Source organism: Malaclemys terrapin, chromosome 2 (genome assembly GCF_027887155.1).
Source record: "Malaclemys terrapin pileata isolate rMalTer1 chromosome 2, rMalTer1.hap1, whole genome shotgun sequence".
NCBI classification, from domain to species: domain Eukaryota; kingdom Metazoa; phylum Chordata; order Testudines; family Emydidae; genus Malaclemys; species Malaclemys terrapin.
In genome coordinates, this window is record NC_071506.1 from 229,523,561 (window position 1) to 229,595,649 (window position 72,089).

The following is a 72,089-nucleotide window of genomic DNA, read 5'->3' on the forward strand; positions in this document are numbered from 1 at the left end:
AAGTTACATCAGCATATGTCTGCCACATATGTAAATCGCTTGTGTGTATCCACACTATGCTCCTTGTGTCGGTGGTGCATGGCCTCACCAGAAGTGCTTGTACTCACTATATTGGAAATGTGGGACAGCTTATGAAAGCCAGGAACAGTCGACGTAAGCAATGTCTACACTGACACTGCATTGACTTAACTACATTGACAGTGACTTTATACCTCTCATAGAGGTGGAGTTATTAAGTCAGCATAGTGGGGCAGTTACATTGCTGGGAGTGAAATTTTAATGTAGACACTTACATAGTTGACATAAGCTGCCTTGTGTCGACCTAACTCTGAAGTGTAGACCGGGCCCCAGACATGAAGAAGAGCTCTGTGTAACATGAAATCTTGTCTCTTTCACCAAAAGAAGTTGGTCCAATAAAAGATGTTACCTTACTCACCTTGTCTCTTTAATGAAGACAAGGTAGTTGTAGTTTTCACATGTTAGCAGATCAAGGTAAATACTAGAGGGAACCTAAGTTTACTTTGACCTGATAACATGTTAAAACTACAACTGGCTTGTCTTCACTAGGATTTTACCTCACATTAGTTACATTAGTTTCATATTAGGTAACGTATTGTCAAACGAAGGTCTAAGAGATAGCCCATGGAGGATACAACAACCTAAAGCTGTTGACCCAGCCATCTTAGAAACTGCATTTCAGAGCCTGGTCTGAACATCAAATAAAGGGTTTCTGATAGGCGAGAGGTGAAAGTATGCTGGTATGGTCCGGTACAGTGTACCGGCAAGAGCTTCCCCAGGCCAGTGATTTAAAGGGCCTGGGGCCCCTGGCAGTATCACCAGAGACCCTGCTGCTGGAGCCTCTCCCCCGGGTAGCGGAGGCGGCCGGGAGCCCCAGGGCTCGGGCGGCAATTTAAAGGGCCTGGGACTCTGCTGTGGTAGCGATGGCCCTGAATCCCGGGGCTCCCAGCTGCCTCTGGAGCTGGTAGCTCCAGCAGTGATTTAAAGGGCCAGGGGCTCCCAGACGCTGCTACCACAGCCAGAGCCCTGGGCCCTTTAAATCTTGATTTAAAGGGCCCGAGGATTCAAAGGCCCCACCCCTTCCAATTGAGGCTCCGCCCCCCAGCTCAGGACTCTGGAGTAGGGGTAAGGCCTTTAAATTACCTTTTCCCCGGTGATAGGTCAAATGCATTTTTTTTTTTTATTTTTTTTTTATTTTTTTTAATATCAGGGTTGGTTGGAAGGGACCTCAGGAGGTCATCTAGTCCAACTCCCTACTCAAAGCAGGACTAATCCCCAGACAAATTTTTGCCCCAGATCCCTAAATGACCCCCTCAAGGATTGAGCTCACAACCCTGGATTTAGCAGGCCAGTGCTCAAACCCCTGACCTATCCCTCCTCCCTTTGGGGGGGACAGTTGAGCAAGGTAGTTTCAGCTGGGATGGGTGGAGTTTTTCTAAGGCCAGGTGTACATGAGAATCTTTTCCTGGTTTAGTAATGCTATTTAGGAGTGTGATTTTTTGGCAACATTTTTATACCAGCAAAAGCCATAGTCTAGACACAGATATAAAAAGTGTTTTTGCCAGTATAGCTTATTTCACTTGGTGACTGATATGACGTATAAGGACTCTCTTGCTGGTATAAACTGCATCTACACTAGAAAACATTTGCTGGTAAAGCTGGTTCTGACCTCCTCACTTCTCTTGGTTATTGTTCTTGTTGTCTTGTCCTGTGACTATCATGTCAGTCCATGAAGTTTGAGAATGAATTTGGCAACTCATACCAGGGTCCTTTGTCAGGGCTTCATCCAAGATTCCCCATCTAAAAAGCTTCACTTTTCTTACAATATTATATTCAAAAACATGGGAAAGCGTTAAAGCATCTTGCAGAGTGGATATATCTTGGCCCCATCTCTGTGGATTTTCATTCCTGCACCGTGCCCTGTCTGCAATCTCACAATGGTGAATATTATTTTCCAAGATGCTTTGATATCAATCAGAGGATCTTTCATCTTTTGACCATTTATTTCAGCTAATATTTCCCTTGATAGGGCATCAATATCCACAACCATTGTCATTTCAATCTAAGTTTCTGATCTTCCAGTTTTGGCCAGGTCATCAGCTATATCACTTTTATATATACTAATGTCATGGAATCCATTGAAAAAATCAATTTTTGTCTCGCTTTCCCATCCTCCAAGACTCCTTATGAATTGAATTGTTGCCCAGCACTGTCACAGGTAATTTCATGGATGTAACCAGGCAATCACTTTTGACTCTGTATTCTTAGTTTTTTCTTAACAAGTTCATAAAGCTGATTGGGGGTACAATTAGTCAAAGAAAAGCACAGTTGGTAAATACAGAAGTAGCATATATCATAAGCCAATATAGAGTCAAAGAATGGCTGCCGCTGCGTGTGTGCACCTGGCTGGGCACAGGGCATCTGGATCCTTTTCCTTCTCCACATGAGCAGCTATAATGTGGCTGCTTGCACTCTCCAAGTTTCAAGGGGTTGGCCACCACTGATGGCAGGGCGGCACAAGCCAGAGGCTGTGACTTAGTGCCATCGATTCGCTTCCAATGTGGAATAATTATTCTAGAATAAAGTCCCGTTTACACCACGATAGAGTGTCTATGTGGGGAGCTATTCCAAAATAGCCATTGTTACGCCGGGCATTTACCCGTGTAGACAAGTCCATAGTGTGCCGCTCTTGTCACTCAGGTGCTTCACATACTTGTTCTGAAAATTCAGGCTGTAAGAGCCAGAATTGAGCCCACAGATCCCATTTTGCCCTGAAATCCTCACTCACATCTCCCATTGACATCAATACCCCAAACCATATCTGAGATCTGAATAGAGCCACAGTCTAGCAAACAAAAATGTGGAAATATGTTACCAGATGGATCAGTGAACATCTGCTATTGCTTTGTCTGCATGCGGGTTTTCCCTGTATACAAACGCTGCAGTTAATTAAACAAACACATGAAATCACTTATTAACTATCCACACAATACTTAGCATTCCTAAGAGATAATGATCTAAATCTGCTTTATGGAAGATTTTTGCTTAGGAAATGAGTCAAACTTTGTGAAAGGCAGTAGTGTCTCATCACTGGTTTTCAAAAGAAAAATGGTCTTGGGGTGAATAGATTTCAATGGTGTCTGGAAAGAGAAGCTTGACTGGTCAAATCTATTTTTATAGAGATAATCAAGAATGTGGATTCTTTTGAAACACATACTGCAGATGCCTGCCATGTAAGCTTCCATTGTGTAATAATAGAAAAGCACCAGCACATGCAGGGGGAAATATGCTCGACAGATATTTACACCAGAGATGTATTTTAATATATTTATTAATACACTGAAAAAACACATACACCAGATTGGTTAAATATTTTGATTAATTTCCGGGTAAGGAGGCTGTTTAATATGAATTGAGAGGCCAATCCAAAGGTCTTCCTTACTAGGTAAAACCATCATTGATTTCAATAGCTTTGTTTTTTAAAATGTGAGGAAGGACTGACAAAATGTCTAAAAATGCTCTCTAGGGAATGCAACATTTCTGCTCTGGGCCAGTGACCCTGCAGGGAAACCAGGAGTGGTAGGTGAGATGGTAACTGCCTGCCAGGTGAAGGCTGTCAGTAAATAGAAGCTTTGGAAATCATTCTGGAGGACAATAAAAAGGAATGGAGCTTGATACTCAGGAGAACAAAGTCTCCTTTATTGTTCTTAATTATTATTATGGCATCACTAGGCCTTTGCTCAGGTTCGGGCCTCATTGTGCTAGATTCTGGGCACACACTGCAAAAAACAATTCTTGCCTCAATGAGCTTACAGTCTGAACAGAAAAGACAAACAGTCCCTGCTTCTCCAATGGCTCTGAATAAGCCAGCAGAACTGGCTGGCATTATCTCCCCTCTCGTCCCACTGGCAGTGCCCATCCCCAACTACAAATTCTCTCAGAAGGCCCTTAATCTCCAAGGTTGGAACTTTAGAGGGGATGTGGAGGTAGAAAACCCATTCTATTTCCATAGGCAGAGTCTCAGGAGAAGGCTAGGCCCTGCCTGGCTGTTTGTGGGCATTGTTCTGACCACCCTCCTCATGGGAACGGAGGAGAGCCCTCCCAAGGCCTGTATCATCTGGCAAGTGGGATTTATTAAACAGGAATTCAGAACTAACTCCAACTTAAATCAAACTATGGCTGTAAACTAGAGGTTCTTATTTTCTAGATAGTGGGTTTTAAGATGAGACCCACCATTAATTAATCAAATGCAAGTTATTAGGCTCAGTACTGTGAGAAATTCTTTGGTCTGTGATATAGAGGAAGTCAAATTGAATGGCCTAATGGTCTCTCCTGGCCATAAAATCCATGGAAAACAATAATAAACTACATGGCTGAGCTTATGTAGTTCCATAAGGTATTTAGATGCCACCATGATGAATATGGTTTTGGCAGATTCATTTCCTTCTAGGGCTCTATCTCAGTGTGACATTTTGAGTGAATGGGATTGAAAAAGAAATGAGTGAGATTTTAAATGTCTCACTGAAAAATAGGAACATTTTCTTCTTTGCTGGAGGGAGACACTTTAAAAATAAATTAAAGAGAACCCTAAATGAGGGAGTTACCCTCCCCCAGGGCCCAGTCTGATCCATGTAAGTAGCCCATGAATGCAGTGGAATTGGTGCAGCTCTGCTGAGTGGGGAGGGACAGGACACTAGTGCAAACTGTGCACTGTGCAGCTATCACAGACCAGTGGAGGAGAACTTGTGGGAGGCAGCATGGTCAGGGGATCTAGGTACAATTTCACTAGCTAAATCCCTCTCCTCAGCTGCTGGTGCAGACTCGTTAGAGGAAGAATGATTTTGTGGTCAAGGCAGTGGCCTGGGACACAGAAGATCTGGGTTCAATTTCTGGTTCTGTCAAGCATTCCTGTGCGACATCAGTGAGAAACTATCCCTTTGTGTCTCCATTCCCCATCTGTAAAACAGTCAGAATGCTGCCTCTCTCTCCCCCCTTTGTGTCAGGTCTATTTAGATTGTAGATCTTTGCGGCAGGGACTGCTGTGCCTAGTACGTGGGGCTGTGATTGCACTAGGTGCTGCTGGAACACAAATAATAAATCAGGATGGGAGATTTACCTCCTCTCTGACTCATGCCAAGAACCCCCTGTTCAAAGACTATTTACTTGGGCTCTGGCCAGGTGCAGGATTTGGACCTCAGTGCACTGAAATATGGTAGGTACATTCTTCAAACTGTATGGTTGTCTGTTGTATCCGACGATGGCTTTGCGGCAACACAGGTTGATACATGAATGCCTGTGCATGAAGTTTTAAGTTAGAATACCGTTGCACACAGAGGCAATCTCACTCTCTCAGTTGCTGAAGTCAAAAACCAGTGGCACCAAAGGTTGCAATGACTGGAAACATCCTTAGGTGCAATGGATATCCATTGACATCTTTGTGCCTTGCCAAACCTTGTGTATCCCACATAACATGGCTGCAGTGCTTTTCCATCTGTTGGACTAACAGGTCTCCTCTGCCTGGCCTGCCAAAGCACACTAAGTGCACTGGGGATAGACATTTCCCCTCACTACGGGTGTTTCCCAATGGCTACCCTCAACCTGGTTTAGCCCCCCAATAAACATGATGTCCTGGAGTGTGGCCACTGCCACATAATAGCGGCTAATTGGAGCCACAGGTGAGAGCTGGGTGTGAAGGACTAATGAAAGAAAACCACATAAGTGTGTGACTGCTCTGACTTCCAGTGGCACAACCTCTTTTCTGAACCCCATCACCCCAAGTTCTTCCAACCAGAGTGTGTGAAGAACTGATTTTTCAGTTTGGTATCAATTAAAAAATGTAAATTAATTTTGGGAAAACCCACCAAAGAATTTGTTTTTGAAATTTTTGGCAAATCAAACAGATTGTTTCTGATTAAACAAAATGTGTTTTGGTTTCAAGCTTTTCTAACATTAACATTTTTTTAACTGTAAGGCTTAAGGAAATTTTGAAATGAAAAGTCATTGCAAATCGAAACATCAAAACATTTTATTCTGACTTTCACATGAACGCGTTAAATGTTGCAGTACTGCCAAATATGCATTTATCAAAAAAAGTTTCAACTGAAAAATTTCCCTCATCTCCACGTCTAATAAAGTCTTCATATACTAATTTGTTGCGATGATTAAGAAAACTCCATGAACTTTTAATCTTGGAATCTTTTCATCTGTTTTGTCAAGAAACATGGGGTCAGAAAGGCTCTGTTCTCTTTCCTGGAATATATTTCTGTATTTCCGCCTCAGTTGATGACTAAAGGTTTTGGAGCCACCCCTAGCTGAGCTCATTCAGTAGCTGAGCGTGTGTCTCTCGCACAGATAGAGGCAGAAGCAGTTATGCAGGTTTGTGCTATTTTGGATGTTGTATTATTTACTTTGAAGTTAATTGTTTCTAAATTCAACACTAGAGCTTTATCCCAACACTCCCCTTATCTGCCCCTTCCAGAGAGCTCTATATATCTTCAGCATGGCACAGAACATCTTCCAAATGCACAAACTGAGCATATGTTACTTTCCCTTTCCCACTTGCTTCTTTCTCTCCCTCCCTAAGGCGAAACTCCAGCAGCCAGACCTGCTCTCCTGGTTTCAGGTATAATCAGAAATAAACTGAAAGCAATTATGGGTAATGTAGTTTCTGCTGTCCCCATAATCTGTTTAAACAGGTGGTGCTAAGCAGCAGAAGAAGGACTGCAAGTCCCAGAGGGCATTGCTCACAAGCCCTGAGAGACACAAGGTGTGTGCGGTTCAGCTAACCTAACCCTGTTGTAGTGACATTCTTCAAAGCCAGCACGGAAATGGACACACTTTATACATTGCAAACCTCCCAAACAATGTCATAATTTGGACCTGAACGAAAGCAGTTGCTGCTTGTTTCTATAACAGTAAGTGTTTTGCTTTTTTTTAAATTAACTTTGTTATTGTTATTTCTATTTTAAATGTTGTGAGGTGCTTGGATATTAGGGTGGAAAGAGACTGAGAACCTAGAAAATATTGGGGGAAGATGGTGCAATTTCATAAACCAATGTGTTATAGGAGGCTGTTCGGCCTTCATGAATCCGATGGAGTAAAGTCATTACTCATTTGTTAGCCTTTTAATGGTCATAGCCAAAGTCCACTGGAGTCAATGGAAAGACTCCTGTTGGCTTCAACAGGCTTTGGATTAGAAGTGGTTTTCAAACTTTTTGTACTGGTGACCGCTTTCACACAGCAGGCCTCTAAGTGTAAACCCCCATATAAATTAAAAACGGGGTGGGGTGGGGACTCGGGGCTGTCAGCCCCACAGAGCTGACAGTTTGCAATCCCCCACGTAACCACCCCCTCCCCCGTTTTAGAGCCCCTAGTTACAAATCCAAGTCAATTACGTTTGAAGAATCCCAGAATCATACTGATTAGAAACAAACAAAAAAATAATAATCTCAGAGGCCAAAAAGATGGCAGTAAAGAAAATGTATAGATATGAACATTAAAGAAAGGAAAAACATCTAAAAGCTAAATATCCTCAAGAGTAAAAAAGGAAAACACTGACAGAAAATGAAGGGATATTTGCATAACTAACACATTATGAGTAGAGCTGGTCAAAGTTTCTGATTTCAACAAAAAACTGGGGGGGGAGGGGAAATTAATAACAAAATCTGAAAGTTTGAATTTTGGTAAAAATACTAAATCAAATATGAAATATTTGTGGGTTTTTTTGTTTTGACCAGCTTTCATTATGAAATATTGAACAGCAATATGCACTTTGCCTCCCAAATATTTCTAGAACTAAATACCCTATCTTTAGTGGATTTTAGGAAGATAGTCTGATTTCTGATCTGATATCTTGTCCTTCACAACAGCCAGTGCCAGATACTCCTGTGGAAGGTGTAAAACTCTCATGCTCTACCTAATTGCATAGCACTACACCATGGGGGAAGCATTGGGGGGGAGTTAATGGGGATGATAAGAGCTGGTAATCATTTTGCTTTAGGGTATAAAATACTATTTCCCTGAGCAACATTAAAAGAAATGGACTGGCACTGGCATTGTGGTTATTTACCACAATGATATGCTGTGGCACTGTGTTAACGAGGCTAATTATATATTGGATTCAAAGTCTTATTATCTACTTAAATGTGTTGTCTTTTAAAGTTTAATGTTCCATTGTCCTTTATTAATGGAAAGATAAATGGGAGCGTTTGACTTTTCCTCTGCCATTCACACTTGTGTATAATTCTCTGTCATATCTCCTCTTCTTTTTCCACACCAAGTAGTAGTTCAAATTCCCAGAAGTACTACATTGGCTCATCCTGGTATAAATTCTTGCATTGATCTCTGTGGTCAAATCTCCACCCTTGAACTTCAAGGGTCCACAGGATGGGGAAACATAAGGAGCTCACCCAGTAACAAAAAATGGATGTCACTAACTGAAAAGACGCTTGATCAGGCCTGAGCAGTCAGCCAGTCCACCTAGTCAGCAGCTCTCCAGAGAATTTTCCATCAGCAGAGTTCTTGTGGAGCACCAGTAGGAATTCAAGCTATTTCCTATAATGGAAAACACGGAGGGAGGAGGGAAAAAGACAACCTCCCCCCACACACACACACACACACTCCCAGAGCATATTTCCCTTGAGATGCATGGAGCTCTTACTGTCATGAGTAAGGCTACAAGTATATCACGGAGATCGCGGAAGTCATGGACCTCCTCCCCCCCCAGCTCCCAGCCCTGCAGGGCATGGGGGATACCCTCTCCCAGCTTGACAGCTCCCACTCTGCAGGGCTGGGGGGATCCCCGGAGCTCCCAGTGGGAGACCCCGCAGATCCCAGCTCCAGTGGGAGACCCCTGAGCTCCCAGCCCTGCAGAGCAGCCGGAGATCCACCCCAGCTCCTAGCCCTGCGGTCAGGTGTCCCTTCCAGCCACTGGGTAGGAGCAGGGGGCTGCAGCTCCCTGCCTTTGCATGCTGGGGGGCAGGGTGCTGGACCCTCCTTCCTCCCCATTTTGTCATGGATGTTTTTAGTAAAAGTCAGGACAGGTCATGGCTTCTGTTAATTTTTGTTTATTGCCCGTGATCTGTCCATGACTTTTATTAAAAACATCCATGACAAAATTGTAGCCTTAGTCATGAGTAACTGTGTGCAATGTCTCTTTAAAATATCTCCTGATATGGAAACCCCCTCCCTCCACTCTCATCCTTTTTCTTATATGTCTCTGTATGTTTTCTACTTTGGCCATGTGTTTTCTGAAATGTCCTTCCCAGAAACTGAATTCTACAGTAAAATAGGGCTATACATCAATTTGTCTACAGTAATGGCTCTATAATATTTTCCTTATTATTTTTTGTCCACTTTCTAACACAGCCTAACATCTTATTCACTTACACATTGACCAAATACCCTCATTAAATTGCTCATAATGACATTTTGACTTTTCCTGAGACATTACAGTTCATTCAGAATCCATCAGTGTGTATCAGTAATTTAATTTGTTGCTTTCAAAAGTGCCTTTCCAAGCACTTATCTGCTGTGAATTTAATCTTCTGTGTTGCCCAGTTACCTAGTTGTGTTAGGCCCTTCTGAATTACTCACCTCTTTTTGAGCTTTAATTAACCTAAATAATTTGGGTCATTAAATATGACCATCTCACTTCTCTCCTCCTCTTTCAGAGTTTACAAGTATATGAACATTATGAATAGATGTAGATACATTGAGTAAGAAGCCCAGTTGCTGGGGTACTCTACTGTAAATAGAATTTCTTAAGATAAAACAGGGCCCAGAATCATTAAATGTCAGGAGTTTCCCCCAAAATATCACTCCACTATAGGATCCCCTTAAAACAAAAGGGGCTGAATTCTCAGGTGAACTGGAACAGGTCCACCACCTCTGACATCCAAGATTCTAGGAGGAACTGAGGTCTGGATCAGCCCCTGGCACAAGTGGGAGCAGACTTGGGGCTGCTCCAAGCTGCACCAGCATGCAATGGCTCCAAAGGATCTGTTTTGCTGGCTGGGACTGCCTGAACATAGCATGTTCAGCCTCAGCCTCTCTTTCCCTGTATATTGGGATGGAGGACATAGTTGACTGTGCTGGCTCTATGCTAGCCTAAGGGTATGTCTACACTGCAATTAGACACCCGCAGTGGGTCCATGCCAGCTGGCTCGGGCTCAGGTTGTGGGGCTAATTGGGGTGTAGGCATTCAGGCTCTGGCTGCAGCCTGAGCTCTAGGACCCTCCCACCTCGCAGGGTCCCAGGGTTAATTACAGTGTAGACATAGGCCTATTATTGGGGAATCTTAGGGTGAGACATTTTCAGCTACCCCATTTAGGGCAGCTTTAACTCCAGTGGCATAAACAGGGCCAAGAACAGGCCCTCTTCCTGATTCTAAAATCTACCACCCTCCAGCTTCCACATAGCCCCAATCCAACCGCCAACCCCCTAGTTTCTGCCTAGCTCTTCTCTAGCCCTAATCAAACCCTCTCTCTGCTCCTCCTGACCCCAGGTCATGCCTAGCTACCCCATAGTCCCAATCCAGCCCTCCCATTCACCTGCTCCCACATAGCTTCCCACCAGCTCCCCCTGCTCCTCCCTTTGTCCTCTGCTCTAGCTGCCCCAGCTCTCCTTAACCCCCTCTCTAGTCCCTTCTGTCCAACCTTCATCTTCTCCAGCCCCAGTCTAATCACCTCTCCAGGCTCTTTTAACTCCCCTCCTGCTCCATTATTGCCCTGATCCACCCCACTCAGCCCTGTTTCAGGCCCCCCGCAAACCCTCCCCCAGTTCCCTGTCGATCCCCTCCAGCTCTGCTTCCATCCCTATTCCCACAGCTCTGGACCAAACCTCCACCAAGCTCCACTCCAACTCCCTTCCCCCACCCTCAACAGCTCCGATCCAGATCCCCAACTCTACCCAGTTCTGCTCCAACCCCCGCAATCACCCAGCTCTGATTTAGCCCCCTCAAATTCCCCCTCTGCCAACCCTCCCCCTCCTCATGCAAAGCAGCTGATACTTTTACCTTGTGCTCCATCTCTATGGATGCCCCCGTGTCCAGGTTGCCTCCCATCCCTGCTCATCCCCCATTGCTGTGATCCCCCACATGCAGTCTCTGTGCATCCTTGCCAGCAGCTCATGTCCAAGAGTGGCCCTGGCTGGAGGGGGGGCCCCATTCCCAGCCTCCCCCTGCCCTCGCAGACCAGTGAGCCACGCACTTCCTGGCAGCCCCCCTGGTAGGACCCCCCAATAACCTCATGGTCTCTGGCATGACTGCACTACTTGCACCATTGTAGTTACACCACTGTTCAACTACTCCTTGCACCACCGAGGATTTCTCAGCCATTCTGTATAGTGAAGATTGATGAAAAGAAATAATTCACATCCTCTGTAGCCTCCATATCTTCACTGATTGTTCCCTACTCTCTGGTTGTCTAAGAGGTGCTTAAAGCTTGTTGTACTTAAAAAAATGAGTTTTTGCCTATCCATAATTGAGAATTCCTCTTGCCTTCTTAATATTCATTTTACAGTGACCTGCTACTTCATTTGTGTGTTCTTCAGTTTCATTTTACAGTTTTTAAAATATTGAACCTTTTTTTAGTTCTTATGTGCCCCTCGCTATTGAGGTATCCAAACACCTCACAAGCTTTAATGTATTTATCCTCACAACAGCACTGTGAGGGAGGGAAATGCTATCATCCCCATTTTATCCTCAGAGCAGGGGTAAAATGGAGATGGACTCAGGAGATTTTGGGTCAATCCCTGGCTCTGCCACAAACTTCCTGCGCGACTCTGGGCAAGGTATTTAATCTCTGCATGCCTCAGACCTGGGGAGTACATGGGCATATAACACTTCCCTGCCTCAAAGGGAAGACGATGGTGAATTCATTAATGTTTGTGAGGGACTCAGGTACTTCAGTGATAGGAGTCTAGTAAGTACTTACAAAGATACATTATCTATGCTGCCTTGGTTTGCCTAAAACTCCGAATAAGAGCAGACCATTTTTAGTTAAATTTGTCTATTACCTGTTAGCTCACACTGTAAACAGTGCCTGTCCACTAGGAACAGTGTTGAGGCAACCAACTTATTTCATAGACCAGAGAACAGCTCTCACAACAGCTTTATCATTTAACACTTGGAAAAGCACTATATACACATGCAAATTATTAGCATTACCATATTATTAATACAACTTTGGGTCACTATTGATATGGGCTAGAATCAACCCTCTTTCTACCAGTGACAAGCTCTATGTCCTAGTGACAACCCCCTGACTCTCCCAATACCAAACCTTTGGATATTTTTCAAGGGCAATACATTTATATAAACATTCCAGCATCAGCAGCACTGAAGTATGCACAAGATTATATAATTAAGGGGAAACAGTTTCACCCATGGACTAATAATTTAGAGAAAAATTGTCAAGGAGCGCTTTTTTTTTTTTAAAACATGATCTCCTCCAACACTAAACATCTGAGCACGAGAGAGGAGCAGGGTGGATGAACTCATCACAATACGTGCACCTATACCCAAGGATCCATTAGTCCCAATTTAATAGTTTTTCTCTAAAGGCAGTTGTTGGACAAGGTTTGGAGTCTAGAATCCTCTATTTTATTCACAGAACTGGTACAGTTCAGATGGCACAAGCTGCCCTACGTCATCCAGGGATGAAAGTTCAGTGATCTGAAGGAGAACAGGTTTAGTCTCTATGCTCAGTCAATCCTCCTCCTCCCTACTGAGATTATTGAGTCTGGTTTTTTTAATGTAGACTCCTGACCTGGATTGGTGACCTGTTAGAAATGAGTTAGCGGTCTCAAACAGCCATCACATTGAAACTGAAGTCAAGGCAGCCAGACAGATGTGAAAACCTCATTTCCAATTTCCCAAGATGTCCAGTCCACTCACACAGTTATTCTAATAGAAGAGCTTTACAGCCACATAATAGGAAACAAACTCAGATTTTAATCTATTTAAAAAAATACCACCTAGCCTCCTACAGTGGGACAATTATGCTTTCATTGAGGGAGTTTCCAGGTTCTTTTGGGCAGTTGAGGGTTGCCTGCACCTTTAAATGAGCTCTGGTATGGCTGCTGGCTAAATTCAGGCAGAAGAGCCTGACGAAGAGTAGTAGTGACTATCTATGATTCCCAATGAAGCCACAGGTCCTGTGATTGAGACAGGGTAGTAGGGAATGCTAAACTCAGCATTCATGCCAACGGGAGGCACTCTTTTCTTAAAGAGTAAACTTTTTAATCAGATTTAGATTCCATTGGCCACACCTTAAAATCAATCATTCATTTCAAAGGGAGTTTTGCACATGAATTAATAGCAGCACATAACTACAAAGCAAAGGAGACCCACATAATGACAACCGATTTATGGCTGAACCAACCTCTTTGATAGGGAAGTTCTATATCCTGTTATCAAATACGCTGTTTACAAGCCACAAGAAATTCTCTTTAGTACAGGTTTCTTTTCTGTATGCTGCGTTTTGCCTGAAGCAAACAAATAATCAGCAGCTTTAAGATGAATTCTTTATCCAAGCCAATGCATAAATGCACAGATCCACCATCTTGATTGATTTGTCACTCCAAATCCCTTCCCTAAGCTCCTGCTAATGTTTTCAAGCACATATTGTATCTATTGAGTCCTGCTCTATTCAAGTAGCATTGGCTATTTTCTTACAGAATGCCGGTCACTGCAGAATTTAGGTGCCATACAATAGATATGCATGATACAAAGCAACATGATTGTAGGTTTGCTTTTAAAAAACTGTCCATCTTATTTTATTTTTAATCATTAATACTCAAAGTGTTTTACAAACTGGATTTTGTTTGCTAACTTGCACTGAAAATATTTTGAATTTTTAAAAGATTGATTAGCAGTATTATGAGTGATAGTACAAATACGCTGGATTATATTCTCCATGGGATGTAATATGTAACAGCTCACCTAGACATGAATCATGAGAATTTGAAAGGCACTTCCAGGTTTAAAAAAAAGAAGTCATTTAAAAAAAAAGTTTCCCAATGATAACCACCTGGGAAGTAGCATTTTCGTTGATCCATTAGTCAAGTGCACGTGTGTTTGCTTCTATTTATTTTTTGGCAAAGCCTGTGCTAAGGCAGGGGGAGTTGTTGATGTAGCAAAAGGCTGGTTCTATTACAAAACAATATTGTTTTGAGTTTCCAACTGATGCAGTAGACTTAAGTTTAGCCTGCAGGTAATTGCCTGCTCTGGTAGACGTACATGCTAGCTTTGCTCAAGCTAGCATGCTAAATGTAGCATTGTGCCCATGGCAGTGAAGGTGGTGGCTTAAGCTAGCCATCTGAGTACGTACCCTGGGTGTGAGGCGGGATTGTAGTGGGACAGCTAGTCCAAGACACCTCCCAGACTGCAGTAGGCACAGTGCTATTATTAGCATGCTAGCTCAAGTAGAGTTGGGGTATGTACATCTCCCAGAGCTGGGAATTACATCTCTCCGTTTCCATGTAGGTACACCATAAGACACAGTCCTTGCCCCAGTGAGTCTGCAATCTGCATGGATGAAAAGGAATTTTCTTCAACAGCACATTGGTAGGACTTGGGGGTGACGGGTTGGGAGAAAGGCAGAATAGGGTCTTGCCTTTCTCTCTAGACAGGAAACATCTGTCAAGATCAGCTGCGTGTACCCCCTCAATTAACTCTTAGTAGCTCAGTGCTGTGTAGGTGTACCTTTTGTTTATGTTTGTACAGGACCCAATGAGGCCCTAATCCTGGTAGGAATGTTGTTTTTGAGGTTAAAGTACTGGGTTTGGACTCGAGAGCTGCGCTCAATTCTTAACTCAGCCACAGATTTCTTGAGTGGTCTTGAACACATCATTTGGGGTCAGATTTTATAATGCTCAGCATCCACTTACTTCCCTTCTTCTCAGTTTAGTGGCTGTAGCAAAATGGCTACCCCAACACACTCCCTACTGGCTGGCTGGGGCACTGCAGCAACTTTTGCCTCTGATTCCCCCACCATTGTCCTTCAGCCCACTCTAGACATAGGAGTGTTCTGGCCCTCCAGATAGACCACATTATAAAGTCCTGCCCCTTCCAGAGCCATGGAGTCCTTTATCAAAGTCCAACAGAAATACTCAAAACAACTGAATCTTCAGCCCAGCTGGGCTAAGCAGGCTGCGTCTTCCTCACAAGCATGCCTTGACTGCTAGAGTTCATCTCCATGCCTACTCCCAGGATCCTGAGCCTCAAACAACCCCATTGTCCAGGGCCTAGCACACTTCTCTGCTCACTCAGGGCTTCAGCCACAAAGCTACTCCTCAGGCTTCCTGCTTCCATTCAGGCTCCCAGCTCATCCTGGAAGTAACCTATTCTCTCCTTGCCTCATCTCAGCCTGCTTCCAAAGAGAGACCACATCCCACCTCATCTCCTCTCTCCCACTGAGCTCACCCAGCTCTTTATGAGACAAGCCCCTTCTTTTCCCCAGCTGCATCTAATAATTAAGTTCAGCCACCTGATCTCCTGCCAGTCAGGATTAGCTTTGGGAGTGTGTGGGGATGGGCCCTTTAAGGGCCAGCCAACCTGTGACAGGTGTCTAAATGGGAGCAGAGCCCTTTTGAAATGAGGCTATTAATCTGTGCTTCAGTTTCTCATCTGTAAAATAGGGATAATAATCCCTTCTCCCACTCTTTATCTATTTAGATTGTTAGCTCTTTGGGTCCTGGACTGTACAGCACCAAACACTGCGGGGTTCCTTGGGACACTTGCAATACAAATACATAACAAAAAATTAATCCTGATTGGTTTTTGTGGACAATACCTCATTACAAATAAAAAACAACATTGCTTAAAGTCTACAGATCAAGAATGGATGTCTTTCTACATGGTATGCTTTAGTTCAACTTTGATTGAGGAATTAGTGGGTGAAATTCTAGGGCCTGAGTTCTACTGGAGGAAAGATGAAGATTATTAGAGTTTTGTTTAGATTTAAAAATCTATCAATAAAATCATATTTAGTGTTGAATTCAGTCCTGCTGATGGAATAGGAGTCAATATGGTTTATTATTTGATCCCATTATTATATAGGCAATTGTCCTTTGATTTTTCTCTCAAATCCCAGTAATGTGAATTTTGGTGCATTAGTGTGAATTAAGAAATTAGTAGAAGGAATATTACACTAGATGATATTGGAGACACACCTGAATTGGAATCCTAGGTCTGAAACCCATGGAGCTTTGGGGAAGGGATCTCAATCCAAGCTTTGAAGGCCTTTAAACAAATCTGAATCCAGACTGAAGCTGGTATTTTGTTGGTTGGATAGGAAAACAAAGAAAATGTCACTTTATCCAGGTTTCTGCTTTAGGGCCCAATGAGCCTCTTCATTTTCAAGAGTGGAAGGGACAAAACTGGGTGGATCAGAGGGAGCAGGATGAAAGTGGGAGGAGGAAATGCCCACCTTCATATTATGCTCAATGTTTTCCCTCAGCCCATGAGAATACCTTTGCAAATCCCCATCTATGGAGTTAAGGATTTGTGGTTGAGAGTGGGGTGAACCAAGGGTGGAGAGGTCTGGACTGCAGGGATATTATTCTGTACAGCATTGTCCCCCATTACAGGCCAACTCTATACCCTCCACAATGTGGTGTCTCCTCTAATGTGTGAACCCTCATCATGAAGGAATGTGTCAGAGGCAACTGCTGGTTGGGCCTTCACGGAAGCACAGCTCCTGAATGAGCCAGGCAAGTAAGGCAGCTGGGAAGCAGTGCAGAGTGCAGATCCATGCCGAAGGCTCTGGAGTTCCTCAGTTTCTCAAGATTCATGCAGATCTTAGGACATCAGCAGGCTTAGAAGACTGAACCTTTTGCCGATTCATTTGGCAATCATATCCCTCCCATGATTTGGAGAAAACAGAGTAGGTGGATAAATTGGAGAGAGTTCAGGGATGAGTCATGAGAATGATTAAAGAATTAGAAAATATGCCTTCTAGTGATAGACTCAAATATCTCAATCTATTAGGTTTAACAAAGAAAAGGTTAACGGCTGACTTTATTACAGTCTATAAGTATCCAGATGGGGAACAAATATTTAATAACAGCCTCTTCATTCTAGTAGAGAAAGGTATAACACATTCCAATACCTGGAATTTGAATCTAGAAAAATTCAGACTGGAAATGGGTGTACATTTTTAACAGTCAGAGTAATTAACCACTGGAACAATTTATGAAAGGTCGTGGTGGATTCTCCATCGCTGACAATTTTAAAATCAAGATTGGATGTTTTATCTGGAAGATCTGGTCTAGGAATTATTTAGGGGAAGTTCTATGGCCTGTGTTCTACAGGAGGTCAGACTAGATGATCACAGCAATGCCTTCTGGCCTCAGAATCCATGAAAACTCTCACTTTCCCCATTTGCAGGTAATTCAGGCATAGGGTAGAATGTAAGCCTTAGAGATTTTGTACTGATCTCTAAATACCATTGAGATAAAAAGGTAATCTGTCTGCATGGACAGGGTTGATTCAGTGTACCGAATACTGAAAGAAACAGAGACAAGTTCTGCTCTCATTTACCACAGGTGAGTCTCCGCTAACGGCAATGGAGTTAATGTGAATTTGCACCACTGTGACAGAACAGAATCTGACCTCGTATCTAATTCTGCATTTTCATGTTAAAACAAATTCAACAGTTAATCTTTTTGGCAAGATACTGTGTATATAAGTGGGAATAACTGCAATGTAAAATAGCTTTGCAAAGATATTTCTAGTCTAGATTAGCTGAAAGCATTATTAGTTGGTGTGATCGGCGTCGGCCCACCTACCCGCTAGGGGGTGGTGGGGAGCTACGAGGTCCCTGGCTGGTCTGGGTCACGCCTCCGTCAGCGGGGAATTAGCGGCGGGGCGGCCGCCAGCCAGTCAGTAGCGCGCCCCTCAGGCAGGGGAGCGCCGGCAAAGGTCAGTAGCGCGCCCCTCAGGCAGGGGAGCGCCAGCAAAGGTCCCGGCGTGGCTCTGCCGGGTAGGGGAACGCAGGCCCACCCTACACCACTGCGCTCCAGCCCAGGGCCCTGACAGTGGCAGAACGAGGGTCCCACCACTGGGTCAGCGGGGTTGTCCCACTACATAGACTCACCACTGTGCAGCTCTGTCCCTGGGCTACTTCCTACCCGATTGCTCGCCCGAATCCCTCTGGTTCCGTGAGTGCGTCAGGGTAGTCTGCTGCTGGCAGCTCCGGCTCCCCCTCAGGCTCCTCCAGCTCCTCTGGGTACTCGGCTGCTGGCAGCTCCCGCTCCCCCTCCGGCTCCTCCAGTTCCTCTGGGTACTTGGCAGCAGGCAGTCCTGGCAGCCCCAGTCCATCCTCCAGGTGAGGTTTCCACGGGTCCAGGGCCTCCCCTGGTGTGGCAGCAGGCTCTGAAGGGAGCAGCCCACGGTCTGTGTCTGCCTCCCTCCCTGGTGCTGCCCTAACTGAGCTAAGGGCCCCGCCCTTTATACTTCCTGTTCCACCCCTCCCCTTCCGGGGGGGTGGAGCGAGCTTGGGCTGGCCCCACCCACTCAGGCTGAGGGAAAGGCACTTTACCCTCAGGTTCGGAGGGAAGCTACCCTGGCTCCCTACAGTTGGCTTTTGTGTTTCCACTAAATAAGGACAAAGATATTTTTACATGGTGTCACTGATGGCTTGCTTAGTAATGCTCCATGCTTCTGAAGTCAGTGGCCTAGTTATAACATGGTGACATAAAATATTAAATCAAGTTATAACTCAGAACATTACATCCTCAACCTTTTATGGGCAGAGCTAAGTTTCTTTCACTGAATTGAAGCATCTATATGGCCTATAGACATGTGATCTTAATAGCTTTAACACTTTAAGCTAGTTGAAGCCTGGTCAATACTTGGATGAGAGACCTCCAAGGAAAACCCATGATGCTTCCAGAGTAAGAGTCCTGCCTAGCCTTCAGCTGGAGTAACTACATTCTGCCTGAAATTTCATTGTGACAGTATTCTTCTTCACTACTCATCTTAAAGAGTTGTGTAATGTTTGTGTGTGCTGTTATATAGTAATAGCTCGTCTATTCTCCATCTACAGAAGGATCTTATGATTTACAAATATCCATCAGTTTAGCTTCATAACTCCCCTGCAAGGTAGTAAAGACATGCCCATTGTAAGTGACTTATCCATGATAAGGAACTGTTACAGGGTGTCTGGCCCTTCCAAAGGGAGATAAGTCAGCCCACCTGTGATGCAGCTGATTTACCTCCCCAGGTGGACTGGAGAGAAAGAAGCAAGTCATGTGATAGGAAGTCATGTGACTAAACCAGGCCCCTGAGGGGATACAAAAGCAGATGCCAGTAGATAGTCAAAAGGGGTAGAACTGCTGAGTGAAGCTGCAGGGAGAGTCTCCTGCAGAGGTCCCCAAGAAAGGGAATTGTGGCGGGGAAGATGCAGCTGAACGTTTGTTGTTTTCCTTTTGGGAAGAAGGCAGAGCAGGCCTTGCATCTTCTCCAGCTGCTCAGAGAACAGGAGGAGACAATACCTAAGGAAGGAGTGGCTGTGCCCAATTTATGTCTATATATGGAAGACTCTCTCTTTGTTTTAATAAAATCAGACCCCAAGAAGGGCTGTTATTGGAGTTGTGAAAGCTTTTTGTGTGCTCTTTTTTTAATAAACCAAGAGAGGAAACTGAGGCAATGTGCTGCAGAACCACCACTGGCCACAAGAGGGGGTGTATATGAGAGGTAGCCAACCCTTTTACACACACATAGTCTGTGGCAAAGTCAGGGATACAACAGAGGACTCCTGACACTAAAGTTGGTCAGAAACATTTTCAGTGGAACAGTTTTTGGTTGAAAACGACTGTTTTGTTTGGATGTTGTTTAGATTCATTTTATATCAAAATATTAATTTTTATTATTTGTATATATTATATTTAATATCTATATAATGAATATTTAATATAAAGGTTTAAACAAACTGAAATGAAGCATTTCAATGGTTCCAAATAACAAAATGTTCAGAAGGTTTGTTTCTTGGGATATTTCAAAATTTTAGCTTTTCATTCTGACTTGGAACAATTGCCCTCACTCTCCCACCTCAACTGTTGGAATCTCCCACAGAACAGAATTTTGAGTTCCCAACCAGCTCTTCCCAACATTGTTTTTTTGGATGGGGGTGGGGATTAACCATCATACTGAGCTTAAGTAGCTGCTGCATTTCACCCTAGAGGTGGCTGTGTCTCTGTGCTGGGTTACCTACCTGCAGAGTGTTTTGGGATACTTCAGGATGTGCTACACTGGTACTTATGGTGTAACAATAAACTAGTCCAGCCAAGGTGCTGCATCCTCTTCAAAGACCTAATCCTGCAGGGTACTGAGCACCTTCAATGCCTACTTCTTGCAAGAAACACCGAATTTCTTGAAGGATGAGGCACCAGCAATTTTGGTTCCTGGTTTTCAGGAGACTGCTATATCTGTGAAGATGGATTTACTGTGCAAATGTCTTGATATAGTGCAGGACTGTCTACAGTTGATAAAAAGCTGGAGAACAGATACTAAAAATCCAGTGACTACGCTTAAGAGTTACTGATCTGCAGCCCTCATCTTCTGCTTGGGAGGCAGTAATTTCAGTCATGATGAAAAATAGTAAAGCTTTCTGACACAGAATGAATGAAGTGGAAAACCGGGCACATATTTTGAATCAAGGGTTATAAGCCATACATGCTGAACCTGGCTCCTGAGAATTCACTGCATGGTTATTCAGAGAGTCTAAGGCCAGAAGGGATCATCTAGTCTGACCTCCTGTTATTTGAAATGCTGATTCACACACCAGTTTGGGGGGAGCTTACTAACATTTTTGGCCCACCCCAAACTTCTCAGACTCCTGTTCAGTGAAGTCACATCACTATGCACTATGTCAGTTTTAGGAGTGTGGGGATGGTCAGCCAGATGATTCATTGGGAATTCGCTTCCTCCCAATTGAACTGACTCATTTTATACACAAAAGTAGGCTATTTTGCTGCCACCATAATATTCCTTTTATTATTATTATTATTATTATTATTATTTTTACTGTGTGGGTGAAATGAATGAGTGAAATCCATCTCACTCTACCACTTCACTGGTTCCGTCTGCTTCCTCCCTCACGGTATTGCCTCCTCTCCAGCATGCAACTGCTCTCTTACTTTCACTGTGTGTGAAAAAAGGAAGAAAGAAAGGGGGTTACAAGGACCCTGGAGGCCCTGCCTCTCCTTACTTCTCCAAAGCCGGCTGCACACGAATTGGCTGGGGAAAAAGAGAACCAGAACTTCCTCCCAGGTTGGTGACACCGAAAGAAGCTGGGAAGGAGGAGGGAGGTGGAGCTTCCTTGCTCAGGCAGGGATCTGCTGCTGCATGCAATGGTTGCCAGCAGGTGTCACAGCTGAACAACTGCTGCTCTGTCAGCTACTTCTGTTCTCCCATAGCCTCCTGAACTCACTAGAGGGGCTCAATAGAGCCCAGGGAGGAAGATTTGGCAGCAGGGAAGCAGGGGAAGAATGGGGTTAGGACATCAGTAGGGATGTGTAGCAGCATGTGGGGGGCTAGCGTTGTTAGGAATAGAGTGATCTCTGCATGGGGTGGGAGTGGGGGTGCTCAGGAAGGTGAGTGGACTGGGCCAATCATGGGTAAAGTCAGGGGCATAACAACAGCTTGAAGAGGGGGAAGGCACGTCACTCATGCTGTTTCTGGCGCTACACAGCCAGACCTGTCATGCAGACAGCTTCCCCAAGCACCTCATCATATGAGCCACAGGAGGCTTGTCATACCAGCACTGCTAGCTTTGATGTGAGACATCATCCAGAGGAAGGGGTGTTACTGGGTCCCAGTGCTAAGTGGTTTCACTGGAGGGCACAGATAACCCTCCTCCCCACTTCATGAGGACATTGGGGTGCAGGAATATTGGGGGTATGAGGGTAGGTAGAGCACAGGGATGCGAGGGAAGGGGAAAATTGGGGATGTAGTGCCAGGAATATCCCTCCATTGCTGTCCCCATTTAATGCTCCCCCATTATAGCCCCTTCATAACTGCTGCATAAAATTAGATAAGGTGGGATATGAAGAGCTGTACAGAATGATGAATGGTATGGAGAAGATAAGTCAGGTGCTGCCAATTCTCTCTCTTCATCATGCTAGAACAAGAGGTCAGTCAATGAAACAGGAAGGCAACAACACTAAAAAATGCACTATATATTTTTTGAAAACCAAAACAATTCACCCCCATGGAACTCCTTACTGCTAGATACCATTAAGGCCAAGGTCTTAGATTCAAAACAGGACTGGAGGTTCTCATACGGAGAATGAGAACATCCACAATTAGATTAGGGAAGATATTTTTAAAATATAATAAGGGCTATGAGCCCTTCGTATCTCAGGATATAAAACTACCACTAAAAGACAGGCTTAAGGAGAAACTTCCCATTTGGGCAGGTGTGTCCCTAATTGGCACAGCAGGATTTTTTGCCTTTCCGCTGAAATATTCGGTATTGGCTGTGATGAAAGATAGAACACTGTGACTGGGTGGCTTGCTGGTCTGATCTAACGTAATTCCTATTCCTGTGAATAAGCGCTAAAAAAGCAGGGTTTTAATGAGAAGCAGAGAGCCAGTCGTCACCTTAATTTAGTAGGAACAGACCAAAGTTGTGAGCAGTGCTTCTGGTAGTAAGTAGTTAAAAGCAGGATTCAGAGATTTCACATGCTCTTCATTAAGAGAGAAATTGGCCATTTAACATGAATCCTGTATGACACAGAGAAGCAGATCTTCGCTTGTCTAAAGCTTGTATAATTGCTACATGAAGAAAACACTGCTATATAATGCATCTGAAGAAGTGAGGTTCTTACCCACGAAAGCTTATGCTCCCAATACTTCTATTAGTCTTAAAGGTGCCACAGGACCCTCTGTTGCTTTTTACTGCTATATAATGATGGCTCTGGTTTTGGTTTATAGAAAAATAACATGGATAGTTGCATTTGCTTTCCCTCCTCACCTAGCTTTGGCACTAAGAATTCCATTTTTTATTTCCCTCCTCCTCAACTGCATTTTCAGCAAAGTGTGTCAAAAATAATGACTTTTAACTTGTGAAGTTTAATTTTTCTAGTAGCAAAACAAATGGATAACCGATCAAAACAAATGGATAACCTTTTATTAACAACATGTAGGCAGATCTTCCAAAGGAAGCCAAGTCTCATTATCAGAGAAAAGCCACAACCAAGCATCAGGCATCAGTATAATTGACATTCAGGGGAATAAACAAAATGCTTGATTTGTACAGTTTTACACCCAAAAGTGTCACAGGGATAAGAGTTCTCATTTTGATACTGTGCAGAGTCTGTACTTCCAAAATATCAGTGAGAAAAGGACTATTAAACAAGGTCTTCAGCTGAAACAGATCTACACACACAAACAGCCATTTTTCTTTCCTGGAAAATACTATCACTATCAGTCACATATAATAATGTGCACTGTGACTTCTCCCCTGAGTCCATCAAGTACTCAGAGAACTATTATAGTGACACACATCACATGGTGCATTGGGGAATTATACCACATTGTTTTCTTCTACAATTAGGGGCATCACCTCTTTCAACTGACATCAGGTGTGGGCCAGAGGATTCTATGTGCCAAAAGCTTGAATTCCCCTCCCATATTTAAGGGGACTACACTCCTGTCGAAGATGATTTTTTGACTGATGACATGTGATTGCATGTTGGGTGTTCTTCCTTCCCACAAATGTGCCTTCTCAAGTATCACCTCCCCACAGTCCATCAGATTTTCCAGAAGAGATTGAAGGAGTGCTTGCCTGGGGCACATTTTTCTTCCTCCCCGCATTCAACTGTGATTTTGTCTTGGCTTGTTTAATCGGTGTCAGCCTCTTGGGAGCCTGACTGACACATCCTCAGAGCTGCCAGACCTAATCCTTGTGTCCCAGCCAGTGATTTAACTCCGCATTTGAGTAGAAGACCAACACCAGACTGAGGTACAGGGCACTACACATCCTCAGAGTTCACTGGTCCTCTTTCTTGCTGGGAAATATTCCTCATCTGATACAGAGGCACGTGGGACAGAAGGAATTCACAGTCACCTAGATGTGAGTCCTGCTGTTCTTTCCTGAGCAATCACACTGGAGGAGCAGCCAATTACCCTGACTGCTTGTCCTGTCCCTCCCTTTAGCAAGCCTGAGATGCCACCAGTGCACAATCAGGTGAAAAAAGCATGGTTGAGACCTATCACATTCCTAAGCACATGGCATTACACCAGGGGTGGATTTGCGCCAGGATTTACACTGCATTATATGTCTATGTGTGTCAGGTGTGCATAGCTGCAATATCTTCCTACATCAGGCTACCATCTCTCTACTTGACAGCTGACATGTCAGTTCTGTGGCATGTCTGGTATCCACCATGCTGGAAAGCTCAAGGCTATGTTCCATCATGAAAACTATTGCACTTTAGGCCCAACCCTTGGCTGTGGCAGCTGTATGGTAGCACGGCATGCTGCACAAGTGTGCAATGCATCCAACTTTAATAAAGATGTATACAAATCATAGTAGTAATGCAAGGGTTAAAACCCAGCTCTAAAAGTGCACTAAGTTGCATTATCTTTAGTGTTTTAAATTAAAATTGCCTGAAATGGGCAGTGAGTGACTGAAGCAGTGCCCTGTGTATAGAAATGAATTCCGTGTCACCTTCTCCACCACTCCAAGTGCTGTCCTGGCAATGACACACGGGAAGTGCAATTCTTTAAGATGATTGCTATTCGTGCAGCGCTGGGCTGGCAGGAATGTTTTAATGTTGAAATAGTCACGATTTTTTGGTCTGATATGAGCAGTTAAATTACAAAGGTAATTACGTTTATGATCATGCAGCTCGGTGGCGTGCATAAATGTCAATCCCCTGTGAAGGATTAGTTTACTGCTCAACCCCAGTTTGTCTTTGGAAAACGTTATCGTCTTACCCTTTGGGGGCTTTTGTAAATCACACCAGGCGAATTGATGAGTGATAGGGAATTGTATAGTTTCTCCTGCCAAAATCCAGCCTGTGCGATACAGGAAGCCTATCGTCATAGCTTCCCTCTTGATTTTGGGGACCTATAAATATAGAGGATAATCTCATCTTTCAGTTTTTTAAAAAAAGCCTCTAGTTCTTTTCTTTGAAACGTCAGCCTTGAGGGTATCAGTCACTACTGCTGATATTGTGTCACTATTTTTTGTTTTAAGACCACAGACCCACTGAGAGCCATCCAGGGCTAGCCTTTGGCACCAGCATTAGTCTCTTTCTGGGAAGAGTGCGGATCACTGTTGGGAAGGGTGGTACTGTCCAAGCTGAGCTGATGGCACTAGGGCTGCCTCAGGCTCCCTATCCACTGGTTGCTTGCAGGTGAACTAGCCTCTCTCCTGAACAGCTAATATGGCCTCAGGATACAGCTTATAGTTGTGAGAATCAGTGTGGGCTAGTGGACTAAGTGAGTAACATAGGAATGGACTCCCGCACTCTAATCCTGACTCCCTTTGTGGCTTTAGTCTATTTATTTAACCTTTCTACCTATGTTTCCCCATCTTTAAAATGGGAACAATACTTACCTGCCTCTCAGGGGTACTGTGCCAAGCAGTTAACACTTCCACACAATTGCTAACATTGACTAGAATTCACACAAAACCCTCCATTGGCTGAGATCTTCACAGCCTCCATTCCTCCAGCTTGTCTGGAGAATTATCCTGTGGATACGTTTGTTTTTCATGTTCAGGGACCTTAGGACAAGCACCAGGATTCCACTTCTCTTGCACAAGGCAGCAGAGGTCTGTCTCTTTACATTTGTCTACAGCACATCACAACAGTATCTGAGCACTTCACTACAGCATTGCAGCACCCCCTCTTACGAAAATGAATCTTAAATGTGAGGGGGTGACCCACAGAATCATGTCTCTGAACTTTCCCCGAATCCGAAGGCTAACTTTCCTTATAGGAATGGGATCTCGGTGGGTAGAAGTTTGCTTGGTTTGGTTATGGGGAAGGGAGGCAATTCTCACTAAGAGAAGAAGACTCATCTACCCATCTAAAACACAGCGAGGCTTGTGATGCCTCCTGTTGAAACTTATGAGGAAGGCTCACATACAAGCCAAGGAGAGTCACACCTTGGTTCGTGTCTATTTTCAACGATTTCAGGCTGTTTTGGTGATGTTTAATAAATGGCATTCTGGGAGCATCAGTGATAAACTTGTGGTGTTTGCTATTCTGCTAATTAAAAAAAGCAAACACGACTATTCCAGCCACTTTAATTTACCTGTTAATTGGCTCTAAATAGCAGGGATACTGTTCTTCACTCACACTGCTATTCAATGTGAATGTTAATTTAGGTTATTTTACATTGAGAAAAAAGTGCACCTCAACATTTTATCCAAGCCCTTCCCCCCCCAAGCAATATTGACAATTAACCACACTTTTTTTAGGTTGCTGCATAGCTGTGTTCCAGAATCTAAGCTTTCATTTAATACAAATTAAGTCTCTAGCCCCTAAGTTTAGGAAGACATTCTTCTAAATGCTAAGCAGTGGAACTGATGCAGAGGTATTTGCCTGCGTCTGCCGAAAGCCTAAAATGCTAGCTTTCATAGAAGTGTGAATTGCCCCATTATTCCCAATGATGCAATACATTACCATCAGAAATCTCAACTTCAGATAGCCGTCTGTGAAACAGCTAATGTAGGAACATCAAGCTAATATGTTTTTCCAGTGTTGGATCTGGTGGTAGCTATTGAGGTAGGGAGCAGTAGCTATAGGTGCTGTGTAGGATTGATGGGATGGGAAATGTGGAATTCAAATCACTATACCCTCACATTCAAAGCCACCTCTTCCTCTGCTCAAAATGAAGAGGAAAAGTAAAGAGGCAGTATCTCTCTAATACCAAAAGCCTAAACTTTGTCCTGTGCACCAGGCTGGGGAAGTAGATGATATAATCTTCACCTCTCTAACTGAACAGTTTTGTTTGCTGTTTGTCTGTGACGTTATGTCCATGGTGTTAGATATAGTGTTATGATTTAGTTAAGTAGTGAAAGGGTTAATACATTAAAATCTTACAAAGATTTTGTGGCACTTTGTAGACTAACAGACGTATTGGAGCATAAGCTTTCGTGGGTGAATGCCAACTTCGGCAGACACATGTAGTGGAAATTTCCAGAGGCAGGTATAAATATGCAGGCAAGAATCAGTCTAGAGATAATGAGGTTAGTTCAATCAGGGAGGATGAGACCCTCTTCTAGCAGTTTAGGTGTGAACACCAAGGGAGGAGAAACTGCTTTACTACAAGATCCAGACTAACATAGCTACCCCTCTGATACTTAAAATCTTACAGTATGTGCACAGCAATTAGCTGGATTCCATGTGAGTTACTGTGTTCCCTGGTATCTCTGTCCTGGAACAATAGAAGTGACACATTATTGCAACCAATGTTTAGTTTGGACCTGTGCTTGATTTGTGAAGACAGAGCTGTGCTGTCAAGCAATCCCATAGCTGCTGAAGAAGCATGTTGACTTCCAAGACCAGTAGAGTACTCTTTGGATTTCTTCTCTTCTATATATCATACAAGTTAAGCATTAAGAGAAATCAATACACAACATATACAGCCAGTCTGAAGCCATTACATTTACACCTCGGTGGATAGACCTCATGCCTGGGGCTGCCCAGGAGCACCGTCATTCCCAGAAGTAATTAGAAGCTTATCAAGGAGGTTTGATAGCCAGGCCTTCATTCACCACTAGATGATGACTGAAGTGAGTCAGCCCCGTCTCTGTAATCTTTGATTGCTTGTTATGTCTCTGCACATGCCTAGACCCTCCCCCTATTAAAAAAAGTCATGGATCTTTTAGAATGGTGGCGAGATAGAGCAACATGCTGATACATGGTGTAATGTTCTGAAAAGAGTTACTACAGGAAAGTGTTGCTGTAACCCAATCTGCTGTTGAAAGAAGGCCAAACAGAGTTGAGTTTGAATAAATGGCACGATTCTAGTATCTTGCTGTTCTAGAATGTCGATTTTTAAGACACTATGGGGTCTCTCAAGTGAACGTACTCTGTGTAGTTTTATATGCAGAGTCAGGGATGAGGGGAGCTATTTTTCCTTTATCACCAGTATTTTAACCCTGGCAGGACATGTCTTTGGTAGCAATAATTCTGAAGAACTCACCATTTAGTTTAAAAGGATTCAAAGATTTGTAGAAGCAGAACATCTTGCAAAACACCATGTGCTGAACAAGCTACTTCTTTCGGAGTTCTTCAGAATTTCATGAACTTTTTACTTTAGGAATATTCTCTCTTCCTTTAATGCATTTTTTCCTTCTCTCAGCTGTTACTATGGCAAGACTTTTGGAAGCGCTGCCAGCTCCTGATTCAAGTCTCTTATGAGTCAGGTGATACACTTTTAGCTCTAACAGTAAGGTATCACCTACCAATGTGTCTTTTGCCTTTATACAGTACAGAACCATTTCCCCTGGCTATCTCTCAGGTTCTCTCACCAATCACTTGCATGGTTAATCTCACCCCAACCTCCACATTTCAGTTCCTACTCAGTACACACCATGTGCCGACACAAATAGTTCTCTGCACCATTAAATGTTTGTCACTTTATGTTTCACTTTGTATCTACAGTGAAATGCTTAGCTCCGATTGCTTGCTACACATGACCTATTCTATCCAGCGGGATGTCAGCCTTTCCCCTCCTGCTCCCTCTACTCCAGCCCGCTATGTTTCTCTCTCCTCTGGCTCCCTCACTCAGCATCCATTCCTGCACAGTCTCATCTCTCTCTCCTCACCACCCTGCTGATGACCAATAACATGCTTAAACCACAGGACTGTCTCAGTGCATTATCACAGTGAGCTCTTTATAGAGAGCTCAATATAGCGCCTTACTTTTGAAAAGAGTCTTTTTCCTTCTGAATGTCTGTTTTTACAGTCTTCATACTAGTCTAGTCGTGAGTAATGAAGACATCACATGGCTATTTTAAGAAGATCCTAAAGGGAAGCTTTAGGGAATGGTTTGTTCCATTTGCAGTTTTTACTAGCGTTATAAACAGTCTGTATGTGATACTATTGTCAGATCCACGATGTAAACATACTCCCACTGTGCATCATCTCCCCAAGCTTTTGTTTTAGGATGTGTGGAATTTACAGCAATTAGCCACTGTGCATCTGTCTGATTTGTGATGTGTCTTGCTCTTCATTTATTTGGCTCTTAAACTTGTATTTGGACTTTGGCGATTCTGTTAACTTAGAGCTAAGTAACTCACAGCTAAGGCTGAAATGTTTAATACTGATTTTTATTTCTGTACGATAGACCAAGTACTTTTAGACCAATTTATATTTGCATACATAAATGAATGCATAAATATGCTAATACTCCTAAACATTGCACTGTCTGTAGTTGCTTGTAGTTTTTCTGTGCTGCTTCTTTTGGGTTAGCTTGTGAAACCCTTATTCAAGAAGTGCTCATGAATAGTTACTCACCCGTGTAAGATATTGACAGTCTGGCCCCTTAGTGAATAAGCCCTGGAGCTAACAAAATTATGAATTTAAAGTATTTTACGTTGTTAGAACATTTTGGGGCACAGATATTGTCCAACAAAAATTAATACACATTGACAAATCTATACACCCTCTTACCTCTGGAAGCTTTTCTATTGTCCAAAGCGTTTCTAGCATTGGCGGGTCATGGTATATCAGACCTTGAAATCACAGCATTCAGATTAGAAGATGGCTTTTAGTTTGCACTTCAATTCTGGCAAGATTTTAATAGCAGCTCTCATTAACTGCTAGAGTTGGAGATTAACATTTTATACCTTCTGAAAACTGAGATTCCAAGCTCAACGTTTAAGATTTCTGGTCTTAGCAATTCTTGATATAGAAGACACTAACGAAACTCATGTTGGAATTCAGGTGGAGGAGAAAGGGGAAAAAAAACAAAAACGCATGAGGGTATTGAGAACTGAGTTTAAGGTTCAGTATTTCAACAGCCTCTCAGGACTAGAAATAAATGCTTTATAACTTTGGAAAGCTAAGACTCCTGGGTTATAAAGCACTTGTTCATAACCCTGATGATTTGAGAAAGATTTAACACTGTCAATAGTCCCTAAGTCTAGGGCAGAGTTTTTGGCAAACCTCAGACTAGTTTAATCCCCTCCCCCCGTCCTTTCTTAACACCACTGAATATTCATATCAAATGTAGTCAGGCAGCACAGTTATTACAGATTCTTATGTTAATGTAGCCAGTGCCCTAATCTCAAATAGATATTATGGAGCTAACAACAGACAAGCAGATCTAACTCCTTTTATAGACTAAGAGCCCGATTCTCATCACATAGCAGTGTAAATCAGGAATAGATCCATTGAAGTCAATGGAGATACATCAGTGGATGACAAGTTAAAATGGAGGTGAGTCAGACCCCAAATGTATCTTGTAGTTTTGATTTCAGATAAGGCAGGGGAATCTGAAAGTCTATCCAGCCCATTGACTGTGGGGCTGCTGTTCAGATGACAGGCAAACCTGAACATCAGCAATGCTTCATTGCCTCTGCAGACGTCAGCATGGGAACAGATTGTCACCTACAGCTTGTGGTAACTGCTGGTTAAAAACAAAAATAATGCTCTGAGCTTGTGATGAAGCAATCTGTATTTTACCATAGTATGTTGCATCACAAAATGAAGTGTAAACTGAGTCAAGGCCATGCCAATATCTCCCCTAGCATCACTTTCAATTAATGTGTTATTTGCAGTTTCATAGCCAAACACCCAGACATGCAAGGCTCCCACTTTCTAGTAGCTACAGCAAAAAAGCAAACACAACACATCTTGTCTGTGCAGATGTGGGGAGAAGAGCTGTTTAGTTGTCACTCTTGCTCCTGCATGGGGGGAGGGGGGAAAAGAGCCTATAGTTCATCAGCCCCCGAAGCAGAGCTGGCTTTAATATTTTGAGATAGGCCCGGAGAACAATTCTTGCCACTGCCTTAAACTTAACTGGCTCAGGTCTATCACCATCATCATCATCCCACTACACACAGAACCAGCCTGAGGATTTGGGGAGGGTTAGCAAGGTGAGCCTTGGAGATACAGACTTTCTATGTAAATGAGTCTCTAGTGTATGTGGTGTATCTGTGCGGGGTGGGGGGGGAGGGGAATTGTTAATTTTCCCCCAGCCTCCCTTGCTGCTGTGGAGCCCAGCTGCTATTTTTTTTCAGCTGTAGCACTGTGTTTAGGTCTCCAGGCTTCTCTCCAGAAGGAAAAGGGATAGAACTTATGCTGATTTAACTGAAAGCTGAGATTCCCCTTCATATTTCTAGCTCCCCCACCTCATGGTAAATATTGACAGGACTGCATTTGCTGTTCCTTTTAAAGATGTAACAAGATACCCCAAAAAAGAAGAACAGGAGTACTTGTGGCACCTTAGAGACTAACAAGATACCCCAGTCTACCCTGCAACCCCCAGCACTCAGGAAACACTACATCTTACAGCTCTCCTCTCTAGTCCTTGGGGCACTGCAGGTACTACATATTCCCTCCCTCCCCCCCGATCTCAAAACCACAATAAGCTCAGCGGTTTGAGCATTGGCCTGCTAAACCCAGGGTTGTAAGTTCAATCCTTGAGGGGGCCACTTGGGGATCTGGGGCAAAATCAGTACTTGGTCCTGCTAGTGAAGGCAGGGGGCTGGACTCAATGACCTTTCAAGGTTCCTTCCAGTTCTAGGAGATGGGATATCTCCATTAGTTAATAATAAATAAATAAGCCCATGTGCACACACACAATGCAGCAGGGGACTGACTCCTCAGAAAGCAGAATCCCCTGGCTGTAGAAGAGGGGTGGGATTAGCTCTTTAATGCAGATCTTGCTTGCCTCATTCACCCAGTTAAAGTTTATCTGGTTACTTTGACCTGCCACAGTAGATTGCTAATACTGAGCACTCAGATGGCATCAGAGAAGGAGCAGAGCTATCACAGCCAGTGTAAAGAAGAGGAGGTACCTGAATCTTGTCTCATTTATACTGCTATTAGGTCAGGATATGTCCATTGACTATAACGGAGTTGTCAGAGTGGCCCTACCCAGAGCACCTTCCTGTGGCAGAACAGGCGTGTCTGCCTCAGCTTCCCTCCTTCTGAATTCCCAGTAATTCTATGCCAGGTTCTCTTACCTCACTAATACTTCTCCTGGTCTGGCTTATTATAAATATTCCACAACACATGTCCCCAAAATATAGTCCATTTATCACCCACTGTGCATGTTGTCCTCAAAATCCTAGGACATCTAGTTCCCTCAGTGCCCCATATGCGGGACTCTGGTGTCTTCTACCACACCTGGCAGTTGGACAGTCCTCTGCTGTTCTTCTGCCAGGACAACCACCCCAGCCTTTCCCTTGCTGATCTCTTACTCCCAGACAGCTTTCGCCTGCCTTTTCCTGACTGAACCAGGCAACACTCACCTGTCCCTTTTCCTGACTGACTCAGGTAATTCTGACTCATTGAGTCTTCCTCCTCTCAGCTTCTCCCTGATTCTTTATAGTCCCAGGTGCTGCCTGCCTCTTAACTGACCAGACTGGGAGCACCTGTTCTGGCAGAGGGGAGCTGGACCTGGTTCATTTACAGGGGCCAGACACCCAGTGACAGGAGTTTGCTCCTGATTTACATTTGTGTTGATTAAGAGGAGAATCTGATCTGATGTCCACTCCAAAGAAATGCATAAAAGGAACAGCTGAGCACAAGCAGGCAGAAGTTGGTTATCTAAAACTGGCAGGGGAATGGACAGATGTGGATTTTCATTTTTAATATTTTTCTATTCAATCCTATCTCCAAACAGGGATTGGGATGGTTATGCAAACAATAAAAGGCTTATTTTTAAAATATTTTTCCTTAGAGAGACAGTAAGTTGAAGTTATTGGATTTTTTGTGTGTGGCAATCAGCCCCAATTCAGCAAAGCACACACATGACCTATGGGACATAACTACTTTACTGGATTGGGGCCTTAATATAGTGTTTTTACTTTTAATTTACATATTGAGGCTCCAATCCTGCAATGTGACGCACATGGGAAGACCCCTACACCCAAGAGGAAAACTCGGGGTCTGCCCACGTGTGTCACATTATAGGATTGGTGCTCAAGTATTCTTCAGTAGCTTCCCCTTTGTCAAATTGTACACTCACTAACATACCCTATTATTTCCTAGGAGGAAAAAAATGTCTGCTAGCAGAACAGCTTCCTCTCACACTAGAGAGATAGCACGGAGTAGATCTGAAGGAACTGTGATTGACTTGGACGAGAGAAAACCTTCAACAAGCTGTGAGTTGGCAGGTCTGCTAATATTCATTACAAAGGGCCAACACACCTGCAAGTCTCTACTCAGGCAAAACTCCCATTGGTATCAATATCCAAGCAAGCACTACTCTGCTCATAAGTATGTTGCCTTACATACAAGAGGACAGTTTCTCATTTGTATTATGTTTCCTTTGCACTACTCAGGCAGCGTAATGGGCCATATTCTAATCCCAATGCCTAGCAGAATACTCCCTTGGTATAGGGGAACTCTGCTGGGTATTATTGTACCAGATCTAGGTCTGCGTTTCTGCCATCATTATAGGGGGCATGTCAGGGGAGAGAGAAAGAGAGTATAGGATCTATTAAGGATCTTACATCGGTGGTACCACTTTGATATTTGTCCAGAAGCAGCTGTAAGTACTACTAGGGCCAGAGCTCATCCTGGGAATCAGGAAGCTGTAATCAGCTCCATATCACCCTACCCCACTCCTCTCCTATGCTGAGTGACGCTGGCATAATGACTGCTCAATTTGCAAGAATTACAGTAACCTTAGGGATGGAACAGTAACCTATAGGGAGGGACAACGTTAAGGGAGGGGCATGGGTGTGCTGAAAGAGACAAATAAAACCAGTCTGAACTGCTGCTTTCATTGGTTTTGAAATAAAGATAAAGGAGCTTTACTGGCAGGCTGTGTATGGGAAGGAGGAAGAATCCCTTTCACTGCTGTTATTTATATTATTCTCTGCATGCAGAAAACCTGTATAAGGCAATGGGAGTTGAAATCACTCAGCCAGTTCCTTGCAGGGAGTGATTAGCATCTCGTCAATGGAGTCTTTAATCAGCATATGCTGTCATCATGCACATTTATTCATTTGGATTTTGGTTTTATATGAGCTCTACACAAAAGGGTCCCCCCACATCCATAACAAATTGATATAGCAAAATAGATTTTATTGCTAGCAATACATATTTCAATCTAAAAAGCTATTTAAATATTGTCTATATAGGAAACAAAGTTTTTCTACTTTTTACTCCTTTTCACTATACAAATAATCAAATGAAAAATTCACTCTTTAGTTGATTCCAAATTTAAAATGAGTAGTTGAATCTATACTGGTGAGAGTTATGAATTGTTGCAGTGAAAACATCAACAAATTCTTCTGAGACTGAAACCAAATGAAACTAACAATAGCATGTTTAAGGTGTATTCTAAGGTGCAGGTGTAGAAAGAGAGGGAATCCTGAATGTTGTATGCTCTTTTCTACCATATGTATATGGTAGTTTCCAAAATGTAAGCGTCAGCCACTGTATTTCTGCACACAGCAAGCCACTAGGCAAAAAATGCCAATGGTCTTTCCTAGTGGACGACATTCATTAGAATACACAATCTAAGGATCTGCTCTTGATGGGGCTCAGCGTCCTCAACTCCCATTAATACTACTGGGAATTGCAGGTGCTCAGCAGAGAGCTGCAGATACTCCACACCTTGCAATATCAGGCCCTATTATAAGGACTAATTTATTGGTGCTTTTTGGTTAATATTGCTTCTTGAATCCTAATTTAAATACTAACACGTTATTGACATTCTGTTGGTTATGTTTAAAACCTTAAAAGCAATATGAAGGTATAAACTGACCCTACATGACTTACAAGCTATACACATTTTAACTTGGGATAAATTTAGCCCTAGTGTACTGTAACTACAGCAATAGGTTTACTGCAGAGATGAATTTGGCCCATTTTGTCCAATAAATAGGGTTTGGGTATGGATAGGAATAATTATCTCACTTTTTTTTAAACAGATGCTGAAGAGAATAAATTGGATTCAATCATTGACTGGCCTGAGGTGTTCAAACAACATGCTCAGACTGTTTCCAAGACTAATCCTTTCTGGAATGAACTGTCAGCATCCAACCCGTTTGTATATGATGTAGCTCAGTTAAGTAACAGTGACAAGAACAATAAACACATTTCTATCTTAAAAGAAGACCCCTATCTGTTCTCCAGAGATTCAAGCATCAGGGATTCTTTTGCTTCATCAGGTGATGAGCTAGATATTGATCATCTTCTAAGAAAGGCTTCAGCAGGGAAATCTGGGAGATCTAAGAGTGCCTCTGAGCTTTTGGACATTGTAGATGCCAAAAGATTTGATCCTGACAACACAGCACCCTCTGACCGGATTTTAGCTGCAGACATGGAATGGCTTCAAAATGAGCGTGAAGCCTACAAGATGGCTTGGTTGAGTCATCGACAGCTGGCCCGATCTTGTCTAGATTTGGATGTGATGAGTCATAGTCCAGGATGGGCTCAAACACAACCTACAGACACTCATATAGTTTGTAAACTGAATCATGAAGGGGGTTCAGTGCAGCTACCTGACTCGGATATCACTGTTCACATCCCTGAGGGTCATGTATCACCTGGAGAATTCCAAGAGGTTGGTTTAAGGGCTATTTTGAACCCTCCCCCATCACTTAATCATGATCTTTCAAGCACTGTGAGTCCATTGCTAGAACTTACTTTAAGTAACCTCAACACAATGGAAGCCATTTTACTAGAAATGAAAATTGCAGCTGAAGTGAAGAAGGATCCTTTCAGTCAAGTTATGACTGAAATTATGGGTTTTTATAGTCTCAACAAAGAAGGTCCTTTTGAAAAGCTACACAACTGCTACATTTACAAAGATACCATACAGGTGAAGTTGACAGACCTAAGTCATGTGATGTACATAGTGGTTGCAGTACAAGCGAACCCAATTCAGTCTCTGGCTACATCTGTTTGGGAATACATCCACAGAAACCTCGCCATTGGAATTTATGGGCCCAAACATATCCATCCTTCTTTCACTGCTGTTTTTACAGTCTTTGGTCATAACTACATTCCAGAAAAACTCACAGTTTGTGACATTAAAAAAGGTGGAAAGAGCATGCCACCAGTGGTGTTTAATCTGTGGGGAAAGCATACATTTTTACTTGATAAGCCACAAGATCTAAGTGTTTCTTTGATATCCTGTGATCCTGATTTTGAAGTGAAGGTGGAAGATCAAAGCAAAGAAATTAAAGAAGGGCAGTTGAAAGCAGGTGAAGTTGTCCACCAGCAGTTTCCATTTTCTGTACTGGGAACTGGGGAAATGCATTTGTTCACGTTCCTAGTTCAGATTAAAGTCCCAAACAATAATCTAGTGACCCAGTTCCCTATTACAACTCCTGATCCAGCTCCAAAATTAACTGGGATGACTAGTAAGCCAAACCGTTTACAGAAACGCAAAGAGATCAAATCTGCTCCTTTTTTATTGACACCAACAGTTAAATACCCCAAATTTCAAGATAAGACTTTAAATATTACCAGCTACGGAGTGGCCTTGAAAACTGTGTTTCGTCAAAATAAGATTGACTATTTACTAGAATATTTTAAAGGGGACACAATAGCATTTCTTGGTGAAGATAAAGTGAAAGCCATTGGACAAACTAAAGTTAAAGAATGGTATGTGGGAGTTCTTCGAAGAAAGATTGGTCTAGTGCACTGTAAAAACGTAAAAGTGATTTTAAAAGAACAAGCTATAGATATCACTGATAGCGTGCTGCCAACCAGGAATCTTCTGGAACAAATTGCACTGCCTTTTAAGAAATTGACATATATCTATTCCTTAGTCCTATCCACAGTATCTGAGAGAGTTTACAACTGGAAAGCTTTGGCTGATGTTCTAGGATATTCACATATGTCATTGGATGATTTCAGTGAGGTACCAGCAGATAAAGAATCAGAAAGAGTCGCGTATGTGGTGAAGAAACTGAAGGAAGATTGCCATGCTAACAGACCCAGAAGGCAGTTTCTTTATGAGCTCATTGTTGTAAGTACTGCTCAAGTGGACTCATCTGTTTTGTATGGATAGTAAATGAGTACTATTTACCAGTAATGATTTTAAGTAATGAAATATGATACTACATTAGTACTGTATTGTGAATCTTTGCAAATATGAATGCAGTAACTGAAAACTGTAAGCACCCAAGTTAAAAAATTTGAGCAGATACTCGACATAAATTAATACAATATTCAATACAAACCACATAAATGTATGTTAATTGATCCAGCCCATATATGGTCAAATTTGTAAAAATTAGAGTAATGCTCAGTAGCGAGCTGGCTGGGATGACAAAAACCATGACTTTTTATGAAAAAAAAAAATACCCTTAAAACCCACACTTTCCATCACAAAAGTGTTTTATAAACACTGCTATATTGGAACTTTTTAAACGATCAGTCCAGTCTGGATTTGAACCAGTGACCTACAAGTGAAAGCGCTATATCTCTTTACAAACCTAAATCTATCATAAACTAGCTGCTTAGAATCCTTTTATATTTTTAAGACAAGGAAAGCATGGTATATTTACAGAAGATTTGATTTTCTGTATAAAGCTACCCATGTTTTGCATCTTGATAATCCATGTTGTTGCTGCTTAAAGAAAGGCAATTAAGTCATTACAATTATTTTTAGAAGTTCAGATTTTCATGAGGAAGACTTGCAATTTGCTGAACAAGTCTTACTGGATTCAGTGATATTTTTCTTCAAGAACTGCTGTACTTCAACCTTGCAGGTGAATGGTTGAATTACAAACCTTAAAATCCTCATGTAACCCACATCTGAAAATGTGCACATATACAACAATGTTTCCGTTAAGTCAAGAAAAGGTGGAATTGAGGGTACTGCCTGGGGCCCTTAGACTGATAAGCAGACAAGGCTTATTTAGGAAAGGCAGCGAGCCAAGTTTTATATTTGTTATAATAATGGCTCTCTGATGAATTCACAGCTGAGGCTTTTCTATTAAGCCTCCCCCGTTTGCAGGGTCCCAGCTTCAGCTTGAGCCCGAATGTCTACCCTGCAATTAAACAGCTCCATAGCCTGAACCCTGCAAGTCTGAGTCAGCTAACATGGGCCAGCTGGGGTGTTTAATTGCAATCTAGACATACCCTTAGCCACTCCTGTACTGCAGACACACTGAGAGTGCTATGTGACATAACTAATCCATTCCCTTTGAAAATTCAGCATTCTAAAGGACCTCAATAAATACACCGCCCAAAGGCGATGGCAGCAGCGGCCACTTGCAAACTGAGTAAAGTTCTTAACGTCCCAGGAGGTGATATAAAAATGAATTGGGTTCATTTATGTTTCTCTTTATTCAAGAAGAGTTAAAGGGGAAACTAGCCAGCCTAGCAAATGGAGACAGAGCTGTGTGAAGACCTCTTTATAAAACAGGGAATGTATACAGGTGCCAGGAAAAAACATCAGAGGACTAAGGAGATATCCTATCTATGAATGGTGTACAATTTCCAGCTCTGAAATGCCAATTTGGCTTGCTGCCTTTATAAAAACTACAGTTACAGATATAAAATCACCCATTTTTTAACGTTTAAAATGAGATGAATCCCAGTTCTTCAACAGACCAGGTCCACTGCTGTTCAATGGAGCATATGTAAAAATTGCATTTGTATTTTGAGCAATATGTTAGACCTCTCCAGCTAGTATGCAGATTAGGCATACTGGGCCAAACTCTGCTTTCCATTGTACTGACTTCAGGGGAGTTTACTCTGGGTATGCACCAGCGTAGCCCAACTTAGAATCTCCTAAATCTAATGTGATGGATTTAGGAACTCTGGACAAAACCTATGACACCCATCTGGCAAAGAGGGCACAAAACTGTGGTAACACTGTCAGTTTGGCTATGTGGGGAAGAGAGAAGTCTGAGCAGCAGTCAGGGGAAAGAGGGATGGACCAACCACTAGCTCCCTATGGAACAATGTTCTGCTGTAGCTGTCTCCGCAGCAATGCACAGGAGCTTTTAATAGGCAAGGTGAGCAGGAGGTACAGCAATATGGCAAGTTATTTTGTTAATATGCTGATAAGCTGTCCCTGTGAGAAAACCCTGTGAGAAGAAGGGCTGAATGCTACTCGAAGCCTGAGAGTGAGGTGGCAGTTTTGGGTCAGCTATGTCGATGCTTTCTGAGGTGGGAGGAAAAAGTAGGTTTCCATGCCCCCAGCCCCTCATGTTTTTGTACTTTGGTCTGGGGATTCAGAACTTGGTCCTTTATATGTAACTTGTGAGATTCCCCCTTCCCTACGCCATTCAATGCAACAAGGAACATACAAAGTTATTTATAGAGGCAGGAACATTAAAGCAGTAAAGTGCCAAATTCATAATGGTGCTTTATTTAGTAATCTGAGTGTTAGTCCTGAAATCCATACATAGGCAAAACTCCCAGTGCTTTTAGTTGGAGTTTTGCCTGAGTAAGGACTTCAGAACCAGAGCTATAATCATTCTGTATGAAATTTGCAACGAGCAATGAACGCTATTATTATTTGTGTCAAATTTCTCCTGCCCATAAGAGGTCTGGCAGCACAGATCAGGGGGTTCATTCAGCCCCACGAGCTGCATGCCGTCGAAAATTTTCCCTCAAAACTGTTTTTTAACAGAAAATTGGGGTTTTAGCTAAACAAAATTTCCTGGAAAGTATCTGCTTTCTGCAGAACATGTTGATACTTTGTCAAAAAACTGAAACATCTGAAAACCAAAAACTTAAATTTTTGGCTGCAATATTTTGGTTGTTGGTATTTCACTGAACAGTTGATATTTTCCATAGAAAATTTTCAGCAGAAAAAAACGTTATTTTCCACCCAGCTCTAATCTAAGCCAATAAGAAAGTAGAAATATAACCTGCATTCATTTCAGGACTTTTCTACTGAAGCCATTTTAATTTGCTTTGTTCCAAATAACACATTTTGTTTTCCCTTTTTGTGTCCTTGTAAGTTTGAATCATAGTCAGCAAATTATCAGGTATTCGGACGGATGAAATTAAAATGCTCTGGCCAATGTAATCAGTGATTTTCTGGAAAAGAAATGGAACAAGGACCGCACCTTATTATAGCCATGCTCTGATTTCATTTTTAAGGTTCATGAAGCTAAATTTTAGGTCCCAAATATTTATGTTGGAGAACGCTATTTTCCCTTCAGGATCCTCAAACTTGGCAGAATTCAACTGACACTGGAATGCAGAAGCAATGGGATGCCAATTTAATTTTTTTCTTGAGCTTATGGGCACCTTTCCTATAAAAAATATTGGCAATCCCTTTTTGGACCAAAGGTGTAAACACAGTTACTTTTTTATAATGAACCTAAAAAGGCTTAGCCTTCCTTAATGTTTGAAAAGATCTACTGGATAGTTACAGGAACAAATAATAATTATTTGCTCTCAAATACTGACCAAGTTGCTTGATTCTAAAAATTGTGATTGCAGGCACTTCTGAAGTTAGATTGCCAAGGATTAGTAGCACGTCTTACCCAGGACACTGTCCTTTTGACTTCGGCTGTCAAGCTTGGCAGATGCTGGAGAGAGCTGGCAGAAAGATTAGCTCGACTCACAAAACAACAAATTGAGGCTTATGAAGTACCTCACCGAGACAGAAGTGGAGAAGTTGCCCTGGAGGTAAGGCTTCCTGCTCTTTACTTGCACAGCCTTCCTAAAATGTTTACAGCACATTTTTCTATGTGCAAATACTGTGTGAGCCTTTCTTCCCCTCCTTGTGCAGCCCACCCCGTCCTCCTTTGATTGTATCCCTATTTAAACTGTAAGCTCCTCAGGGCAGGGACTATCTCAACATAGGCCTTTGGAACTACTGTACTCAAATAATAAATAAGAATTTACTCTGAAATCTTTGCTTCTGTCCACCTTAAACTTCAGCTTATTTCCTCCACCCCATAGCCCACTCTTCCTCCCTCATAATCAGCCTTTTTCCTTCCCTCCCTCAGTCATCTCTTGCTCCTTTCCTTTGTCTTCATCATGTTGTTTCCTTGTACAAGTTAGCCCTCATTTCACTCTCCTTCATCTTCCTTGGGGTTTGCTTCATTTCAAAGCTACTGAGATGCATTATCTATTCCCAGAGAACTTCTGCCTTTCATTCAAGTGTTTTCTTGATCTCTCCTCCCCCTAGTCAGATTCCTGCTCTCTCCACAGTAAAGGGCCTTAACAAAAGCCACTTACTTTCTGAGTCTAAGGCAGTGGTTCTCAACCAGGGGTCCGGGCCCCTCCTCCCTTAGACCAGTGGTTCTCAACCAGGGCCCCTCTGGGGCCGTGAGCAGGTTTCAGGGGTTCTGCCAAAATAAACCAGAGAGCAGGGCTGGCATTAGCCTTGGTGGGACCCAGGACAGAAAGCTGAAGCCTGAGCACCACTGCCTAGGCCTGAAGCCAAAGCCCGAGCACGGGGCAATTGCCCTGCCTGCTACCCCCAATGCTGGGCCTGGTTTTTAATCTACTGGATATGCAGAGAAACAGTTGTTGTGGCATAGGTGGCCCATGGAGTTTTTATAGCATGTTGTGGGGGCCTCAGAAAGAAAAAGGTTGATAACCACTGGTCTAAGGGTGGAGGGATGGTTTAGTGGATGGGGAACTGGACTGGGAGTCAGAAGGCCTGGTTCTATTCCTAACTCTGTGACTTTCCTGTCCCGTTCTGTGACCTTGGACAAATCTCTGTGCCTTAGTCTTACTCTCTGCAATGGGCCTAATGATACTTATTCTCCTCAATAAAGCTTGTGAGATATGTAAATGAAAAGTGCTAAGAGTGAAGTATTCTTCATTTCTCAGGTGTCTTTAACACCAGTTTTTTAACACCCACATCTACTTAAGACCCTCCACCTTTCTTCACTTTCCATAACTTCTTGGTTTTCTGGCTTCATGGATGTGTATTCATTCAATGGATCCTCTTTCTCCTACTTGCCCTTATTAGTTGATGATTTCCAGGATTCTATTCTCAGCCAAGTTTTTCTCCCGAACAGCCTCATGCACTCCTCTAGCACTTCTAGAGATACTCAAATCCATCTCTCCATTCTGATCTCTTTCTCTCTGTCTAGGCTCCCATCTCTTCCCATCTTTCTGGCATCTCTCCTGTCTTGATATCTTGGTACTTCCAACAAACTGTACATGGCAAAATCTGAACTCATCACTTCTCCTGCAATGCCTCTTTTCCTCACCATCATTGAAATCTCTGCTCGTTTCTCAATCCTTCAAGCTCACAATTCATAGTAATTTTTTGCTCCTCTCTTTCTTTCTCTCCTTGCATGTGGTTGACAGCAATCTCATTCCTTCTCCCTCACCCCTGGAGTACACCACCTGCCTTTTGGAATCCCTGACTCTTCCCCTTTTTCTCTGTTTTATCTGTAACATGTTGGCTAGAATGATCATCCTTTCCTGCCATGCTGATCTTGTAACCCCAACCCTTTAAATCATTTGAGTGGCTCAGTTTCTATCGATGTCAAATTGAAACTCCTTGTCCTCACTTTCACGGTTCTGCACGATTCTGCTGCTGTCTGAATCTCAGCCCTTGTTTTTAACCTATTTCCCAAGTTACATCCCATGCTCTTCCCACTCTTCTTGCCTCACTGCTCCCTTTGCCTCCTCTTCTTCCTCATGTCTTTATAGCTGTGCTCTCCCTGCCCTGTATGTGCTTGAATGCATCCTCTCTGTCCTGCAAAATCCTTCTTCAAACCCACTTCTTTTAGTTAGCTTTCCACTGCTAGTGCCTAGTCCCCCACTAACTTTCCACTGAACAGCTCCAGCACTGTCTGTTCCACTTTTGCCTTACCTCCTTCTAAAATTCCAAAACCAAACAGAAAATAATCACTAACGACTGCACAGGCAACTTAAATGTCCATCATATTTCAGCATCTGACTTGCTATAATGCTTATTCCTCTCTTTCCTGCCCTGCCTTCATCTGTTGACAACAACCCTTCTGCGTATGTCTAACAGACTGTCAGCTCTCTGAGGTAGGGACAATAGGTCGGATTCTATTTTTGCCTCCACAGATGTAAATCCACTGATTTCTATGGTGTTCCTTCAGATTTTCCCCTGTGTAACTCAGAGCAGAAGCAGAACTTTTTAATTTCTCTCCAGTGCCACGCAGACTTATGGTGCTATATAAATACTAAATAAAATGATAGAAAATAAACCATTTAAAGAGAAGTAGGTGCCCATTTTCATAAAGCCCATATGGCTGTGCATGGTACTAAAATTAAAGATTAACTAGGTGACAAAAACATCTTTTCTTTGGTCTAAACTTTAAAAACAGCACATGCATTGTTTGTGGCAGTTGCCACACTGGCAGCCGTGAAAAATGAAATCCTTAGGTGTACTATGTGTAGAAGCACTGTCAGATGTCCCCTTCTGGTCATCAATGTACCTCAATCCTTTTTCTAGAGCAGCTGTTCTCAAAGTGTGGTCCACGGACCACTTATGGTCTATAGAGCACATGCTGGTTGTCCTCAGAAAGAGTCAGCTTGGCACACACTGCTACCTTCTTTCCTTGTATCCAGATGCTCAATAGCTAATAATATACCAATATTGTATTTTGTGTGTGTGTACTTGCTACTGGGACGTACTACAATTTCAGTTATGTGGGGCAACGACTTTCATGATTGCAAATGAGATGGTCCACATTGCAGTCTCTACGAAGATGAGATCTACACTGTGAGTGAGGTTGAAAGTCCCTTTTCCAGAGGGACTAATTCTTGCATTGAGAAAGTAGCTCAGTCTTCATGCTCACTCAGTTCCTGGGTAGAATTACTTTTTGGAGCCCGAAAGCTGCCAAAATCTAGATGCTGCCTTAAGACTATTTAGGTCTGAGGTCTCCTTTTCAGATACAAGACACACTGGTAATTTATGGCCTATTCAATTATATTATTTTTCTTTTCCATTTGCACTACCAAAGAATCAGTACATCTTTGAGAGACATCTTCATATTGTCATTTTTACATTAAATGATTTCCCAAAGCAGAATTCAAAAACGATGTTATTTCATTTTAACTGATTATGTTGTTCTTCTTGCATCCAAGCAAATCTGACACAATGCAAGTAGCGTTGGGAAGTGTAATAAACATTTCTCACCAGATTCACTGTCAACAACTGAACGTACACTTAGGGAAAATGTAATAGTTATCTTGTTCCCATCAAAAGTTTAAGAAGAATGCCCTTTGGGTTTTCAAATGTATGCTGCTGCTCTCATCTGTGTGGCTAGGCCTATGCTTCAACACTGGCAGACTGTGACTTTGATAAGATACATTTCAAATCTTAGAAGGAAAATTACATTTAGTTTGCAGCCTGCACTATACAGAGAATATTATTTGACATAAAAAGGAACTAAATTGTACAACAGTCTTATTCCTTCTCTGCCTATAGTGACATCACGTAGAGACATTAGTCAAAGTTTGATGCCGATCCTGGTAGTAATAAACTGTCGCTATGAAACATCAAATGAAATATTTGCTGCAAACAAATAGCTGTCCTTGTTTAGCGGGGACGGGGGCGGTGCAACAACACAAACACAGATTGTGTTGGCTCAACACCCACGTCTCTTATTTTCAAGAGATTTGTATATTCTTGATGTTAAACTACATACAAAATTCTCTGATGTGCAGCAATGCTGGCTGCTGCAAACATAGTGTAGCTACTTGCAATGTAAAAATAGCAACATATATTTAAAAAAAAGAACATTGTAGGAAAAGCTATGCCAGTCTATCAGTTTGTTTAATCATTTATTTATTGGGATGATTATGGAGCCCTCCTAGATGACTGTGTACTAAAAAAGCCAGCATACAATATTTTAAAGGTACAAATGCAAAGATATCTAACTGGAAACAGTGTCAATCCAAAAAAGACTTACAGCCCACCAGAATGTAGGACTAAATCCAATTCTTCTTAACACCCTTATTCTTCTATAATCAACTCCTCATAAAAATCCTATGGAATGAGAGGGGGATTGCTAAAGATTCCTTCTCTAAAAGTTAACAAACTTAGGGTATGTCCAACACCTCACGCGGTGAAAAACATTTAAAACACTGGCCTCTAATTTTGTGCTCACAAAATGCCACATGCATACATGAAATTATACATACAAAAATCAGAGGTCAGCATGAAAATGTACTGTCATTAACTTCAGTAGGCGCAGGATTTCACCCTAAGTATCTTCATGATATTATCACACATCTGACAAATTATTTTAAAATGATTGCTAATACTCATTTCTTAATATACTTAACAGATAGCAGAGACTCCTAATACAAAACACTGAATTACAACCCAGAGTCCTCACTCATAACTAGTTTCTAATTCATGACTGTAGCTGGCCCAATAACTGGACCTGGGGTGGGGAATGATTTGTGAATAATAATCGGACAATGAACAGGAAACATTAATTGAATCAATTATTTGCTGAATACTATTTAGCCACCTGTAACATTGGCTAGACAATGAAAAAAGCATCAGTGTATTTAAATTCAAAACTAATATTAGTAATGAATAATCATTCAGGGCACTTCAGTCCATGAAAGATCACCTCTCACTATATGACCACTTAGGCCTGATTGACACACAAATAAATAATAATAATGATACTTCTTACAGCGCTTGTCATCAGGACAACATAAAGGAGGTTAGTATCATTATTCCCATCTTACGGATGGGGAAACTGAGGCACCAAGCAGTGAAGAGACTTCCCTAGGTCAGCTGACAAAACTGCACTAACTAAAAGTGTTATTTTAAAACTGGTTTAGTTCAAACAAGTGCAACACTGTGTGTGGACGTTCCTCAGCTGATTAAAAACCTGGTTTATATCAGTTTAGTTAACATAGGCATTTTTAAAGCAATGTATGTCCACACAGGGATTTGCATTGGCGTAGCTGAACCAGTGCAAGCTTGTGCATAGACAAGACCTTATTGTAGTTTCCTTAATATCTCCTTGTAATGGACCCTATCCAAGGGCTTGGGCAAAAAACATATTTTGTTATAAAGCAGATGCTGTGTGCACCACATTTGTTCAATTTAACTTTTCAGAGTGAAAGATTAGCTATTTGTTTTCCTCCCCTCAGTGAATTCTTGGGCACATACACAATGAGTTGGTCTTCTCTCATCATGATTACAGTTTAATATGTGAAATTGAAAGGCTCTTTCTTTAAAGCTTTATAGGACTGAATCTTATTAATGATCTTATATGGATTGGATTGGCTGGATTGAGTGGCTGGATTGGATCGCTTTGGTTTTTAGATCCCTAGAACTTTTAAAAGTATTGCTTGGGATCTTCAGCTTTCCAATTTGATGTGAAAAGTGCAATCTAACTCTCAAATCATTTTAACCCTCCAATTAACATATTCAGCTAGTAGTGGAAATGGGGCTGAACTGGAAAACATTAAGCATTAGTACTTAGTAGTAATAGTAAGGATTTTTGCATGCAGACAGCAGCTGAGTTAGTAACCTCCACAAATTCATTACAGAGTGAATTTGCACAACCATTTTGAACTTTTGCCACAACGTTTGATATACTGATGTGTATGGGATAAATCTTCAGCTATGTTGGAGGAGAGCTCAGCACAGCTGAAGGGAAGGAAAAGGCAAACTGTTCCTTACCCACCTTTCTAACAATCCTCTGGCTGCCCAGGGCCAAACTAGCCTCTGGCACAAGTCAGGGCACCTTAAGGGCTGCTCTATCATTGCTTGCAACGCTGCCCATCTCTGCCCTCCCCAAAGCTAATGAGGATTACTGGGTACAGCATATTGCAGCACCATCTTTTTAACCTTTCCCACACTCTGGCCCTCCACCTAGTCCAGAGAGGCTGGCGTAGAGCCAACATAGCTAACTGCACAATACCAGCAATTCCCTTACATCATGGGAATCCCCAGCTGCCCACTGCAGTAGCTTTCTGGCTGCTTTTGCTACCTAAGCATCAGGAACGCAGCAACTGTCTGGCATGTATAAGATTCTACAGAGATGAGCCTCTTGGGATAGCTATAAATAAAACAAATTATTTTCATGATGCTGTTAATACATTTTGTTTCAGCATGTTAGAACGTATGGTCAGAGGAAAAAAATCAAAACCCAATTAAGATTTTGTGTTACCTGAAATTTTTACCTGATAACATTGTGTTAGGTTGGATTTCAGAGTAACAGCCGTGTTAGTCTGTATCCGCAAAAAGAAGAACAGGAGTACTTGTGGCACCGTAGCGACTAACAAATTTATTAGAGCATAAGCTTTCGTGGACTACAGCCCACTTCTATGCATCCGAAGAAGTGGGCTGTAGTCCACGAAAGCTTATGCTCTAATAAATTTGTTAGTCTCTAAGGTGCCACAAGTACTCCTGTTCTTTTTAGGTTGGATTAAACCTCATTGAAACTGGGTGGTTGGAGGGAAGGCGTTTACAACCGTCCTTCATATGGGATAAATGTAAGAAACAATTAAGTTCCTTTATGGACTCAGGAGACCTGGATTCAATTCCCAGCCTTGCCACCGGCCTGCAGGATAATCTTGGGCAAGTCATGGCGCCTTTCTGTGCCTCAGTATCCCCTTTTGTAAAATGGCGATTATTTAAAAAGCACTTTGAGATCTACTGATGAGCTCTCTCTAAGAGCTAGGTACTGCTATCATTATTATGGAACTGGATCACTGAAGCAATAGGAGCCTTCACCCAAAACACAAGGACACCCGAGGCTTGTCAGAAATAGAGCTATGTGGGTGGCAGGGGTTCTCTGGGGATTATTTGATGGAGGTGTGTGTGTCTCTGTGAGAGAAGAAGCAGAAAGCTACTGCCACAGAAGCACGGATGATCTTGAGAAAAGGTTGAGCGAGAACTTTTGGGTTAAGTGCTGGCAGGAGCTGTGACCAAAGAAACTGTCCGCTGTGGTTTGATTCCTTCTGTGTTCAGGGAATCAGGACTTTGTACAGCCTTTGTAAATAAATAGGATTGCATCAATCTTCAATTTCTCCTCCTCAGGAGAACAAGTCTCAGGACCCTCAAAATTGGCTAGCTGGTTAGGTCAAAAAGGAGTAACAATATCCTACAATAGAAGCCTACTAAAGTGCAGGAATAATCAGAAAGTACCATTTCTGCGTAGCCTTTCTCACTTATATTCCCATTAACATGGCAGGGAAAGAGTTGGGAAAGAGAGTTGAATTCCATCCTGCCTTATGCACCAGCTACACAATTGCTAGCTAAGTTCCAGTTGCGGAATGCAGTGTCTATCAGCACTTTAAAAGACACAGGGGCAGATCTTCAGCTGGTGAAAATTATCATAGGCCCAATGACTTCAATGGACCTCTGACCATTTACAACAGCTGCCCCATAAACTCGTCTTGTCATGAAGGAAATGTGAAGGAATACTTTAGAAGGGGCGCTATTGACTTGAACTTTTTTACATTAATAGAAGCAGATGATAGATTGTATGTCCTGATTTTTGGTTTTAAGTTTTTATAAAGTTTTTTCTACTCTCTTGCTGATATTTATAAGCATCTTATAGGCAAACCTCTATGCATGAGTGACTTCAGTGTTTCAAGGATCAAAGCCACAGATCAAATTTCAAATATGCTGAGGCCTACCCCTTCTTTCTTCTTTTCTGGACCCTCACCTGCCTACTGCCTCTTCAGTTTCAACCTTTCTGCTGCTCTCACCCTCTGGCAAAGCAGGTATATAAGCTCCAATCTGAGCAGTGCACGAGGAAGACACCACAATTCTGATTCCCAAGACAAGAAGTGCAACTGACCGTCAACAGAATAATGAAGTTCACCATCTGCAAACTGCTGTTGAATGCACACATTAAAGTGAAACAAGAAAATATCCCTCCCTCCCCAAAATCTTTTCACTGTTAATGATATTTGATGTTTCTTGTAACTATACTAGGTACAAATTGTTCAGACAGAAATATGGTTGTCAATTTGATAGATTCTTCATTTAAAGGGACACTATCTTTTTATTGCTACTTATTTCACTAAAACGTCCATATCTATAGAAAAGTTGACAGCATAAATGGGACATTGCAGTTTTTATTTGAACATACTTTACATGAGAAAGTACTTCAATGTGCTCAAAGAGCAAAAGTTAATTTGTTTCCTTTTCTATAACTTTTTAATTACTATGCCCTTATAGTAGATCTAGAAAGTCATTGTACATTGCTTTGTTTTCTCCTAATATTAAAAAAAAAATTCTTTGCAGATGATGTGGAAACCTGCATACGATTTTCTGTACACATGGGGCGCTCACTATGGAGACAGCTATAGAGACGTGTTACAAGACTTGCAGTTGGCTTTGGACAAAATGAAAAACCCTTTGACCAAACAGTGGCGAGAGTTAACTGGAGCTTTGATTCTAGTGAACTGCATGGAGATCTTAAGGGCAAATGCTTTCACCAAGAAGGAGGAAGACTAGAATCCCAAATTCTTTTATGGACTATCTATTGGAAAACTATGGTGTTGATTTTTATACTCGTCAATTATTTTTATGACCCTGATTTTCCGAAAGAGAACAGATCCTTTCATTTTAGCTTATTATTTTTTCTGCACTTATATGTGTTACATACAGCACAGACCATGTGGAACACAATTTAACTGAAGGACCCTCAGGGCCTGCAGAATAATATTTTGAGGACCATGCTGGGGTGAAATTGGAGTTGGAAGGTGAATTAGGTCCTTGAAAAGATTTTAATTCCATGGACCAATTCCGAAATGAAAAATTCACAAGACTACAACTATAGCTTATAATAAAGCCAACTTTTTATTCTGATGTCTATTAAGCCCCACATGTTCTGGGCTGCTCTGATAGTATTCACTCAGTGTGCCCAAAATTTTCAAAAGTGACAATTTGGGCTCCAATCCTGCAAATTACAACACAAGGATCAGCCGCTGAGCCCATGTGGAAGACATATTGGAGTCAATGAGGTTCCAAGCAAGCACAGAGGATGTTGTGAAGGCCAAACTTACAACAGGGTTCAAAATGGAATTAGATAAATTCATGGAGGACAGGTCCATCAATGGCTATTAGCCAGGATGGGCAGGGATGGTGTCCCTAGCCTCTGTTTGACAGAAGCTGGGAATGGGAGTCAGGGGATGGATCACTTGGTGATTACCTGTTCTGTTCATTCCCTCTGGGGCACCTAGCATTGGCCACTGTCAGAAGAGATGATACTGGGCTAGCTGGACCTTTGGTCTGTGCCAGTATGGCCATTCTTATGTTACATTTACACTGGTGTGCCTTTTCATAATCAGTTGCAGTATTGGGGGCCTCACTGCAAGTTCCTTGGGTTTTGGGTGTCCAGAAAAAGACACCTTTACTCTGATTTTCAGGTGTGGTGAGCTCTTGTAACTCCAATGGAAGTCAATGGCAGTAAAGCTGGCTGGGAAACCAAATATCAGTTCCATGAATTTTTTTCTTTTTGGATTTTTTTCACCCCAAATCAGGATGCCTGGATTCCATCAGGAGTTTCTTGAAATTGAACCTTTTCCACAAAACACTGCAATTTTTATGAATAGACAAATTCTGCCAAAAATATTTTTTCTAACCAACTCTAAACAGGAGCTCAGTACTTCTGTAAAGGCCATAGGTGTCTTAAATTGGGCATTCAGAGAGAGGGGCACCTAAATTAGTGGCCACAGCTGGAAATAGCTCACTAATTTTTCTATCACCAAGTCTGTATACATGATGCACAGTGGAATTTTACTAATCTTTCTTTTACATGCTCCCCAAAAGGAGTGGAATCGGATAAAAAAGACTGATCCATACCAAGCAGTTATCAGAATGGTGGCCACGTCATATGATCCTGTACATAAGCCACTGCCTCTTATATAGCTATTTTGAATGGAAAAGTGGGGGTTGGTGGGTAGAGACAGAATGTATATGCCATTATTGTGCATAATTCTCATCTGTGCCATTCCTGAGGGAAAATGGGAGAGAGGGGCAACTAGTATTTTGTCAAGAAAGGTATGTGCTGGTCCTATTGTTAACAAAAAGGGTTTAAATTAGGTTCATTTATGATTTATTTATGCAGCAATTCATACTTGCCTGATTTCCACTGATTACATGCTCTGAAATAATCCGGAATAGATACTCTCAAATGAAGTCTTACCATTGGCCAGAACCAAGCTGCAGTAAACGTGGCACCGCCTTATGGATAACACTGAGTTGTGGAACAACCCCAGTCCAACCAAATAATTCCCGGTAAATGGATGGCATTTAAAACAAACAAGAAAACACACTTTTGTTAGCTAGAAGGTAGTGGTAAAAATGGAAGCAACCTGCAAATAACTCAAAGAGCAGCTCTGGTGAAGGAGCACCCAAAGGCTCATTTGGATAAACTGGCAAACTCACTACTGGCAAACTCACTGTTTGCCGGCAGTGGTCTGGTTGAAAAGTAAGCCTGAGAGCTGGCAGTTGGAGAGACAAAGCCAAGTTCTACTCTGAGAGCTGTGCATGAACATCTCAGGGCACAGCTGGTTCTTTAATTGCTTCATTTGAGATAACGTCCTTTCAGGAGGAGGAAGCACATGATGAATCTAGAACAAAATAGCACATTTACATTTTTTCTCCCTAGGCCTTTCTTTAACAAGTTCCATTGCACAGCCTCTAGGTGTGAAGAGCTTTGGATGGGAGGATAGGGCACAAGCCCAGAAGACCTTTGCTAAATATTGAAGGCCTGATTCCCTTACTTACACGCATTTTACACTCATGTAATGCAGTTGGCTTCAGCAGAGTTACTCCTGCTTTGCACTAGGGTGAGCAAAGATTTGGGTCCACTGAGTATTAATGCAAAAAGCATCTTCTGTGGTGATCAAGGGAATGAAAATAGAATTTGAATACATGGACTACGTAGTGTAGCCTTCTATGTCCCTGAGAGGTGTTTACACCCACACTGTGCTGGCGCTGTGCAGTTGCACAAGGAATTGGGGATAGAAGGTACCACAGAGCTTCCCCATTGCCTTGCACATCTATGGAGGGGCCAGCTATTGTTCCCTGTTAGTACCACAGGTGGCAATGAACCCCTTAAGCAGAGGGGAGGAAGGGACAGGGCCATGGCGGGAGGGATAGCTCAGTGGGTTGGGCATTGGCCTGCTAAACCCAGGGTTCTGAGTTCAATTCTTGAGGGGGTCACTTAGGGATCTGGGGCAAAATCAGTACTTAGTCCTGCTAGTGAAGGCAGGGGGCTGGACTTGATGACCTTTCAAGGTCCCTTCCAGCTCCATGAGATAGATATGTATGGCCCATGTCCTCTTGCACTGCTGAGGTGTGTGAAAATGCACACAGTACCTTCTTAAAGAGTAATAGAGGGGCTGCTACACTGTGGACTTCTGGGAAGGATTCTGGTTACATCTCCCAGAATGCCTCTGGGGGTTCCTACTTCAGCATGGCTTGCCTGTACTGCCAATCCTGCTACAGGGCAGATTTCATTATGGTGCAGTGGTTGACTGAGTCATGCTCAATGTCTTTGCTACTGACTGGGGTGAATAAGTACTTCGCTACTACTTACACTCCCTAAAAGCAGACTGACTTGACTCAACTACACCATTCCTTGAACTTCACAGTGCCTTCTTACACCTAGAGATGAATATGCCACCTGGCCATAACCCCTTCTTTGATGTCAAACTCTGTTCAACTTCTCTGCTATTCCCCTGGCAGCAAACACCACGTAAGTCCTCTTACATTTACTTCTGCTGCACTGCACATATCTCCAATTTCAATGCCATTTTTTTGCATTTCTTCTTATCACTAATGCCAATGCTATTGCTTTTTCCTCAGCAATAATAATAATGAAAAAGGAAAACGTAAGTGTTGCTTCCCAGCTAGAAGAGATAAAAATGCAGCCAGGAGCCACCAGTTACCAAATGGGCACTTCAGGGTTCCAACTTCTTGGTTCTGTCAAATTTAAAGGACCAACCCTGAAAAGAGGCATGCTGGGAAAAAAGATACTGTGATAGGGCAACCCTACACTACAGAGAAATCACAGTGATCAGGAAATCACTAAGGAGCATGGCTTGTTTTGATGTTATTTCTACTATTGCTATACCATCTCCTCTGATTTTAGCCCTGCACCAGCAATGAAGTGTGACACTCTCAAACTCGAGTTGAATTTGGCCCAAATTATTTAGCAAAATATTGACTTATTGAGTAAGTCAGCTCCTCAGTTTGTGATATTATGTTATTGGTCCTGGAAGTTTGTTTATATTCTGTCCAATTAGGTTGTGCTCTGGGGCCTGCAGCTGTGGTCTTTATTTGCTAATTCCACTTTCATTTTTGCTTTGTACTTCTCCTCATATGAATGAAATGTGCACTTGTGCAATACTTCTGTTTACTTTAGCAGCCTACGCTGAATATAAAATAATATGTAATAAACTCCACATTTTATTGCTCAAATATTTTAAACCACAAAATGCTAGTTCTAGGTTACTGCTGAGAGTGGAAACAGCTGCTTTCAGCAGCAGCATGCAGTTAGGAGCACATAGCTTTGGTCTTGATTTCTCTTGAAGGGAGTGGAGGGGAGAGGAGAGGAGAAGTGCTTTCCCATGAGCCAGCACACATACCTTCTTAGGTCTCTGTGGGGAGGGATGAAAACAACAACCTCTCCCTGCTCCTGGGCGAGGAGAAGAAATCCCCTCCCTAGTTACCATCCTTCAAAGACCCCATTTCCCCATTTTTTTGTTGTCATTACTGTCTTTGAGGGATGGGAAGTCTGGAGATGTTAGCCAACTCCTTTCAGCTCTATAGTCTTTGGTGGAAAAGAAGCTTTAACCTAGCCTCCCTCATCACTGTGCAAAAGAATTCAATATTCCACACCCTTTTTCAAGGAGAGGGTCTTATTGAGATGGGGGCCTGCCCCTGCCCTATCTGGTGGTGAGAATGGGGATCAGTCCTACTGAAGTGAGCCTTCATAGGGCAGACATGTCCCACAATGCAATGAACAAAGGGAGACTCTTCCCAGATGACTCACACAGGAGCAGGTTTCCTCCTGAACCTGGGAGTCAATTCCCTAAGTCCAGTGCTGAGGTATTTCTGCCCCACAGTATTTAACAGGCCTATGCAGCAGGACAGGAAGAAGTGTTTCACAATCCAACAGCTACAAGGTAAGGGGTCAGAAGACAAGTTATTCACCCTCAGAAGGTGTTCTCCTTGAGTTGGGTGGGGAGTGGGGAGGCCTCCTTGATGATTTCTCTGAAAGCAGAAGATTAGGGAGGAGAAATCAGATTGCCCCCTGAAGAGAACATAAGTGATGGGACTAGGCCACAAACCATCCACAGAAGACATCACAGATAATAGAATAGTAGCAAGGTGTGTGATGGGGGTGGGTATTAAGGGCCCAGCCATCTTCATCCCTTCTCTCTGGGGACAAGAGAAAAGTACAGGGACCTCCACCCTCCTTTCTGATGAGGACAGGCAAGTGAGTGGGATTTGGCATGAGTGTTTTTTCCAGAAGGATTGGGTTTCACATAATGCAAATTCCTGTTGTAAAACCTAAACAGTTTGAATAGTAAAGCCGGAGGATTATAGAAATTCAAACTCCACAAGCTTCTCTCCACCCAGATAAGGTTTACTTGATTATTACATATTTCTGAGCTTCCTCTTAGTAAGTTGTCAGGTCAGCTGAGATCTTCCATACTATAAACATTTAATTGTTTAGAGTCATAGTGTAAATATTCTATTCTAAACTGAATCCCACTGAGCCCAGTTCTCTGCTGCCTTGCACCTTGTGTCATCGTTGACATTTATGCTAAATGACAATAAAACACTACAGTAAAATGTTACATCCACTTGGCTCCAGTATAAATTTCAGCACAAGGGGCAAGTGAATTGAGAATCAGGCCCCTAGAATTTAAAAAATAGAACATGTGCGAGGGAGACAAGGTGGGTGAGTAAATATAATTTATTGGACTAGCTTCCATTGGTGAAAGAGACAAGCTTTTGAGCTTACATAGAGCTCTTCTTCCGATCCGGGAAATGTACCTCGCCCACATTTTTCCTCTAATGTCATGGGACCAACACAGCTACAACAACACTGCGAACAACATGTACCAGATGCACATTCTGAGCCTGTTTTCCTCCTTCCACACTAGTTTAACTCCCATTAACTTCAACGCAGCTACTCATGATTTTCACTAGTGTGAGGGGAGAATCAAGCTATCTGAGTCTTTGAAGAAGTTTCACAATAATTTTAGAGCCGTAAAGCCAGTGCTAATCAGATGTGAGTAATAATAACCATTTTTTCCCTGTAGTTTACTTGCTGTCATTACAGGTCTGAAAATAGGCACCAATTGTAGGAATAAAGGCCTTCTGGTATTATTCTGAGCACAGAAAAATTGTGATTTTGTATTTGTTAACCATTAATTTGTTATCTGAGCTTTTTTTTTAAAAAAAAAAATGAGAGTATGTATTTTTAAACCTAATAAACAAGGGAAAATGACTGCGTACACTGGAATCTTTGCATTGAATCTACAGGATGTTAAAAAAAAGGTGGCAGGGTGAGAGATTGCAGACTCTTTTAGTAATAGGGGAATGATAGTAATATTTTATCCTTTAAAAAAGGAAATACTCTGCATCTTCACCTCTGTTGGTGAAACTTACTAATGTTTTTGCTACAAGGTTAACCACTATAATTTGTACCTCTGACCATAAGCAAAAATACTGCTTCCTGAAACAATAGAATAAATGTAGTATTGTAGGCAGGACTCTGTGTATACCATGGAATTTACTGTGGAATCCACCTTTACCACACAATTGTGCCCTAACATCTCAGATTTTGTTAACAAATATATGTTGCTAGTCTCTATGGTTTTGAAGATAACTGCAAATGTGAACCAAGTGTAAACTAAAGATGTGTTGTCTTTCTGACTCTGCAAGGTGCATGAAACAATAGTTCTGTGTGCTGTGAACTGCCCCATGCAACCCTGAAACCTAATGATGACAATTTAAAATGTCATTACTTGACCAGTTTGTTGTTGTTCATTTTAGCAGACATATACAGCAAGTTTGTCTACCTCTGTCCTAAATGGAGGAGAAGTATTTAATTTAACAAATCACACAGGGACTACTGTACTATGCATATATATATGAATAATTAAAAACCTGTATTTTTAAATTTTAAACAAACTAAGTGGTATGGCACAAGCCCATTTCTACACAGGGTGGAGGTCTGGTGAACTTAGGATAAAAGGCAAAGATGAAATATGAAATACATTCAGTTGCATCACATCGTTTTGAACATTATTTATGGGGTCCCCATAATTTGCTGTTCTCCCCGGGGGAGATCTAAGCCAGCGAGACAAATCTGGAAGGAAATCTCACATCGGAAAGCCTAGTTCTTGAACAGTTCTGATAATGAGTTGTGATGCTTTGGTCTCACTGTGGTTGTTGGGTTTAGTGTGTGGGTGTTGGGTGGTGTTGGTGGCCTTGATATACAGGAGTTCAGAGTAGATGATCTGGTGGTCCCCCTCTGGCCTTAAACTCGATGACTCTATAAACAGCAGTGCAAGTAGGGCGGTCCGGTCTGATCCGCCGTACCAGCAAGATATTTATAGCTAGTACGGTGTACTGGAAAGACAGAGGAGGAGCAGAACGTGAGGCCGTGCCGGAAGCTCCTCTGGCGCAGCTGTACCACCCCCAGCCCTTCCATGCAGGGTCTCCTCCCTCAGTACAGCAGCCCCGCCGGAGGACAGGGCTGGGGGCAGTACAGCTACACCGGAGGAGCTGCCGGCGGGGGCCGCCCAATGGCCTCATGTTCTGCTCCTATCCCCGCTGCAGTTTCCGGGAGAACCCTGAGCCTCAGGGCTGTCCTGGGAACCACAGCGGAGATAGGAGCAGAACATCAGGAGCTTCTCCGGTGGCTGTACCACGCCCAACCCTGCCCCCAGAGCCCTGTCCTTCGGCGGGGCAGCTGCTGTACAGATGGAGCCGGAGGAAACACAGCTCTGTGGAAGGGCAGGGGGTGGGGCTGGGGGTTCTGCTCCTTTCCCCACTGCGTTTCCCAGGAGACCCCTGAACTGCAGTGTAGAAAGGAGCAGAACATGGGGCTATCAGGTGACCCCACGCCGGCAGCTCCTCCGGCGTGGCTGTACCAGCCCTTGCCCCTCCCCCAGCCCCGTCCTCTGGCACAGCTGCTGTACAGATGGAGGAGACCCTGTGTGGAAGGGCTGGGAGCAGTACAGCTGCACTGGGGGTGGATCGTGGGGAGGGGGAGAGCATGGTGGCCCTGGGCTGGGGGCGGGGCAGGGTGGAGTCACATGGAGGTTTATGTGAGGAGGTCAAACGCCTCCCATTAGCTGCTGCCTCCCCCACCCCCCCCCGTACCGGTAAGAAATGGATTCCACTTGCACCACTGTCTATAAGTGCGAAGTGTTATTAGAGTATAAAACCATCTTATATAGTACCATGCTCTATTATTCCTATAAAAGCCTCTCAGGCTGTTACTATAGAAGTTATAGAACGCCCTTCTAACTGATGGTTTAATAATACTGCCTATAAAATTTATTGTGTGTAACTGGAAAGATCTCCCTCGGATCACATTTGCAGCATGGCTAAATAGGATTATCAAATATGAAAAAACCTGCAGTTCCAAAAGGGAGATGTCACAAAGCAGAAGAGATCTAAAGGCTTGTCCACACTTACTGGGGGATCAATGCACGGCGATCGATGCATCAGCGGTCGATTTAATGGGTCTAGTGAAGTCCTGCTGAATTGACCTCAACACTTGCTCTCCCCTCAACTCTTGCACTCCACCTGAACAAGAAGCATAAGGGGAGTCAACGGGAGCACGTCACCAGTCGACATTGCGTAGTGTGAATCCCGCGGTAAGTAGATTTAAGTACATTGACTTCAGCTACGTTATTCACATAGCTGTAGTTGCGTAACTAAATTAGTTTTCCTTTAAAAAAAATGTCGGGGAGTATCTTTAATAGAAAATGGAATGAATATAGAAGAAGGATCCTTCCCCAAGATTCAATTAGCCAATCAGCAGGTCTGTCTTTAGGGAAGAAAATAGTAACTTAACCAGCATGTCTCTTGGAAATAATGTCAGGAGAATCACTAGCATATACAATAAGCAGAGTTTTAACTATTATGGCCTGGTTCAAGTTATATGAGGGTCATTCCCACACTGGAGCGCCTCCATGCTTTAACATTGTTTTCAGAGATACTGTCTCCCACAGATTGACCCTTTTGGAAGTGACACCCCAAAGCGACATGCTAAATATGGTTCCTCATTATCTCATTTTCCGAAGCACAGCACTCACACTGCATTGGGCCCACATGTGGGCCTCCAACCATGGTAGCTGCATTTCAAATAGGTTTTTCTCAACTCCAATTATTTCTGGCCTCAGGGTTGTCCATTAACTTGGAATATTGCTTCTGGCTCTCTCCCATCAAATGTAGACTGGACTCATTAGAAGAAACGTGTATAAGCCAAGGCTGACCTGTCCCTGCATTATCTCAGGCAATGATATAATGAGAGACTTCACTGCATCTATTAAAATCCTAAGCATACTGCTGTTATATTTTCCTGTATTCTGCTGCCTTTCTGTTACCATGTAATTTAAACTCAAGCATTCAGTTTAGGAAAAACAGTATGTGGTTGCACTTTAAGAACAATATCCTCTGCCTCTTAACAAAATATTAAATTCCTTACCAAAAAAAAAACCCTACACATGCACATATAAATCCCCTAGGTTAAAAACCTTACATTCAAAACATTCATTTTCCCTTTCTTTTTAAAAGGAATTTAGTATTCCCTAGTTCCTTTCCTCCTCCTTTCTGTGCACCATTGGGATACAGGATTTATTACAGAGTAAGGGAGAGTATTTTTGTGGGAGTGCTTGGTTAAAATATTGGCTGCACATCCCTGAGATTTATAATAATAAGAAAAGTATCTACACCAATGCTTAAAAGAAGCAAGCGTAGTCCACTTTTCTTAATACATGGCAGTAGGCAGTGAAATGAAATGGTGGTGGTAGTAACAGGACTCCCAGATGACAAAGATTTATTATGGTTTACCAGAAACTTGTGAAACAACCGGATTTTGTAGGAAATTATCATCGACATATTTATTCTGTCTAGGAAATCACCAATTAACGAGGAGAACCAGACTGACTCTTCATCATACTGGAGACATTTTCTTCCTTCTGTGTGCCACTTAATGGAAGACACCCTATGGATTTTACACATACTTGCAGTAATGAAAAAATATAGGTACTTTTTTCTAACCTTGTGTGGCTGCCACATAATCCTGTAAAATATTAATCTGTGGCTTGTACTCCCTTCAATCAAGTCAATTAGCTCTGAACTTTGGTATAAGATGTTACAGTAACCCAGCAGGAACCTTAGACTTTAGCTTGCATAATCCTGCTTGTGATTTTATGTCTTATTCATGTTTTGCAAGTACCAACAGAGCAGTAGCCAATAGCCACTAAAAAGACAGCATGAAGAATCTCAAACTTCCTTCCTGGTCTATCATTCTGACCTTGTCATGTCCCTCCCCTCTTTATGGCTCCCCGTTCTCCATAACATTAAGTTCAAGATTTGTATTATTACCATAAATGGCATACATAACCCTACCACTCCCTCTTATCCATCTTTTTCTTTAATCACTGCCCTCTATCCCCCTCACTTTACACCCTCCAGCCCCCTTCGCATCATGCATGATGCTGTCTCATTGCCTTCTTAGCCCTACTCTCCCATGGCCATCCCCACACTTTCACCCACACCACCCCAGACACATGGGTCACCCCTCTGGATCTCATCCAACTCCATCTTGAAGACCCACATTTACCATGATATTTATAAAAAACTAAATCAGTTACTTATTACTTTCATATGTGTGAACTGCTCATCCACACAGAGGGAGGAGATAGAAAGTTGGGAGGAAGGTATGGCAGGACATGGGAACTGAAGTTGCGGATTGTTGTACAAGGGAAGATGAAGGACTCTGTTACCAGCAGGGGAGGGGAATTGAGTTTTTAAATTACAAGTAAACAAATGTGAAACTAGCAACAAGCATTGTGATCATGTTGCCTATATGTCATATCCTTTTTCATCTTGATCTTTTCAGATTATATTCTCCTTGGGGGCAATAGGTTGCTCTGTATTTGGAAAGTATCTAGAAAATATTTAGGGGCTACTGCAAACTAACTAAATAAGTAAGTGCCTTGTATAATACCACTGTAGATAGATGCAGTGGCTGTGTTTGTTTGTATGCAGCTGATTGTGAGAAAGGCCAATACAATATTGAAAATAAAATATAAAATATGACACCCCTAAAGTTCTTACAAGGGAATATAGATTTCTTAAATAGACGTGCCCCAAATACTTAAGGCCAGATTTTCTGCTGGTTAAAATTAGTGCAACTCTACTGAAATCAATAGATCTATGCTTATTTATAATAGCAAAGGATCTGGCCCTTAGGTATTATTATTTAGGCATTATTACGTAATGCCACTTTATCCCAAGATGTCTCGAGGCGGTGGAATAATACAGGCTGGGATGCCAAACTAATTGAAAACAAAGGAAAAATAAGTACCTCTTCAGCTTTGATTGAACAATAGGAAAGTACAATGGGAACTAGTTCTTGAGCTTTGTAGTCAGCTGCTGAAAAAACAAAGCTGGTGCAAGGTCAAAAGGTAACGTAGACCAATATTAGGGGGGAGGGATAGCTTGGTGGTTTGAGCATTGGCCTGCTAAACCCAGGGTTGTGAGTTCAATCCTTAAGGGGGCCACTTAGGGATCTGGGGCAAAAATCAGTACTTGGTCCTGCTAGTAAAGGCAAGGGGCTGGACTCAATTACCTTCCTAGGTCCCTTCCAGTTCTAGGAGATGGGATATCTCCATTAATTTAAAAGGACTTCAGTGTTATTTGTGTTAGAATCCTCAGTCAGAGTCCCATCATGCTAGGCACTGTACAAATTGAGGGTGAAGTACAGTTGACAAGAGCCCATGAAGCAAATATGGAATCCAACTGTAAAGTGTCCTATAAATTATAGTAGTGTCTCTCCCCCTGCCTATGCAGAAAGGTCACAGATGTCCATTAATTTACAGCTGTCATATTTCTTTAAATCATCACTGTATTATTTCCTTGCCATTAGCCATGTGATTCTGCAACAGTGATTTGAGCACTGTAGATTTTATTCTAATCTAATTTAGATTAGTGGGATGTGTGCGCACATATTATATACGTATATGTATGTATATGGTACAGAGAGACATCTAGTGGATTGGGCTTGGGACAGGGATTCATGAGTCCTATTCCCAGCTCTACACGGATTCCCTTTGTGGCTTTGCACATGACACCTAGGACAATATTTTCCAAAAGTGTCCACTAATTTTGGGTGCCCAGCTTGACTCAGCTAGCTCAAACCAGGCACCTAAAATTAGTGGACTTTTTTTAACCTTCTGCTTGATTTTTTTTAACCCATTGCTTGATTTTCAGAGGGGTTGAGCTCCCACAGCTCTCCCTGTGAACAACAGGAGCTCCGGGTGCTCGGTACCTATAAAAATGCCACTTCTTTAGGTGTCAGCGTATGTATTCAGATAACTAACTCTAGGCATCCAAATGGAAAGTGTTAGCCTAGGTGTCTAAAGTTGGGCACCCACAAATGGATGCACCCCTGTGTTAGAGGACACTTTTGAGAATATTAAACTGTATGGCTTTAAAATAGAAATAATAAAGTTTATACAGCAACCTCACATGGCTATTCAGAAGATTAAATAGTTGGCCAGATCCATAGCTGATGTAAATCAGCCTATCTCCATTGATCTCAATAGAGCTAAGCTGACTTACGGCTTACTTTTTTGTGGTTTGAAGATGCTGGCTGCAGCCATGCTTCTATTATAAGCAGCGCACGAACAGAATGATCAGCCGACTGCACTTCCTAGAGCAGACCTGTACTCTGCAGCATTGTTAAAGCTGTGGAGATTGTCACTGGAACTTTATTGCAAACCCCTGCGGGTACTCAGAGCCGCATTATTATTGGTTTGTTGGTTTTGGTAAGTTGAACTGATATGGTTAGACTCCTTTAGGACACATACATCTATGACATAGACTAGGTAACAAACTGCAAAATGTCCATCTGATGTCAGCTGCAGAAGGCCAAGAGCTCAATGCACTTAGATGCAATTTGAAATAATGCACCTTAGAGCAGAGCTCACACTATCTTCACTAATCATTTTTCAGTGACATTCGGTTTCCTTTGCTGTTAACTCCTTCCTTTCCAAAATATTCTCTGATCTCAAGCCCTAAACAAGGGGACTGTTTTTCCCAGGGGCGGCTCCAGGCACCAATGCAGCAAGCGCGTGCCTGGGGTGGCAAGCTGGTACGCCGAAGCCGCGGGACTGGTGGACCGCCCGCAGGCATGCTGCCGAAGGCCGCCTGACTGCCGTGCTTGGGGCGGCAAAAACCATAGAGCCGCCCCTGGTTTTTCCCCGTGTTGCATCTTACTTGTCTTTCTATTAAAATTTCCTTTCATAGATGTGTTTAGTAAAATTAGCTTGAAGCACGTTTAGGACAGTCACCGAGCGGTGCTTCTCCCCAGCTCCAAAGTATGCACTGCCATGCCCAGTCTCAGTCAAGGAGGTTTATTTCTTTAACAGAAGTTATCAAGCCAATGGAAAACAGCCTTAACTTCATCCTTGGTCACAGAGCCACCCCTGCCAGGGGTCTCTGGCACCCCAGCTCTTGGCAGCCCCCTCGCCTCACTTGGGTCAGTTCCCTTCCTGGAGCAGTAGCTGCAGGGCAGCTTCCCTAAGCCCCTGGCTCCTTGCCTCAGGGACCGAGTACAGGAGTTAGGTCCACCCCAGCATGGCTTTCTCTCCCCAGGGCTCAATTCTTTCAGCTGCCTACTAGCATCCCGTTTATAGATCCAGGTGTAGCCCAGCCCTTTTAATTAGCTGGATTGAGCTCACCTACCCTGGTCCAGGGGAGCTGGGCTTGGACTAGGCCCAGGGACCAGCTACCCTGTGACAAGGACTAATATGAAAAATGTTGGCATTTACTTACTCTCCTTATGTGAAGGATGGAGACTATTATTCTCACCAAGAAAAAAGAACAGGAGTACTTGTGGCACCTTAGAGACTAACAAATTTATTAGAGCATAAGCTTTCGTGGGCTACTGCCCACTTCTTCTCACCAAGGGTGAAATTCACTGCAGGCTGAGGGCAAGCACAAAACATAGGCATTACTTAAGGCCTATCTTGAGGGTTTGGTTGGTGCCTAGCCTTGTGCTCCACTTCCTGTACAGGGGTGATTTTTACCCTAGGTGTACATCTTCCTTAGCTTTTACTTTAGTACTAATTTTAGGTTGTATCCTTGTGGTCTCACTTTCCTTTGTGCATCAATGACTTGCTTGTCATTAGACAAAAGTTAGAATTACTCATAGGAGCTTATGCAGAAATCCCCAGCATTGCTTTACAGGGAAATAAAGGACAATGATAAAAGACGCACATTCAGAATACTTTCAGTGTGCTGAATTTGGAGGGGGTGTAGCGTAACCTTTAAGATCATTTAATTATAGTTTAGTTTCACACCACAATGGTAGCAGTTGTTCAGTCTAAAGGCAACTGAGGGATGTTAAATTGTGCATGCAGCCATATGGCTGTGGGTAAGAAGTTCCAGCAGAATTAAAATTGAATGCCTAGTTCAGGATATCTTTTGTAAATGGCATATATGACAGGGATTTTACCTGTGTGGATAATGAGTAGACATTTTCTCAACACGGTGGGCCAAATTCTTTGCTGGTATAAATAATTTCAGTGGAGTTTTGCCCATTTATACCAGCAGAGAATTTGGCCCTCTATGTCAATTATCGCCTCACACCTGTGAAAATCAGGAGTAAGTCAGCTGAAGTCAATGAGCCAGATTCTACATGGTTTCAAATCTTGTGTAACTATCTGTACCTCTGCAAAGTGGATCCCAAATGCCACCAGCGCAGAATAGTCACATTTTACACCCATTTTGTAAATGACTATACAAGGTTCAAGGCCAAGCAAATTATTTCAGTCTCAAACTGATGCAAGCAAGAAGAGAATCAGGCCCTTCATGTACATTGGCTACATCACTAAAAGTTGTATGTCAAAGAATGTGATAAGAAGAACAGGAGTGCTTGTGGCACCTTAGAGACGTTAGAGACAAGTACTCCTGTTCTTCTTTTTGCGGATACAGACTAACACGGCTGCTACTCTGAAAGAATGTGATAATACTTATTTATTTAATATTCATTCCTTTCTGTCAGCTACCATTTTGCAGTAATATTGCATCTTTCATCCCAGTGTTTCAAAGGGCTACATGATCTCCCAAGGTCTCACAGCACTGTATTGGCAGAGCTGGGAGTAGAATTCCCACTCATCCTCCTGCTTTTATCTGCTAGTGTCAGGGGACTGGAAGGAGTTATATGGGGAGATCACCTGGTGCACTGTAAAGTCTTTTAAATGCTAACTAGGTAGATCATCAGAGCTCAGCAGAACAGTTACTGAGTTCCTGGGCTCCAAAGGAGGAAGGAGCAGCCTTGGTTTCCCCAGAAGATGCCACCAGAGTGAATCGGAATGGTAGAGATAGATCAAGCAGGCTGATCCCTGTTGTTGCTAGCAGAGCAGGCACTCCTAACAAGATGACAACACTACAAGAATGGTGGAATGTAGGGCTTGTTGTAGGAGGGGACTATGTGTGGACAGAAGATCCGTGGGCTTGGTTGGCACTTTCCACCTTTGAATAATTCAGACAAGTTTTAGTTAAGGATCTAAACTATTATATGGCTATCTGTGGTCTAATTTCAGTTACTGGGTTTAGTTGCGCAGGGCTGGGAGGTATTTGTGGCCTGTGATATACAGGAGGCCAGATCAGATGACCTGGTGATCCCTTCTGGCCTTAAACTCTATGACTCTATGAACAGAACTTAAACCCCGCATGTTTAAGATGTCACCATCGCCAGTTTGTCTCTAGTATAGTTCCACTTCTCCCTACAAGAAACATTAGGCTCTCTCGACATATGGAGGTCACAAAATCTCTCACTAGCACAAGGATCTTTACATGCCTTTTTGAAACACGAGGTGTGAAACTGCCTGTTAAAGATTGCCAAGAATAGCAGTGAAAAGATGCATCACTAAAGAATTAAATTACTTGGGAAAAGTTGGATTCAAGAAAACTTCAGAACTACAAGGCATGGAGAAGGCATGTAACTAAGCCTTACAGCCTACAGCTGTGAACTCTGTCTCCATACTAACAACCATAGTCACACCCACCGGAGGGAGACTGGGGGGCATGGCCCCCCACCAGCTTTCAGCCTAGAGGGGATACCAGTGTCTTCCCTCCAATCCCCCCAGCTTTCAGCTGCTTGACAGGGATGGAACATAGAGTGGTGTCTGCTGCTGCCAAGTGCAACAGTCTCAGCAAACCTTCCACCTGTCAGCTTCCAAAGGGCTGACTGGTTCTACCAAGAAGGCTGCTCTGACCCCTGCTGGACAGAAAGGAGGCTGCAGCTGAGGCCCCCGGGGGAAGCCGGCCCACTTAACTCCCTGCCTGGGTTTCTTTCCAGACAGCTCCCATTGTCTGAAATGTGACCAAGATTTGCCTCTCCTTGGCAGAAATGTGTGCTTCATGTCTCAGTAAAGTCTGCAACATATCCTGGCAAAGACAATGGTATTGAGAGCTGGTCAGGACAAAAAAAAAAAAAAAAAAGAAAAAGAAAAAATCAAACCAGTTTTCCAACAGAAAATGCTGTTTTAATTAAACTGAATTTTTTTTTTGTAAAAAATGGTTTTGATTTTGATGAACTTTTGTTTAGAAAAAAATTGAAAAAAAACCTCCAGCATAGTTCCACAATGTCCCTTTCAATATTTTCAAAATGAGAAGTTTTGACTTTTCATTTTGAAATGACGGTTTTGTTTCAAAATCTGTTTTTTGAAATAAATAATGTTTAAAAACGAAAAAAAGAGTTAAAAATCAAAACAATAAATGTTGAATTTGTCAAATTGAAACATTCTGATTGACCCCAAATGAATTTTTGGGGGTGGTGGGAGGATTTCATTTAATGAACAATTTCAAATTTTGGCTTTTTGTCCTGTTGTGGGGCAGAGATATGTTTGAAAACTTGACATTTTTGGCAAGATAGAAAATCCATTTTGTGATCAGCCCTAATTGTATACCCTCAGTCCCAACAAGCTAACGTGTATCCATTCCTGTGTTTCCCTTTGGTGAGATCCTCTGGCCCAGCTGAGCTACACTCAGTCCAAGGCTGGAAGTCGGGAGAGGCAGGGGGAGGTGGAGAAGAAGAATCTTCAGACACCTTTGCAGCCCTCCAATGCCAGGAAAACTGGGGCTTTATCTGATCCCCAGTATAAATTACACAGCCCAAAGAGAACACATTATGAAAATCCCAGTGATTTATGCAGCAAGAACAATTCATATCAGATGGTAAAACTGACTGTCAGAGCATCTAGTGTAATAAAGATTGCTTTTTCTACTTATAAATATCTTTAAACTATGAGCAGAGCCATATATAATCTCGTATAACAGATGTAGTCATATTTTAACTAGAGTGGAACACTTTAGATGATGTATTCCTTCTATTGGCAGTACTGCAGGAATTTCAGTTTTTCAAAATTATCACTGACATTTTCCACTAAATGCCATAAGCTTCCTAATGGGACCAAAATAATGAGCTGAGTTTCATAAAAACCAGACTCGGAATTGGCTATCTTTAATCAGAGCAATGAGTCAGGATTAAGAGAGAGAATCGGAACAGTCAGGTGTATCTCAAAAACACCTCTCCAAAAAAGGACCCAAAGTTCTCTGACCTAGTTTAGCTCACTTCTTTCTGAAACTGAAATTTATAATTATACAGGAACCACCTGGGGAGGCTTGAGGATTCCTTACCTTGGGCCAGATTCTAGTCCTGGCTCCAGCAATGCAAAGCAGCCAGAAAACCAGTATAGTGGCTACCTGTCAATTTCCCTTGTGCAAGGAAAATCCATTGGTAGCGTACAGCTGGCACCATAGGCGCTGACTCTGTGGTGGGTGCGCCGAAGGCTGGAGCACCTACAGAAAAAATTAGTGGGTGCTCAACACCCGTTAATCAGCTGTTTGGGCCCCGCTAATCAACTGTTTGGCAGTGGGCATGAGATTCTGGGGGGAAGGGAATGGGGGTGGGAAGAGGCAGAACGAAGGTGGGGTGCACTCTGGGGAGAAGCAGAGCAGGGGTGGGAAGAGGTGGGGTGAGGATGGGACCATGGGGCAAGGGACGGAGTGGGGGTGGGGTCTTGGGGTGGAGGCAGGGTGGAGCACTCATCCGGACAGAAGAAAGTCAGCGCCTGGGCTGGCACAGTGGCTATGTCAACGCTTGGAGCTGGGCATGTGATTCTGAGCTTGCATAGATATACTCACACTAGCTGTTATCCAGCTAGTGTGTTAAAAATAGTACTGTAGCCAGAATAGCACAGGCAGTGGTGAGCAGCAGCAGGTGGGTTTGTAATCAGCACACATAGTCCATGCTGTGGTTAGCCACTACCCATGCTCCCCTGGCAACACTACTATTTTTAGCATGCTGGTTTGTTGAGAGCTAATGCAAGCGTGTTTACGTGAGCTGGGAATCACACACCCAGCTCCAACTGTAGACATACCTATTTGACTCTCCACTGGTGTAAAAAGGCCCTAGAGGGCCTGGGTGAAAGAACAGGTGAGGGGCATCCAACCTTTGGCCCTACAGCCCACAAACAATTCTACCCCAGCCCCTCACCTCTTGCCCCATGACCAGCCTGACCACTCACTGGCACACACACATACCCCCGGCTCATTGTTCTGCTGCTGTCCTTGGCAAGGGCAGCTCCTCCCAATCCTGGTGGCCCAGTCGCTCCACTTGCTCCCATCACCTTCCTTGCACTCACACAACATGGGCCAAATTCGACTGATGAGTGGCATTGTGACCTGGCACACTAGGGTCACAGTGCCATTCAGGGCCGGCTTTAGGCTGATTCCCCGAATCAGGCCCCACGGGCAAGAGGGCCCTGCGCCCACGCCTAAGAGGGCCCCGCGCCTTAGGCTCACCTGGCGGCAGTCCGCTCCGGCGGCATTTCAGAAGCGGGCGGGGGTCCGCTCCGGGGTGCTCGACGGCATTTCAGCAGCAGGGGGGGGGGGGGAGGGTTCACTCCAGGATCTTTGGTGGCATTTCGGCGGCGGGGGGTCCTTCAGTGTCGCGGAAGACGCGGAGCAGACCCCTCACCGCCGAAGTGCCGCTGAAGACCTGGACCGCGACTGGGTATTGGAATCAGGCCCCGCAGGTCCTAAAGCCGGCCCTGGTGCCATTCAGGTTTGGCCTGACACCCCCTCTGTCTGATGGAGAGATCAAATTTGAGTGAGTCATGATACAGTTCTAGAACTGACATGCTTGCCATAATATTCTGTGATGGTGTTAGTGCCTTTCTGACTATGATTGTTCCAGCTGGGAAGTACCCACTCAGCAGAACTTTTTAAATGTCAGACAATCTTCCATAATTTTAGCAGAGATGTTCATTATAATATCTATACAATGCAGTAAAAATCCTTTATGTCATTGCTTTTAGTCACAAACAACAAACATCTTTTTGTTTGCACGGTTAAGTGTAAGTGATATTTTGGATTAGGTGATTTTTGAGTAGGCAAACTTCATAAATTAATCATGCATTATTTATAAAAAGTAAAAATTGATGCATTTGAATGACACCTTATACATCATTTAATGTTTTTGAAATCTAACTTGAACATAATTAACTCTCTCCTTTTGAAACATAAGTATTGATGGAAATATGTGGTTTCATTATAGACACCCATAGCCTAGTTTAATCACATGCTCAGATGCATATTTAGCAGCAAGCTCATATATCTGATTATTTTTCAAGAGCTGAGTAAATTAGACAAGTTGAGTCAAATTCATTGGTGGTGTAATTTCACTGATGTCAATGCCATAATGTAAAGTAAAAATCATTGAAGTTAATGAGTGACTGAAGTCAAGGGATGAATTTGGCACTTGATTCGTTTTCATTATTTTAGACAAGAATCTTTAAACTCACTTTCCAGTCACTAATCATGGACATAAATGTAAGAACCTTTTGTCAATTTCTGGTTTGAAAAGGAGCACTCTCTCCAAAGGTGAGATGTATTATAAAGCTAATTTCAGCATTAACCAAATCTTGTCTCAGCAGAGGCTGCCAAGTATACAAGATTGAATGAAAATGTGTGTGACAGTTTTGTGATATGGCCAAAAATCCCAGCAGAGATAAAGTGAGAGCAGCAGTGCTGTTTCAAGTGCATTGCGTTGCATTTCAGAATTGATAAACTTTAAGTTTATTGGTACTTTATTCAGTGACTCTCCTATCTTTTCATGGTTTTGCATGGTGGTGTCACTGAATTTTTGTTTTGCTGCCAGGCAATCTCACAATCCAGAATATAAACCATATTTCCCCCATTACCCAGATTTGCAATCCAGTTTTGTGGCTCATTGCCAGACTTGCTGAACTGACAGACCTCAATGGTGATTTAAGTTATATTCTAAGTTTTGAACAAGCAATGATTTTTCTCTGTTTCAGAGAGCAAAACATTGCCCTTACTGCATGCTCAACTGGCATTTCTTTTCTGATAAATTCAAAATAAAGTAATGCACTGATAAATGCTCTGGGCCATAAATGTTTTATGAGCCTTTTTCAGAAATAGATAGTGGAGATGATCTTTTATCTAGCCATGTTAAAATGAAAGCATGCATTTCCTCCATCACTGGACATAATGTCAGATCTTGGTGCCAATTAAGATTGTTTTGTGTTATTCCATCTTAACCAAAAAAAAAAGAACAGGAGTACTTGTGGCACCTTAGAGACTAACAAATTTATTTGAGCATAAGCTTTCTTGGGCTACAGCCCACTTCTTTGGATGCATAGAATGGAATACACAGAAAGAAGATATTTTATACATACAGAGAACACGGAAAGGTGGAAGTAGCCATACCAACTGTAAGAGGCCAATCAATTCAGATGAGCTATAGAAGGTGTGAGGATACTTAACATGGGGAAATAGACTGCCGAACTTGAATTAATATGCAAATTATATACAATTAATTTAGGTTTAAACAGAGACTGGGAATGGTTGGGTCATTACACTAATTGAATCTATTTCCCCATGTTAAGTATCCTCACACCTTCTATGGGTCATCTCAATTATCACTTCAAAGGTTTTTTTTTCTTTTCTCCTGCTGATGATAGCTCATCTCAATTGATTTGCCTTTTACAGTTGGTATGGCTACTTCCACCTTTTCATGTTCTCTGTATGTATAAATACCTTCTTTCTGTGTGTTCCATTCTATGGATCCGATGAAGTGGGCTGTAGCCCACGAAAGCTTATGCTCTAATAAATTTGTTAGTCTCTAAGGGGCCACAAGTACTCCTGTTCTTTTTGCAGATACAGCCTAACACAGCTGCTACTCTGAAATCCATCTTAACCAGATACACAGTGATCCCCAAGAATCAGAGTCTGGCCTGAAGAGTGAAGGCATATTTTGATGTACAGTAACTTTGAATATAGAGATTTTAGTGCATATATCCAAGCTGCACTGGAGTTTTTTGGATATTCAACTTTATAAATCAATTCACGTTAATGGGAGCAGCTTCATATGTGTAGCTCATACATTTAGTAACTCAATCTAGGAAACACTCATGTTGTGAGATTACTTCATTTGTTTCATTTGATAATACAAAGCTGTCTAAAACAGGTCAAAGGATATCCAGTATGCTAGAAAAGCAAAAGGGAAATGTATATGGGATGAAATTCACCCTGTGCAAATAGCCAGCACAATGCCTATGCATCACTTAACAGGACTCGTGGCTAAGCACACGGGTCGAAAGAGGTAACAAAAATGGTATCTACGTAATACATCATGGCTGAGGTTCTGTGCTGTGCCTCCATGAGGTGCAGCAAAGAAAGACTCAGTCCAAGCATATAGGTTGGGCAATGTGCCTCTGAACCACTTTTGTGACCCTTTGATAGAGGCAGTTGTGTCTGATTGCTGCAGCAGGGCATCCTGTGCTTCGCCAAATCCGGGATGTTGCAGGGCATTCCAGTTAGGAGGAGAAATTGTTAATGGAGTGAGGTATTTTCTTGGACACAATCTTGTTTGGTTACAAAGACTATGCATAAAGTCCTGTTTTCCTGAACACAGTAGGAATCAAACAGTGGGAGAAAAGTCCTTTCCAGTCTGCACTCTGCCCAAAAGATTTGTCCCTTAGCTCTGTCTCAGGGCCACACTACCAACATATCTGATCATGTCTGCTTGGCCTTCTAGCTACTTCTGTCTGTCTGTCCATCCTGCTTTTTACTCACTCACTCTCACACATGCTTACCCAGACAAGCAGCGCTCTGCCCACATAGTTCAAATTCCTGAGTGACCGTGGACGTGCCTTTGTTTTGTCCAGAGACATGGACTAATGCATGGAATGGAGGCGGCTAAACTGTTTCACCCACTTGATGACAATGACAGTCTTTCCATTTATCCTGAATGTAAAGCAACGATTAGGCCAGACTTACAAATAAGGTTTCGCCCAACCTATCACATTGGTTTGATCTGATCAGTTAGAAGACGATAGTATTGCATGAAAGTTTTTAATTCTGTTATCTTTAGTGTAGTACCTTATGCATCTGTAACTCCTACCCCTCCACCGAGCTGCAGGGGAAGGGACCTGGCAGACACATGGTCATCTCATGCTAGAGCAATCATGCTTAGGAGAATGGGGGGAAGGATAGCTCAGTGGTTTGAGCATTGGCTACTAAACCCAGGGTTGTGAGTTCAGTCCTTGAGGGGGCTACTTAGGGATCTGGGGCAGAATCAGCACTTGGTCCTGCTAGTGAAGGCAGGGGGCTGGACTCAATGACCTTTCAAGGTCCCTTCTAGTTCTAGGAGATCATATATCTCCATTTAAAAAAAAATAAGTGGGTTAGGATTCCATGGGATGCAGGA

At 42.7% G+C, this 72,089-nt stretch overlaps 1 protein-coding gene across 1 annotated transcript; it reads left to right on the forward strand.

Annotated features, from left to right (window-relative positions):
• Positions 1-6,835: 6,835 nt before the first annotated feature.
• Positions 6,836-56,071, forward strand: MACC1 (MET transcriptional regulator MACC1). The gene is made up of 5 exons (XM_054020645.1): positions 6,836-6,932; positions 33,208-33,320; positions 35,100-37,147; positions 40,588-40,776; positions 49,319-56,071. Exons 2-5 carry the CDS (start codon positions 33,218-33,220, stop codon positions 49,529-49,531), a joined length of 2,553 nt encoding a protein of 850 aa, XP_053876620.1. The 5' UTR covers positions 6,836-6,932; positions 33,208-33,217; the 3' UTR covers positions 49,532-56,071.
• The last annotated feature ends 16,018 nt before the right edge of the window (positions 56,072-72,089 follow it).

Excerpts from the sequence above, each read along its gene's own strand:
- MACC1 (XM_054020645.1), top strand. The coding sequence starts at position 33,218 with ATGTCTGCTAGCAGAACAGCTTCCTCTCACACTAGAGAGATAGCACGG. Across the intron at positions 33,321-35,099 it reads GAGAAAACCTTCAACAAGCT|ATGCTGAAGAGAATAAATTG; the intron begins GTGAGTTGGCAG and ends TTTTTTAAACAG. Across the intron at positions 40,777-49,318 it reads GTGGAGAAGTTGCCCTGGAG|ATGATGTGGAAACCTGCATA; the intron begins GTAAGGCTTCCT and ends AATTCTTTGCAG.